Consider the following 72,089-nt stretch of genomic DNA (forward strand, 5'->3'; position numbering starts at 1 on the left):
CACGGCTTTAAAATCCCATTTCTATGCCGATGACTCTCAACTATGTACCTTGAGCCCAGACCCCTCTCCTGGACTCTTAACAGTCTCCACTTGGGTGTCTGAGAAATCTCAAACTCAACATGTCCAAAATCCACAGTGTTTTCTTCCAAACTGTGTTACACACAGCTTCCCCTGTCTCCGCTGGTGGCACCTCCAGTCTTTCCAGTTGCTCAGGCCAAAATCGCTTGCAGTCATCTTTAGGCTGCTACTCCACACCCTGCAGGAAACCCTGCTGTTTTGAAACATCCAGAGCCTGAGCTGCTCTCCCCTCCTCTCTCCTGAAATACTACAATAGCCTCCTGACAGGTCCTCATGCTTCTCACCCTAGCAGCCCCAGCATTCCTCCTCAGAGGTGAGCCTGACCCCATCACCCCACTGTGCCTGCACTGGGGCTCGTTTTCCCGTGGAGTAAGCAGCTGGAAATTCATGTTTGCTGCCTGAGCCTGTGCCTCAACTGGGACGTATCCTTCTAAGGGTCACAAAATTGACTCTAAAGAGTAGCGATTGATGGAGGTTGAGTAGCTCAAATTAAAAAACAAAAAAATCCATTGTGCTGTTTGGGAGTCTTTAGGACATAGTGGGGGCTCTCGTGGGAGATGGGCTTGTCAGAAAATCCAATCCTATGGAATTGTACAGTTAATTCACATCTCAGAGCCTTGGTTCTGTGTCCCTGTCTTGGCGCTCGCTCATCATTTCCTCCACTTAAAACACCCTCTGCCCCTTCCCCATTCTCCAACTGTGAAGCTCACATGTCACTTTTTAAAGAGATTTCCTCCCATTCCTCCCTCTCACCCCCTCAGTCAGTGAACAGTCTCTCCCCGTGCCTTTGTGCTTCCATAATTTATTCAGTCGATACCTATTGGGTCCCTAAAAAGTTTTCAGGGATAGAGCAGAGAATGAAAGGGGGAGGCCTGCCTTGAAGGGGTTTATGGTCTAGTGTTGAGTGCTGTCCAACACAGTAGCCATGTTTGGCTATTTAAACTTAAAGGTAAATCAAGTTAAATGGAAAAAAATTAATTCCTTAGTTGTACTGGCCACATTACAAGTGCTTGCATGACACCCATATAGAATAACTCCAGCATCACAGACAGTTCTATTGGATGTCACTGTACAAGAGGGAAGAGAGATGGAACTCATGCGCGCGCACACACACACACACACACACACACATACACACATGTACACAATATATATCACAGGAAACAAGGTAATAAATGTAGAGAACTGAAACAGTCGCTGGTTGGCTACTTTAGATAGAGGGACCTGGGGAATGTCTGAGAAAGTGACACTTAAGCAGGGATCAGAATGAAGGGAAGAAATCTGAAAATGATGGGGTGAAGGAATGGGGATCTAGGCAGAACACTGGTCCTAAAGTAAGGATACATTTGAAGGAAACCCATGTGGCTGGAGGCCTGTGGGCAGGGAGAGAGCGGTAGAAGAAATCTGAGATGTTGGCAAGGGCCAGATCACTGGGGCTTTGTAAATCTGGGTAAGGAGTTAGATTTTTTTTTTCCTGAAAGAAACATAGGAGGGTTGTAAGTTGAGGAGTGACAGAGTCTGATTATATATTTATCGTTTACATCATTCTGCTCAATTTTATTAGTTGCTTACTTACCTGTGTCTCTGCCTGATTGCACAATTCTGGATTTTTTTCATCCTTGGTGTGTTGAATCATGCCCTGTTAGCCTCAATATATTAATAATAAGTGTGGTAGAATTGAATTAAATTAGAAAATTTTTATCACTGATCTACTGGGCTTTGGCCAAGTCTGAGAGTGTAACAAAAGTAGCCATAAAATGTTTTGTCTCCCAAATAAATAAGGCATGGCCTATTTTTGCATGAGGCATTTCAGAATTTTTCCCCCCGACCTTCGGTGGTGATTGAAGTGGGGTCAGTAGTGTCCCCTCCAAGTGTATAAAGGCAGAGAACAAGATGAAAGCAGGTATCCAGAAATATGCTTATTCCTTGGGAGAATGCCTGTTGTTACCTAGTTGAATTCAAGTGCATGGCATCGTAAAGCTAGGAGGCCTATTAAAGACATATGGTCATACCTCTTGGTTTTATGAAAGAGGTGATTTTCAGCAAATAGTTCAGGGGACAGCCTGTGTGAAGGCCCAGCAACAGGAGGGGGCTTGTATTCAAGTAGGTGGAGAAAGGTCTAAGGCAGGGGCCTCCTCCAACCAAGGCCTTCTTCAGAGACTGAAGCTCCCCCAGGCAGGGCTGGTGCAGGGGCAAGCTGGAGAGGGCATGCGCTAAGGTGAAAGTGTGGTACAGGCCGCGTGTTGCCATCTTTTTTTTTTTTTTTTTTGCGGTACGCGGGCCTCTCACTGTTGTGGCCTCTCCCGTTGCGCAGCACAGGCTCCGGACGCGCAGGCTCAGCAGCCATGGCTCACGGGCCTAGCCGCTCCGCGGCATATGGGATCTTCCCGGACCGGGGCACGAACCCGTGTCCCCTGCATCGGCAGGCGGACTCTCAACCACTGCGCCGCCAGGGAAGCCCTGACATCTCATTTTATTTCACAAAACACAAAAAGCTGAGTTCTCACGTGAGCTCTCTGGATTTTTAATTTTGGCTATTAATTAAGAAATAAGATTTTAAACACTGTGTACAAAGTACTTCTGCAGGCCAGATATAGTCTTTGGGCCTCCAGTTTACAGCATCAGGCTTTAGGCCTCTTCCGAGTTCAGAGGCTGCTAGAGAGCAGGGTTCACGTTTCTGGGCAGTACAGGACCCATGACCACAGGATGCCAAGGCCATCGTCAGCTTCTCCAGGAAGCCTGTCATGAGCTGCGAGAAGCCTAGAAACGGAGCACCAATGCCTCCCTGAGAGGAAATTAGTGAATCTTTAGACCAGAAGGAGAGTTAATGAAACACTAGCCAGGCTTATACTTGTTTGTATGGTTTAATGATTAAGATCAAAAGTCAGAAGCCCTCATCTGGAATCTAGGCTCATTTAACCTCTGGAAGCCTCAGCTTCCTCTTCCATGAATGGGGTTAATAACAGCACCTGCCTAAGGGGTTCTGTGAAGATTAAATTCATGTGGGTGCTTGACACAGAGGCTGCTACACAGTATATTCTCCAAAAACCTTAGCTAGTATCAGTGCATATTTAAGTTTAGTTTAAGTTCTCCCACAGCCCTTTTGCTCATAAAGAAAAGTCTCTGAGGGAGATAGAGCAAGTATTTTTAGTGCTATTTTCCAAAGGAAGAAATCAAGGCTTGGAGGAACTCCATAACTCACAGGGATACCCAGCTTTGTAAGTGGCAGAGCTGGGATCTGAACCCAAGTCTAGTCCACACTCTGCTTCCTGAAACATTCTCCTGATATCACTCAGTAAGATGTGGTCTGCGACATTGCATCCTGTAGCATGAATGGTCAGGTATAATGATTTGCAGTTTTGCTTAATTCTTGTGTCATCTAAAGAATGTCGCTCCCCACCTGGCTCTACAAGAATTGAGTCAGTAGCCACTACAATCGCTGACCTTCAACACACCCTGAAAGGAGTTTGGAGCAGAGATCAGGAATGAGGCACTCTATGCTTTGTGGAGACTGGCAGAACAGGCCTTCAGATAGATATCTTTAAGAGAAAATTTTATGAATCCAAAATTTTTTCATCTTTCCGACCTTAGAAAAGCACTAAAATCATTAACTGAAATAGCTGTTCCTTGTGACTAGCAACCTTCTACCGACTGCACGGCTCCAAAATCACAAACATGCCGACCTCCCCTCCCCCCAAGGCCACCTCTTTGGAGCAGTTCCTCAGAGCTCTCTGAGAGGCTTGTCTTCTGGTCCTCATTAAGTCCCCAAATAAAACAGAAACTCACGGGCACATTGTACATTTTTGTTTTAGTTGACAGTTTTGAGGACCATGAAGGGATGCAGAGCAGACTTCTGTCCTTTGCACTTAGGACCCAGAGCCCTTGGTACCAGCAGGACCCATTGCCCTTCTGTCTGTCTGCCTCCTCAGCGTCTCCAGATGAATTTGAGTAGGCCTTTCTGGTTCTCAGATCTCCTGATAATCGGTGGATGATCCTCAGTTTTATTTGGTGGTGTATAATAAGTACCTGCCCCTAACTGTCCCCACCCCCACCCAGTTGAAAGATATTTGAGGACTTTGGTTGAAAGAGACTGGAGCAGTCTGGACTGGGTGATTAGGTGGGAAGCTGGCCTAAGGGCTTTCCTAAAATAGGGGCTTCAGAATGTCAGCCTACATCTTTAAAGAATTCTGACTCTAAGGGAACAAGTCCTTCTAGGAGAACCTTGCATTTCTCTCCCTGTGACTTGAGATGTAAATGTTCTAGCAGGGCTCTCAGGATCCATTATCTTATCTAGACCATCTTCAATTCCTGAAACTGAGAAAAAAGGGGGAAAGGCTTTTTAAAATACCAGCAAGTAAACAACTTATTCCAACTGTTATTTAAAAACTAGTGAGTTTTATATTGTAATAACTGATTTGTAACTAAGTTTTTAAGATGAAGCTACATGTCTGTGTGTGCCTTATAGAGATGATAGGTCTCTACCTCTGGAGAGTATTACCAAAACTAATTTGGAAATGAGCTCTATTTAATTGACTTAAAGGAAATTAAGTGCTTATATAAATTCTCAGAAATATATAATAAACTAGCCCAGATGAATTTTAGGTTCATGTGAACTGGGAAATATTCAGTATTAAATTAATATTTGGTATAAAAGTTAGAGCTTGTTGGTTTAATTAATATAGACATGCCTTTAGAGCCATCAACATAAATATAATACTTTTATTGTACCTAGATTTACTAGAATAAGTTCTTATATCTGTCAGCAAGAAAAATAACTTGGTATGATGAAATTTTTTATAAGTCTATTAAATGTAAGTGAGATAAGAACTTTTAGGTAAACTCTTTAGAAATAATTATGTTTTAGGAATGTCTACTTGAAAATAGTCTCTCTAGATATTTGGTAACTTGAAACTTTAGAATTTTGCTAAAATAAGTTAAATGATGAAAATTTATTAAATATTGATGTCCTTCCCAAATAAAATAAGGTAACTGGAACATTAATTACTGAACATAGGCATCATTTTGCAGAGAAATTAAAGATATTTAGGACTATTAATAAACATATTTGGTGCCACATACATTTGGAGACATTTTCTTTAAGAAATCACGTTTCTTAGAAATTATAAGTAGTATTTAAAGTTTGCCAATCTATAGAATGCTAATGTAAAAGACAGTTTATAATTGCTTACTTCTTAGTTTTCACTAGAAATTAAGGTTTTTAAAAGTTGAGAATTCTAATTAATATATGTAATTAGACTACTAAGTTAATATGGAAAACATCTTTGTATGCAAGAAAAAAGAAGGTGTAAGAAATAGAAATGTATTTTGTTAAGGAAAAAGAAAATAATTTTGTCCTAATGCTAGTTATTTCTAAATGGGAAAGAAGAGACAAATTAATATGGGTATAGAAAATTTTAGAAGGTTTGAGAGAAAAAATAAGAAACTTTAGAGGGGAATTTTTTTGTATGGTCAGAACTAAGATTAGAATAAATTTAACTGAGCAAATGAATTTCAGTATTAAAGGTAAAATGGTACAAAACCTGATTTTGTTTTTTTCTGTATTAAGAGGGGAGTGTTTTCTTAGAATATTGATCTGCTTTTTATAACAGATTGTAAATTTTCTTTATGTTTTAAGTAATTTGTAATAACTTTCTGTATTTGCCTTTGAAATCTTTTATTGTCTCTTGATTAAGTGAATGAGTATTGTTTCACAGTGACCTATGATGCCAAGTGTTTTAAAGTCTTTTGATATTTTTGGTAAACTTCCCAAAGATCACATTCTAATTGAAGTTTATATTTGACCTCTAGCTAACTTTGAGGTCTTCCAAAAGGCCCTGGAATACCTCAAGGGAATTGTTTTCTCTCCTTAACAGAGAAATATTAAACTAATTAGGCTTATTTGGTATGTTAAATTACATGGAAAGCATTTCAAATGAATTGTGATAAACATTCTTAGGCTATATTTTAGGGGGAAATGTTATTAATATAGATATTCTAGAAATTATTGGAATTCCTAAAAACCTGGTTTGTCTTAGTAAAATGTTATCAGTCATAATTGATTATTATCTTAAAATGTTATGAAACAAATTTCTTTGCCAATTGCATCACTATCAGATCTTTTTTTTTTAACTTTTTATTTTATATCGGAGTATAGCCAATTAACAATGTTGTGGTAGTTTCAGATGCACAGCAAAGCAACTCAGCCATACATATACATGTATCCATTCTCCCACAAACTCCCCTCCAGGCTGCCACATAACATTGAGCAGAGTTCCTTGTGCTATACAGTAGGTCCTTGTTGGTTATCCTTTTTAAATATAGCAGTGTGTACATGTCAATCCCTAACTCCCTAACTATCCCTTCCCTCCACCCTTCTCCCAGGTAACCATAAGTTTGTTCTCTATGTCTGAGTTTGTTTCTGTTTTGTAAATACTTTCATTTGTATCATTTCTTTTTAGAGTTGCATATAAGCAATATCATATGATATTTCTCTTTCTCTGTCTAACTTACCTCACTCAGTATGACAATCTCTAGGTCCATCCATGTTGCTGCAAATGGCACTATTTCGTTCTTTTTAATGGCTGAGTAATATTCCATTGTATGTATGTACCACATCTTCTTTATCCATTCCTCTGTCAATGGACGTTTAGGTTGCTTCCATGTCTTTACTATTGCAAACAGTGCTGCAATGAACATTGGGGGTGCATGTATCCTTTCGGACCATGTTTTTCTCTGGATATATGCCCAAGAGTGGGATTGTAGGGTCATATGGTTCCTTAGTTTTTTAAGGAACCTCCATACTGTTCTGCATGGTGGCTGTACCAATTTACATTCACACCAACAGTGTAGGAGGGTCCCCGTCTCTCCACACCCTCTCCAGGATTTTTTGATGATAGCCATTTTGACTGGTGTGAGGTGATATCTCATCGTAGTTTTTGCAATCAGATCTTTAACCATGCCTTTTAAAATCTTTGTCATTCAGAGACAGTTATTGTTTGATTCTGATGTCTTTGCAAAAATGTTTCATCTTAAAGAAAATTCATAGAAAGGACTTTTGACAAGCACAGGCTTGTAAAACTCTTCATAAAACTGTTAACAAAAGATCGAAAATTACATAGGACTCAGTGAACTGATCAATATGGTTGTAATTTTTTTTCTGAAATATTACTGTCTTTTTTTCCTGAAATATTACTGCTTTTTAATCTGTTTTCCAGATATAAGGAAACCTTTCCCTTTAAGCTAATTATGACTTACAGTAATTTGGTAAATGATACCTTCGTAAGCAGAACTGAAACATTTATCTTTTCTTTCTACCTGATTCCTCCAAAACTGTAAACCCTTATGTTACTAGCAGCCTTATCAAGTGAATAAGGGAGGCCACCTCCTGATAGATGCAGGAATCTGAAGATATTTTGGGACCTTGAGAAGAGAGGAATTCACCCAAATCTGTAGATATTGTAGGTGGGATCTGATGGCAAGCCCATGGGATGGCTTTTCTGGCCTTGAGAAGCCTTTAAAAAATTCAATCTGAGATTCTTTATAAAAAGTTCCAGCAAAGCCAATTTTAAAAAAGAGCCCGTATGATCAGTTACACTTATGTAAATAATCAGGCCAAGTTTATTGAAACCAGACTTATTTTTGCCAACAAATTACTCTTAATTTGGCTATATTTGATAGAAATCAGGGTAATTTTAGAGAGAAAAATTATGTTTCAGTGGATATTAAATTCTAGTGTTGTTAATTGAGGTCTGTGTTTACTGCCTAAGACTCACTTACCAGATAGCCCCCTGTTGTTAACGTTACATTATTGTAAAGTTTAACTGAATTATTAAAAGGACACTCTAAGTTTGTTTCTGAAGCTTATCACAGTAATCTATCTTTGGATGAAGATCAGATGCCCCATGAACTATAACCAGAAGATTATGCATATTGGAAAAGGCATCATTTAAAGGATTATCTCCAACCTAGATGGAAGGACCCTTATCAGGTACTCTTAACTAGCTCATGCACAGAAAGACTGAAGGAAATTGACTCTTGGATTCATATTTTCCACTTAGAAAGGGCCCCTGCACTGGACTGGCCTATAGAGAGAACTGCTGACCTCAAACTCACCTTAAAACAATGCTCAAACAGAGGAGAAACTGCACTCACACCAAGACAAGAAGAAGACAACATCAGAAGTAGATGGCTCTTCCTAGATGCCAGACCTGACCCATATGATTATTTATCATGTTTTCAATATAATAATTACATTAGATAATAATATCATACAATTAAAACTATAGAAATATGAATATAATTATATACTATAATTCTTTATAGTAATTTCTTGGACTTTTGCATAAATCCATGTTTTTCTATCATGGGCATAAATCCTACACAGAGTTTAGAAATTAATCCAGTTGTTGGGTTTCTGGTCAATTACCTACATCCAATATTTCTGGGTTACCTTGGTGAATTTCTCCTCTCCAAGGCTCTAATTGGATGACCCTTAGGAAATTTATTTTAGAAGAAAGAAGTTATAGTTCTGTTTGAGCTGTATTGATATTACTAGATGGGACCCTCTCACTTGGCCAATCAACGGTACTTGCTCTGACCATGGCTATGCATATGAATTTTCTTTTAAAGTTACTCAAGCTCAATAAGAACAAGCTAAATTTCAGTCAAAAAATATAACTTCCCATTTATTAGGAGGGACCCTCCTTCAGTTATGGGGTGGATTTATATGACTATCACCAGACTATTTAAGTCATTTAAGTTTAAAAGCTCCCTTATATTGGGAACAGTTAAACTAAAGATAATCAACCTAATAACACTAGGAAATTAGGCCGGGTGCCTTATGAACAATACCAATATTTCATTACTTTTAAGATAGTGATTGGTAAGGAGAGACTGAGTCAGATGAGCTGGGAATATACTGGACCGCACCTAATGGAAGCCCTTGGCTTAAATATTTACTTATGACCCTATTAATGCTACTAGCTATATTACTTGTATTCTGCGTATTTTACAAGGTTGTTGTTTCTTGCATTACCAAACGTGTGACTGAGCCTCTGATAAAAATGATGACTAGGTAACTTGAAATGATTGACACACACTTATATATATTTCTTTATGAACTCAAGATTGTAATAGTGTAACTCTCGATATGGGAAGAAGCAACAAGAGGGAATCTTTGCCTGGACCATAGCAGACTAGTAAGACAGGTGGTCCAGAGACTTTTAGCTACTATTAGCCGTGCCTAGTCCAATAATAGCAAACTGAGGATCAACAGAATCCTGGCCTGACTGAGGAAAGAGTATTCTTAGCACCGTGGGATAAAATGGTCCTGAATTGCCTCCCAAATAATGATTGAATTTATAACCATGAGGGGGCACTGCCAGCTATACAGTGTCACTCTCCATCTGATTCTATAAGAGTTAAGTCACCAGCCACTGTAGTCCCTGATGTTCAATACACCCTGAAAGGAGTTCGGGGCAGTGATCAGGAATGGCACTCTGTGCTCTGGGAAAACTGGTTGAACAGGCCTTCAGATGGTTAGATGTTTTCAGGAGAAAATTTTATGAATCCAAATTTCTTTCATCTTCCCGTACTTAGAAAAGCACTAGAACTGAGATATCTGTTCCTTGTGACCAGCGGCGACCTTCTACCGAGATGTGTGCCTGATTGTACTTCTCCAAAATCATATATATGCTTATCTCTCCACCTCTGTCTCTTGGGAGAGGTTCCTCAGAACTCTCTGAAAGGCAGTCTCCTGGGCCAAAGACGGTCCTCAGTAAGTCCCCAAAGAAAACTGAAACTCAGAACTCTCATGTTGTGCGTTTTCATATCAGTGGGCGCTTGACAATTTGACTGAGGCTGGAGACTAGCCATTGTGGCCACAGAGCAGGAAGGAAGTCCCCTGCCCTCGCCAGAAGGCCAGCTGACTCTCATCTTCAAGGCAAAGGGTAAGTGCACCTTTGCCACGGGAAGTCTGGTCTTTGCTCTGGTGTCCTTGGCTAAGCCGGCCTCTGGTTTCCTTCCCTTATCTCCTCTGTCAGCACCTGGAGTCAGTTTGGACTCTAAGTATAGGAAAGGAGCTGGGGTAGAGGGGACTGCTTCAGAGGACACCTTTGCCTTTCTGTTGGAAGGGTCAGAGCCCTCAGTCACCTGGAGCCAACAGACCTGAAGCCTTTGCATGGTCTTGTTTCCAGCAGGTAGTCTTATGTGATTCCCCCCATCAGGGTGAAAGGAGAAGTTGCAATCTGAGAATTAAGACTCGTTCTGATACCATCTGGTTTGGGGGCACACCAACCAGCGTGCTCTGTGTTTCCTTCAGGCCGATACCATCATGCATCCGTGGGTAGCCATCCTGGGCCTCATACTCCTTCTGACAGGTAAGTGAATAGGTGGGCTGTACTTTGGAAGCGCTGAGGAAGGGGGAGTGTGTGTGGGGGTGTGGGTGTGGTGGGGGAGGGTAGGTGTTCTTGGGGTTTGTTGGAAGGTAATGGGGTCAACTAGTGACCAAAGAACCAGGCTGACACCTTAAACCAAAGAAATTGCATAAATGCTAAGAATTACAAAATCTATGGGTAGGTGAACAAGGCACCATGCAGTACAGGATGACATGTGCTGCCATTTGTGTTGAAACCAAAAAAAGGAGTAGGTAGATGGTTGTGTATGCATGAATTACTCAAGTGTATGTAGCAAAGAGTAACAGTTGTTATCACGGTGTGGAAGGGGACGGGAAGAAGAAAAGGGGGTAGGGTGGCAAGGAGACAAGTGCTTTATTGTACCATTTTGTGCCGTTTGATTTTTTTTAACCATGTGCAACTATTTCTTTTAAAAAGAAAATATTTTAACTTTCCTGGCAGTCCAGTGATTAAGATTCTGTGACTGCAAAGCAGGGGGCGAGGGTTTGATCCCTGGTTGGGGAACTAAGATCCCACATGCCTCCCGGTGTGGCCAAAAAAAAAATTTAAAAAGAAAAATATGTTAATTCAAAACATTCTGTGAGATAGGGAAAAATTTTAGAAATAGACATATCCTAAGTTTTAAAAACAATCTCTAGAGGTGGGAATGTGAGGAAAGTACATTTAAAATTATACTCCTAAAACTTAAATTTTTATAATTAGCATGTATTACCTTTATAGTCCAAAAATGACATTAAGCAAAATTAAATATTATCAGAATTCCAGTGAAAAATATAGACTCTTAATTTATGTAACAATGAGTGTTTTATTCCCAGAGCATTTCCCAAACTCACAGCTCAGTCCTAACTATGATTAACTGTTGAATCTCAGATTTCTTTCGAGGACCACCCAGATTGCATTTGGCAATGCAGGGTTTTTTAAGCCACTGCCACAGAAGAGAGTTTTCCTGCCTATTTGTTTTTAAGAGGCAAAATTTAGTATTTGATCGAATATTCTCCGATTTTTTGGTTTCACCTGGGTAAGTGGACCTTACCACCTGCATTGCAGGACTGTCATCAACTCACGAGAAAGGATCCCTGCTTAAATTTTTTGGATTGATCGTAAAGCATGATAAGCCTCAGTTCCTCCTGAAACTATTATAAACCCTTTTTTCTAAGAACTGATTTCTAGAGAGTTTACTAGGCTTCTGCCTTCTAGTCAATGCTGCTTTAAGTAAAACATTAGCTCTGCTTTTTTTTTTTTTTAAATAAGAGAGGGGTTGTGAGGTGACTTTATTTGCAATAGCAATTTTTAAAATTGCAATAAAAATTGAAAATCAAAACTTTAAATGCAATAGACTTTTTAAAACAGATTTCAACTGAGACAGTGATTGAATCTAGGGGAGAGGAAAAGCCACATGTATGTATTACCTATTAAGTAAGCAGATACCTGTCAAACACAGGATGAAGTACACACACACTCATGCATTACTGGAGTATCATTTGTTTCAAACCTTTTGGAAAGAAATTTGGTCATATTCACCAAGAGACTGAATATATTTCTGCCCTTTATCCTGATACTTTCTTTCTTGGAAATCTTTTCCTATTAGGAAATAATCCTGAATACAGAAAAACGTTTATATGATGTTTTATCTACAAATATATCTAGTAAATAGTAACGCTGCTAAAGAATATGTTAACATAGAAAAATGCTTATACTAAATTTTAAAACTCAAGATATAGTCAGATGATTACAAACCAAAGAAGCTATATAAAGAAAAAAAATGAGAATGAAATTAAAGTTAAAATATTGAGACCTCATGCTCAGGTTTCTCTTTATTTACAGATGGTGTAACGTCTTACCCACAAGTGACTGGAGTGGAGGGTCAGTCTGTCAGGCTACCCTGCACCTATGGTGGAGAAGTCACGAGCATGTGCTGGGGCCAAGGGGCATGTCCTTTAACTCGCTGTGGAAGTGACATTATCCGGACTAATGGATACAGTGTCACCTTTCAGAAGGACAAACGTTATAAGCTAAACGGAAACATTGGTGAAGGGGATGTGTCTTTGACCATAGAGAATGCAGCCCAGGCTGACAGTGGCTTGTATTGTTGCCGTGTTGAGAAGAGAGGGTGGTTCAATGATATAAAAATCACCCTAGACTTGAGTATAAAGCCAGGTGAGCTTGTCTTCTTCCTTCCTTTGATTACTTCCTGTGGGTTCCCAGAGATAAGCATTTTCTGTTTGATATTAACTGTCTTCCTTTATTAGGGAAAGAGGAGGTTCCTATAATCTTGTTTTCTAGTAACTTTTGGAATAGAATAACTTCTATTAGTGTAGAATGAAGTGTTAAGACCCAACACAGTCAAAAATAAATAAAATAAAAAATAAATTAATTAAAAAAAAAAAGACTAACCTTGATTCAAGACCATAGTCTAGAGATCTTCCCAGTCAGCAAACTATCTGCTAAAGCAGTGCTTCAGAAATGCTAGTTGGTTCATGAAAAAGCATTCACTGTTCCACAGTGAAATATAGTGAACATTTTTATGGAGGTAAATTTATTCCACTTGAAGAACTGCCCTTTTCTCTGAGGTTATGTCTTAGAAGAATTCTCAAGTGTCCTGTCTTAACATTTTAAGACTTATAGAGAATTCATACATACAAAATAGGTAATATAAGGTCCTGTCAAGTAGATGTATCATTTAGCTTTAACAATCATCAATTCAGTCTTGTTGCATATACATTGTATAAGCCTATATAGTTTCACCCCCTCCCTCTGTCCTGTCTTGGATTTTTTGAAGCATATTTCACACCATATCACTAAATTGACTGTTGAAAAAATAAAATGGCTTTATTGCAGTATGAAAACATTTGCATCTCAATAACGTTCACCTGTTGCTTTTAAGAATTTCATAAAATCCAAAAATCTGGGAAGTTTACATTTTTCCATCTTGATGTAGACATCCTAATTTTTCTTGCCATTTGATGAAAGGAGCAGGTTCTCCAGGATTTCCTGGTTTCTGATGCTCTTTCCTAATGAATCTTCTCCCACTAAAGTCTTCTATTGACAACAGAATCCAATACCTGTGACCTTCATAAGCTATGACTCTTTTTTGATTTAAATGAACTTGATATAGCAATCTCCCAACTTTTGTACTTGGCTTGTGTCCTTTATAAAGGCAGGTAAAATAAGGTCAATTCTGATGCAGCAAATAGCTGACTCTGGGGAACCTATATGTAGGACGCAATTTAAAGACACCAAAAGAGGCTGGAGCTGTAGACATGTGACGAGGCAACGTGTGGAGAAGAGATTATTCTTGGAGTTGTGAAATTATCTGATTGGTATGGCTGAATACTTTTTAAAAAGGATAGAGAAAGAAATTAGTAGGGGACTTTTTTGTTTCTTTTTGTTTTGTTTTAATTTATTTATTTTTGGCTGTGTCGGGTCTTCGTTGCTGCGCACGGGCTTTCTCTAGTTGCAGAGAGCGGGGGCTGCTCTTCATTGCAGTGCGTGGGCTTCTCATTGCGGTAGCTTCTCTTGTTGCGGAGCATGGGCTCTAGGCACGCAGGCTTCAGTAGTTGTGGCTTGCGGGCTCAGTAGTTGTGGCTTTCAGGCTCTAGAGTGCAGGCTCAGTAGTTGTAGCACACCGGCTTAGTTGCTCGGCAGCATGTGGGATCTTCCCAGACCAGGGCTCGAACCCTTGTCCCCTGCATTGGCAGGCGGATTCTTAACCACTGCAGCACCAGGGAGGTCCCAGTAGGGGACTTTTAGAGTGCTTAGAAATTCTTTAATAGATGAATATTTACAAAGCCACTGCTCTGTCCAGTGGGAAACGGGTCCGTAACTGAGCCAAAGTGACTCTCTGCCTCCAATCCAATTTTTTGCTTAAGTTTTCTTGCACTTTTCACAGAATCAGCTTACTTTTCAACCTTCTGTTAGGGCTCTTCCTCAGCAGCTCCTCTACCCTTAGTTTCCTAGATTCTTCCTCAGAAAATACTTACCACTGAGGAAGACACATTAGTTAAACAAGCCAGTTAGGTTTCTTCCTTTTTATAGCCTTTGATCAGACTTTTTTGCTTGCTTCCTTTTTTCTCTAGATTTGATTTCAAACTGAAGGGAGGGGATTGGATTGCACTCTTCTTAAAAACCTCTAACTACACTGTTAGAGCAGGGTCAGCAAACTGTAGCCCTAGGACCAGATCAGATTATAAAACAGGCTCACCAACAGTTTTATAAATAAAGTTTTATTGGAACACAGCCACACCCATTAGTTTATATACTGTCTATGGCTGTTTTCACACTGACAGAGTTGAGCAATTACCACTGAGATCACAGGACCCCCAAAGCCTAAAACATTTACTAATGCCTTGTACATAATAGACACTCATAAATATTTGTTGAAAAAAACGTTTTTCTTCTTTAAGGCAAAAATTAGTTAGTTTCCAAACTAAATTGACGTCAATCCCTCAAAAGAGTTTTCACACCAATTGTCTCCTATTCAAGAGATTTGAGCTTCTAATTTATAGTTAGTAGAGTTGAAATTTAAGAATACTTCTTGTGGGCAAAAAAGATGCCTGGTGAGAAAAAAGTACACATTCTTGATTCAATCCTACAATTTCTGCTTTTGTGCCAGGCACTGTGTTTTGGGTTAATCCTAGTTGCAGTTCTTTCTCTGGGTAGCTCTGAGGACTTCAGTAAGTGGTTTGGAGTCCTATACCATTTCTGACTCTGGAAAGAGACAAAGTCATTACCTTTTGTTATTATCCCTTAGGAAGGAAGGAACCTTAAAAGGTCTAGTCCACCTTCAAACCAAATGCACAAGGCATCTGTGTTATCTAGCGTTTGTTAATGGTGTGAATTAATCCACATTTAGGATGCAGGTCTGTTGGGAGGGTACCCTTAGGACTGACTGAACGGAATGCTATTTGTTTGGTAAATATTCTGGTTCTTGGGAACTACTATTTAGGTCCTAGTCACACGCCACTGAGGACAAACACGGCTTCGGGCTCTAGACTTTTTTCCCTACCCCACGGACGTTTATGAAGATACATAAATCTGATATGCGGGACTAGTCTTTTCAAAGGGCTTCGATACAAATCCCAGGTGTCATTTTTTTTATCTCCAAACCTCCCCATATATACTCCTTTCAATGCAGCTGTTTCCTTGTTGTGAACATGTCTTCACTCCCTCCTCAGTCACATATTCTAGTTGACCAGTGAGGAGAACTCTGAGTTCATGGGAGATAAGTGCTCACTTCTGCCTGGGCACAGTCCCAGTGGTTGTGTTGGTGCACAGGCCCAGCACATGACTCTTGTTTCCTGCTCCTTGATGAATCCTTGCTTTCATGTTGATTTCTAGCTCCACCTACCACAACAGTAATGACCACTATTACTCCACCAATGACCACCACTACTACTACTCCACCAACTACCACGACTACTACTACTACCACTCCACCAACTACCACCACTACTACTCCACCACCAATGACGACCACTACTGCTCCACCACAAACTACCACCACTAATACTACTCCAACAACAACGATCACCATTACTACTCCACCAACTACCACTACTACTACTACACCACCAACTACCAGTACTACTACTCCACCACCAATGACGACCACTACTGCTCTACCAACAATGATGGTCACCACTGCTCCAACAACAATGAGGGCCTCTACCTCTTCTCTTCCAGTGCCAGCACCCACAGAGAACCTCCAGCCAGGTAAACAGATGTGCTTCTGAGCCCAGAAGGCTTTAAAAGGGAGGATATAGACTATCCAGGGTGTTGTGTTAAGGCAGAAGTGCAATCTGGGGTAAGGATTTGAACAGGCTTCCAAACCTGGCTTCACAGAATCTGTGAACCTCCGTCCCATGTTATATTCACCTTTTGTATGTATAAGCATCTTCAGAGTGAGGAGACCCTATAGCTTTTTATCAGATTCTCAAAGGAATTCATTAATAGCAAAAAAAAAAAAAAAAAAAAAAAAAGAAATAAAAAAGCCAGACCACTGATCTTGGACATCTAAGGAGGATGGTGGGGATTTGGCCCAGTTGAACACAGACTTATGAGGAAAAATAGGGAATGCCAGAATAAGGTCAGGTGAATGAGATCCTGTCCTTACAAGGAGCTCTGAATAGAGATCATTTAATCCATTCTGAAGTCTCACCCAACACTTGAGGATAAGATTTCAGTGAAGTTCATGTTTACTCTAGAACCATGCTAACTGCTTTACAAGTATTAAGCCACTTCATTCTTATGACAATCCTATGCCTTGTAGGTGTGATTCAATCCTATTTTACATTTGTGAGGTCCGAGGCACAGAGTCTAAGTTCAGTGTTGACAGTCATACGAATAGAAAATGGTTGAGTCAAGATTGTCCCCTTTAATTTGAATGTTGGGCCTTTGCTGCCTTCTATTATGAACATAGAGCTTATGTTTGGATGAATTTGTCCTGATCTGGCATTCTCACTGGAAAAGCCTTCATACAATTACCCTGTCTTTTCAGGGTGTCAGTGACTTACACAGTTTTGCTTCTGGCATCCTTTAATTTATTTATGTAGCAGAGTAATGCTATTTATGCTGATGACAAAGTAAACATCAGATTTAAGGACTTATGGGATTTAGAGTGCACAGGTTTGTTTTTTCAATTCTGGCTACATAGTTCATAGTTCAACTTTATGTTAGATTAAAGTTTAGGTTAATACAAGTGGAGAATAATTTGACTTAAAGCTGGGGAAATAGCTTGCCATTCTGAGGACATGTTTAGGTTCAAACTTTCTATTTTTTGGATTAAAAATGTAACTTTTTAGTGGAGGTTCTCAAAGCCTCCACAACCCTTTGGCACTTGAAAGTGGCTCTGGATCCTGAGGAATAACACAAATGTCACAACCTTTTAGCCGAAAAAGTCTGATGGAACATATCGATTTCCCTTCATTCCCGTTGAACCGTGTCTATATTCAACCAGGAGGGATCTGAAGGATTGGACTTTGAACTGAGTTTTAAAGAGACGTCTTTAGGTTAAAACTGGGATTTTAGAGCCATAAAACTTTGTAAGAAAAATAGTTTTGTTCCAGGCAGTGAACACACTAGAGTGTCTGTTGACTTTCTCAATGTTGATTTAGCTTCTTAATAGTTTGTGCCTGCAGAGGCGGATGGCTTAGTGCTCCTTGTTCGGTGAACATGTGTAAGTTACGGCCTTTGTTTAAAGCAGAGTTTCAGAAGCAAAGTGTTGGTTTATGTGACCTCCTGGGGGATAGTATTAGTTGAGTCTTATAGGCATCCTGATAGTTTCCTAAAGAGTTTGGGTTTAGAGTTGAACTTTACAGTATAGAAAGGAGGTGAACACAGGAGCAGATCCAGGGCAGGGGAATTTATCTTTACATCCATTCCCTCTCTGTGCTCTGTGCCCCGTCCATGCTAGTTGCCTAAAATATTCATGCACTGGTTGGATATAAAGTTGTAGGAGCAGAGGAGAAAAGAAAGATGACCACAAAGACCCAAACTAGCAGATGAAGTTAAGCTCAAGAGGTCTTTTGCACGGATTTAAGTTGACTGAAGACGCTGATCATCTGACTTTCTGATTCATCTTGTTCTTAATTCCTATAGTTCCTAAAGAGAGCCACATACTGTTACAGATTTGAGCATTAGAGGAAAGCAAAACCAAACAAACAAACCCCACCAAAAACAAAAGACAGTTCAAAACAAGAGAAGAGATGATGTTGAAATGTGAAGACCATGGTGGGGGAGTGGAAATAGAAAGACCAGTGAGAGGCAATGAGGAAAGCCCAGGTTTGGGAACTCTTGTCCAGCCAGCACCACTAACTTGCTCTGATTTTCTGTGGTGCTCTAAGAGGAAGGGATGTAAAGATCTTATTAAGAGGCAAGTGGTCAACTCTGCAGGTAAAGTGAAATGTCTGATAGAAAATAAAGAAGAGATTTCAAGAAAGGAAAAGGAAACATAACCCTGAGAACTCTTGGTGAAGCTTTTTGGTGAGAAATGGAAGATGAATCAGATAACACAGGAAATCAGTCTTATAAAAAGTGTGACCGGAGGCTTCCCTGGTGGCGCAGTGGTTGAGGGTCCGCCTGCCGATGCAGGGGACACGGGTTCGTGCCCCGGTCCGGGAAGATCCCACATGCGGCGGAGCGGCTGGGCCCATGAGCCATGGCCGCTGAGCCTGCATGTCCGGAGCCTGTACTCCGCAATGGGAAAGGCCACAACAGCGAGAGGCCTGCGTATCGCAAAAAAAAAAAAAAAAAAAAAAAAAGAGTGACCAAAACACAACTGCAAAAGGAACCAAGGTACCAGGAACATTGCTTTGAGGCTCATTACCAAAACTCAGACATTGGACAGTACTGTCACCTTAAAGGGACCTCAAGGAATTAAATATTCTCAGTATGTTTTCCATGCTGGTCAGTGTGTGCATCTCCCTGGAAAGATGTGCGGATGGATAATTAGGAACTTGAATAAGGTGAGGAAAACCAGATTGGGGTTCTTGTGAAGCGGGGAGAGTGGATTAGTGCCCACCTCAAGGCCCTGATCCACAAAAGTGCAACGTCATTGGTATGAATAAAAGTTTAATTGGGTGTCCTACATAAGATGCACTGTTGTAGGCTTCAGGGGGATCCTAGGAGTATAAAAAGTGAAATAATTCTGTCTACTGATAAGCTCTCCAGATCATTCTCTAGATCAGATTTATTCATGATAATGAAATACCTATGTGGCAGTATACTGCCTGAAGGCCATCCTTGAATATTTTCTAAGAAAGTCAAAGGGTAACTCCTGATTGTAGTTTTGTTTTTTATTTTTCCTGGGGGTGGAAATTTTCCTCCACAAATTGAACACCAGTCTTCCATTCTTGTCATTCCAGTAGCTTCTTTATCTTCTCCTACGCAGAGAGCGGAAACCCAGCCTACCACACAGCAAGAAACAAATATAACCGGCTCCCCATCGCACTCTTGCTCAACAGGTAACTTCCGTTTCCTTCCTGAACACCTGGGAGCTTTCAAATTTTGATGAACATCGGCACATTGTTAAGAACACATATTCTGGAATAAGACAGATCTGCCTTGAGTGCCAACACTGGCTACTCCAGTCAGCTATGCGACTTGAACAAACATCTTACCCTCTTTGAATCAGTTTTTATCCTTTGTAAAATGGATGGAATGTTACTGATTTTGTAGAATTCTTGCAAGGATTAACTGAGATAAAGATCTTGGGACACAGTTAAAAGGTAAGTGATAGATTTAGTGGCAATTATGACTATTACTTAGAATGTCCAGAAATACATACAACTGAGCGGCATAGACAGCTTATATGATTTGGGAGCATCCACATGCATATCAGTATTTTTCTAAATTAAATGAACCAGCTTTGACTTCAGACTTAGTATTGAGCTTACTCCCTTGGGCCAGAGCCTTAAAACAATTAAATCCAAACTACGCTGGTCCGGACCAAACTGGTCACCTGTGTTTATGCTTCCTCTAAGACCCAGAGGCTATGTAGAGCCAGAAGGCTCCCCTTCTGCCTGTTTTCATTGCACATGGACACTTTGAGATGGGTTGAGGACACATGACACTGGCACCAAAGAGGCATGCCCCGCTGAGATTCTGCTATTCCACCCCACTGCAGAAGGAGCCAAGGTACCAAGAACATTGCTTTGAGGCTTATTACCAAGACTCAGACATTGGACAGTACTGTCACCTTAAAGGGACCTCAAGGAATTAAATATTAATTTAATTAATAATTAACAAAAGTCTTCCCCACTCTCCCCAATTTGGGTAGGTACATATTCTTTTGAGATGTAAGATTGACCTGTCTTCCCTGTGATGGAGAGAGGTGATGCTGAGTCCTGTCATCTTCACCAGCTACCTCGGTTACCTATGGTGGTAAATTTGGGGAGTGCCACATGCAGAACCCCTTTGTAATGCAGAGCTAGCTTATGTGTCCTTGTGCCTGTGATACATCCAAACAAGGTGAAGCTTTGCAAGACTCCCCGTGCACATGACTCATCGTGCTCAGGAGTTGCCAATCTGTAGTGGACCCCCAGTATGGCCTACCTTTTGCCAGTCATTCCTGCAAGCTGGTTAGTTTAAAATGGAGCCAAAGTGAAACTCAGAGAGGGACCAATTCACTTGGGATTAGCTAATGGTGACATTTGGTTTTGAAAGTGGACTCCTTAGCGTGAACTGTTTCCGGGCACAGAAACAAAGTGAAAGTAGATTAAAATACAAAATAACAGCAGTAGGAGCAGCTGCAACCCACACTTTTATGCGATGAGGAAGAAGAAAGTAGGAGTGGAGAATCGTTCTCTAAAATATGTCACTAAAACCTGATCAGGGTAGAGCTTTCCAGAATGGAACAGACATTGGAGCAGCTGTGTCCCCATGACTTCTGTGACTGCTGCCATCTTGTCAGTGTCTGTGAGGCTCTCCAGCCAAATCCTTACGGTGCCCCAGTCAGAATTCCGTGGGTTAAAGCCTCAGAAAGCAAAGAATGTTAATCTGGAAGGAAGTCTGGGCATCATATGGCCTGCTACCCACCTTTTGACAGATGGATGTGCCAGCAAACTGTCATATATTACCTCATTTAATTCTTTCAGGGCAGACCTTCCTTACTGCCATTGCCAGACTGGGGAGGCTCTTTAGTTCTGCTTTGGGGATTGATAGCTTCCAATTCAACTGCCAGTTACTGGCTGCGTGCCCATGGGCAGTTGTTGCATTCCTCATTTTGCGTGTTTGTGAGGAAGGAAGGACGTGATGTTTGGAAAGTCCATTGCACTGTGTTCCTCCCCCTATTGCTCCTTTCATTATAACATAATAGTAATAGCTGATATTTGTCTAATATGGTGTTTAGTGCATCTTCTAATGTGACAACTTTATGAGACAGACAAGTGCTATCAACAGCTAGTAGTTCAAGGTTACCCCAGCTAGAAATATAAATATATATATATATACGTACATACATACATAAATGTATATGCAAAGGACCTGATCAAGGTCACATTGCCAAGGGACATTGTCAGCACTGAAGTCAAGTTTTATCTGACCCAAGTCCATGTTGTTTTTATTTATTATGCTGTTTTTGCAACATCACCCATTCTGTACCTGAAGTACTTACTTAAGGTTATAACACAAGTCATACACAGAGCCTAGACTGTAGATATTGTCTTTGGCTCTCTAAGAAGTAGTGTCGGAATGAATAAAATGTAGACACAGTAATGTAAAGTGTAAAAATTTGGGGGGATATAGTTAGTCCAGTTTCATTGCCACTGGACAGTGACATTTTTTTTTTTTTTTTTTTTTGCGGTACGTGGGCCTCTCACTGTTGTGGCCTCTCCCGTTGCGGAGCACAGGCTCCGGACGCGCAGGCTCAGCGGCCATGGCTCACGGGCCCAGCCGCTCCGCGGCATGTGGGATCCTCCTGGACCGGGGCACGAACCCGTGTCCCCTGCATCGGCAGGCGGACTCTCAACTACTGCGCCACCAGGGAAGCCCAGACAGTGACATTTTTATAGCTTTGTCAGTAGTTAGGGAATTCCTAAGACCTGCAGTATTTTCACCGAATGGGAATGCAATGTGTGTGGTGGTTATGAGCTGAGGCTATTGTCTTTTACTAGAGTTGGAAACTTTAACCATTTCAGATCTGTTTCCTCATCTATAAAATGGGGTTTAAAAAATTGGTATAAGGATGTAAAGTGGTCAGTAAAAAGAAACCTGTATTTGACCTATAGTTGCTTAGGAGGGCCAACAGTATATGTTCTGTATGACAAACGAGATATTTTAAACACTACTAAAATTTGGATATTCAAAACTTTAAGGCATGATATCCTTTTATATTGGGGTTTTAGGTAGTATAAGATACTTTGGCCTTGGGGCTGATATAATGTATTTTCTAAAGCACTTCTGCAACAATGTCTAGGCACTGTGGCATATAATGTAGGAGTTGGATGCCACCTATTTCAGATATCTTAGTACATTTCACACACATTTTGAATATAAAACCAATGTAACAACTATTTTGAATGGGGTGGTTCTGCTCTTTGGATGTGCAATGGCCTCTGAGCATCCTCACTGGCAGCTTCTTAGCTGTCATGAAAATATTAATTACATAACTTTAAGTGGCAATTTTTAACCTACTTCTGATAATGGGCCACTATGACTCCTCTAAAATTGTAGGTAAACTTTCTGTGTACGTGCATTTTTTTCCACAGAGAGAAAAAAAAAGGGTTCATTTTGGAAGGGTCCATGACAAAACTGTTTAAGAAGCACAACCTTACAGGTTAAATTAATAAATGTTAGTAACTTGGTATAACTCTTGCAAGCCTACAGCATTTAGCTATATGATTATTCAACTTTTCATTCATTACCAGAAGGCAATGTGAATTTATTTGGTGTTTGCAGTGAAAATTCAATACTTTTTGTCTTTCTAATTCATTTTCCTTCTTGTTGAGCAGATGGGTATGGCACTGTGACCCAGTCTCCAGATGCCCTTTGGCATAACAATCAAACTGTAAGCATATTCCTTCCTACTTTATTAGCCAGATTCACTTGTATGTCTCCCTGGAAGCAAGTTACATTTAGAGATTGTTATTGTAAGACTAGTCCACACATTTCAAATAAAGGAAGAAAAGAATTTGACTCTTAAATAGGGATGCTTTTATTAACTTAAAAAGTTTATATAGATGCACTAGTTGTCAGAAATAGCTGAAAAGTGATATTTTACTCTCTCTCCCCACACACACACACACACACACACACACACACACACACACACACTACAGACTTTCTCCTGCCCAGAAAATTAGAAAAAATGAGTGAATTAATTCAAGGATCGTGCGTTAACGTTACATACCAAGGACGGCTTCAGTGATCGTTAGAGAAGTAACGCGCTTTGAATTGATGTGGTGGAATGCGGGCCAACCCAACTAAAAGTATTACATAAATGAAAGTGTGCTTGCTTAAACATAGGCCCCCTAATATCCTTTTCTAACCCAATTGTCCTCCTATATAGAAATTTTGAGGCCACTTCTGAGTCTTTCTATACATAAACCTCCCCATATGATGACTTATTAAGGTCCTAACATCTTGAAAAAATTTGTGATTCTGTAGGATGTTGTCATACTTTTTCCACAGTTAGATTGAGAAAAATCTAAGGGGCTTTATTCTTATAATGTTCATCAAAACCTCATCTTTCTAAGTTAGAAGAATTTATCAATAGGTCCTTTACTTTTGGCTCCCTTGGGTGAACCAACTTTCCTTTGACCATGTGCAAATAATCCTTAGAAGCAACAAACCTAAAGAGCTTCAGGTATGAGCGTCATCCTGATCACAATTGGTGAGAAGTTGCAGCATGGCCATTGTAAGAGAAATTCAAGCTCAGGCAAGTGGGGTTATTTAGTGTGAGGTCAAATGGCCTTATGTTACATACCTTAGTGACAACGAGAGCACCACTACATAGGAATGATACTGAAGATTTTAACAACTCTTATGGTATGGGCCCTGATTGATCTGATGGATATGTGCTGAATTTGTATATGCCTGTTAAATAGCAGAACTGCCACAACGTAAATGACTGTTATATTGTTATAGCTGGATTAAGAAAAAAGAAACAAACATTCTGAACGATGAGATTGTTCTTTACCTCAGTTACCGGCAGGACAGGTATGTTTAGCAGCAAGTAGAAGCAAGTTCACAACAGGCAAAATCGTGGGCTTTTTGTGTCTTGACTCTGAAGATGTCAAGGTGTCTCCCAGGTATCCTGAAACCAAGCAGCATATATTTCGACCCAGTAAATCAACTTCCTGAACTCCATATTAGGGAGAGAATTGAACAAATACGTGAAGATGTATAGGAAAAGATGTTCATTGCTGTTATTTGTACTCATGAAAATGTTATAAACAACCTAAATGTTCAATAATAAGGGATTAATTACTTAGTCAGTTAAGCATGCCCGCTTATTGCCATTAAACATGTTGTCACTGCAGTGCATTTACTGACATGAGAAGACAGTGTTGATTGTTAAATGAAAAAACTAACTTTTAAAATAGTGTAGGGACTTCCCTGGCGGTCCAGTGGTTAATAAGACTCTGCGCTTCCAATGAAGCGGGTGCTGGTTGGGGAGCTAAGATCCCAAATGCCGTGCAGCACGACCAAAAAATGTGTGTGTGTGTGTGTGTGTGTGTGTGTGTGTGTGTGTAGTGTATATACTGTAGTATATATTGAATATAGTAACTGCTTCTGTTAAGAAAAACACTAGGATAAAATTCTAGAAGAGTATGTAATGAAAAATGGTAATAGTGGCTGTTTCTGGATGTTGGGATTATGGTTGATTTTTGTTTTCCTTTCTTTATACTTAGCTGCACATTCTAAAATGAAACTGCAGTTTTCATGTAACATAATATTTTTAAAATGGAAGCAAAGCCTGCTTCCTGTAACTCCATGTTCCATGTAACCCCTTTACCCCCCACAAGTAAGGTAATTACACAGCTTTTCCCTCCCAAGACACTGGCTGTTCCCCCTTTAAGCAAGGACAGCTCATATTGTAAGTCACCATCCTTTGTGTTCCTCATAGTGTTGATCAGGAAGTACCTAAATTATCTTTCCCAAGAACCCTATTTAATCTGCATTTGACAGACAGAGTAACAGAGATTCAGAGAGGATAAATAACATGTCTAGGGTCACACAGCAACTAAGTAAAAGAGCTGGAATTTTGACTCCAGAGATTAAACTCTTATGCAGGAAGAGATTTGAGACTTAATCTTTTTCTCTGATCTTCACTTCCTTCCTGTTAAAATACCTACCCCATGGGGCCTCTTTAGGATTAGAGTTAAGTTATGTAAAGGGGCTGAACATGATGCGTGGCGTATTTCGGTTTTATTCCGGGAGGTGATGATCCCTTATGAACCATACTAGGAGATTTAAATAAAGTTGTATTTCTTTCCAGTTGTGCAACATTTTAATTGTTAAGCAGGGCCATGTATATGAGCATCTACTTTCAAGTCCATTTATAAATACATAGATGGAATCTTGAATTCTAGTTAAAAAAAAGTTTTGTAATCAAGGGCCAATTTTAATAATTGAACACATTCACATAGCTTGAGATAACACCACCACGTCAACTTATATAGGAACAAAAATTGTTTTCTTTTTTAATATCATAAGAGGATTATTTATGAAAATAGCTTATTAATTTTTTAAAATAGGTATAATTTACATATAATAAAGCACACTCATTTGAAGTGTACAGTTTGAGTTCTGACAAATGTATACACCTCTGTAAATACCACCGCAAGCAAGAGATAAAACATTTCCACCATCCCCAAATACATTTTGAATTCTAAATTGTCTTAGAATTTCACCACATGGTTATAACTTTAAATCATTTGGTCTTCCCCTCATGATCCGGAACTAGCCAAAGGCCAATAAAGATAAGTGTGTCTGTGTACATTATTTTCAGAAATGTTTTCTACCCATAATTCTAAGAAGATTTTTTTTTTTTTGGTCTGCTGATGTTTCCTTAGCTTGTGACGCTGGCGCAAGATCCATGGATGAGCACCAATAAGGGAGTTTACATTGGAGTCTGTGTCACTGCCTTGGTATCATTGCTCACATTTTTGGTTTTCATGATTAGCAAAAGTAAGTCACCTCAGGACTGTGCCTGCGGGAGTTTTCTTGAGCCAAACTGCCTGTAGCCCTACACACCACATGATTTGAATTTCACATAACTTCCTTGGTCTTTACTTTGTTCTTTTTTTATTTTTTCTTTATCTTAAAATTATTGTCCCATAGAGAGAAACATGATATTTAAATTCTCCATAGGAGAAATTAAATATGGAGAAATAAGTGTTGATTGGATAGAGTTGGGGTTTGGAAGGCAGCAAACCATTGTAATATATAAGATGTGTTCACTCCTTTCCCCCTTCCCTCAAGGACCAAGTTTTGGCCCTATAGGGGGTGAAATTGTTGAGGGTGTTACAACACCCACTTAACAGAAGAAGCAAATGGGACATTGAGAGGGATACATGATCTCAGGGCTAAGAGTAGAACAAAGGGGTTCACAAGGCAGCCATCCAGGGCCTCCTGGCCTCCTTCCACCAGTTGTGCGTGTGTGTAAAACCTGTCACCTATGGAAGAAACACAATCCCCCATTTTTTTTACAGTGAAATATAATTGCATTAAAGTAAGTTGGGACATGTGGGTGAATACACTAAACTATTAGTAAACATGAGATACTTTACACTAAGGGGCTTATTTGGCTCCTACAGATTCAAAAAAAGTTACCTGGAGTTATCAGGCAAGGGTCCAGATTGGTTTTTTTACCCTTCTTTTTAAAAATATTTTCTTGTAGATTAATTTTTTCAGCTTCTGAGGTCTGTACAGATTTTGTTCATATCAAAGTAATAACAGTAATAATATACTTGTTTGGAAAAAAAATCTCATGAACTCTGTGTCTTACATGTTTAATTTTCTCTCACTTCTTCTCCAATTTAGGATATTTTTGCCTGAGTAGCAAGGTGGAGCTACTACGGTAAGGTTGAAAGTTTATGTCAATGCTTTTTGATATTCTTACTCTAGTAAAAATAAGGATAATTTCTCTCTCCCTCTCTTTTCCTTCTGAACTCTCCATTTTATACTCTGGATCCTGAAAAATCTAGTATATAGAACACCTCCATTGCCGTCCAACCTTCCAGTGATATTTTTAGCATCTCTGTATTTCCCTGGAATTGCGCCAGAACTGCTCCAGAAACAGTACCTCAAACCTGACCGCCAGAGCAAGAGAACTAAATTGCAGATTTTGTTTGATGGGACATTTGAATGGGTTGTTTGGTCTGTTATTTGATTTCATTCAGGGCTTTGTTTATTGAGTGTTTATTGAATGCCTACTAAATTCCAAAGAGATGGACAAAACAGACAAACGTATAAATGAATAAGTAGGGTATTTTTAGAACTTGCAGAGAAATGCCATGGGGAATACAGAGCAAGGCAATAGGCTATGTGAGTGAGCCCCAACGGAGCAGAAGGCAGTTCTGCAAAGATCTGGAGGAAGATGACTCCAGGCTGAAGACATACAAAGGCACAGGCTAAGGCACGTGCTTCCAGCTCCCCACCCTTCCCACCATCCCCATTGTTACATGCCCAGCCTGCTCTGTTCCTTTACATTAGTTGTTGGGCCTCATAGCACTTGAATTTTTTGCAAATCTACCCCATTGTCCAGGGAAAGTGAAATCCTCTTTATATGCATTCATGTAGTCATTTCCCCAAACACCTGTCTGTAATGGTAGGAAACATCTGCCTACTTCCAAATCCAAATAGCCTGCTTCATTTGGTCCAGCTTGGACTTTTTTTTTTTGAGATATAGTTGTTTTACAATGTTGTGTTCGTTTCTACTGTACAGCGAAGTGGAGTTCCCTGTGCTATACAGCAGGTTCTTATCAGTTATCTATTTTATACATATTGGTGAATATATGTTAATCCCAATCTCCCAATTCATCCCTCCCCGCCCCCACTTCCCCCCTTCGTGTCCATATGTTTGTTCTCTACATCTGTGTCTGTATTTCTGCCTTGCAAACTGGTTCATCTATACCATTTTTCTAGATTCCACATATATGCATTAATATACGATATTTGTTTTTCTCTTTCTGACTTACTTCACTCTGTATGACAGTCTCTAGGTCCATCCATGTCTCTACAAATGACCCAGTTTCGTTCCTTTTTATGGCTGAGTAGTATTCCATTCTCTATATGTACCACATCTTCTTTATCCATTCATCTGTCGATGGATATTTAGGTTGCTTCCATGACCTGACTATTGTAAATAGCACTGCAATGAATATTGGGGTGCACGTGTCTTTTTGAATGATGGTTTTCTCTGGGCATATGCCCAGTAGTGGGATTGCTGGGTCATATGGTAATATAGATTTTCTGATGATGGCCGTTCTAACTGGTGTGAGGTGATACCTCATTGTAGTTTTGATTTGCATTTCTCTAATAATTAGTGATGTTGAGCAGCTTTTCAAGTACTTCTTGGCCATCTGTATGTCTTCTTTGGAGAAATGTCTATCTAGGTCTTCTGCCCACTTTTGGATTGGGTTGTTTGTTTTTTAGATATTGAGGTACATGAGCCGTTTATATATTTTGGAGATTAATTCTTTGTCCGTTGATTCGTCTGCAAATATTTATCTCATTCTGAGGGTTGTCTTTTCATCATGTTTATACTTTCTTTTGCTGTGCAAAAGCTTTTAAGTTTCATTAGGTGCCATTTGTTTATTTTTGTTTTTATTTCCATTACTCTAGAAGGTGGGTGAGAAAAGATCTTGCTGTGATTTATGTCAAAGAATGTTCTTCCTATGTTTCCCTCTAAGAGTTTTATAGTGTCCGGTCTTACATTTAGGTCTCTAATCCATTTTGAGTTTATTTTTGTGTATGGTGTTAGGGAGTGTTCTAATTTCATTTTTTTACATGTAGCTGTCCAGTTTTCCAAGCACCACTTATTGAAGAGACAGTCTTTTCTCCATTGTATATCCTTGTCTCCTTTGTCATAGATTAGTTGACCATAGGTGCATGAGTTTATTATCTCTGGGCTTTCTATCCTGTTCCATTGATCTAAATTTCTGTTTTTGTGCCAGGACCATATTGTCTTGATTACTACAGCTTTGTAGTATAGTCTGAAGTCAGGGAGTCTGACTCCAGATCTGTTTTTTGGTTTTTTTTTCCTCAAGATTGCTTTGGCTATTTGGAGTCTTTTGTGTCTCCATACAAATTTCAAGATTTTTTGTTCTAGTTCTGTAAAAAATGACATTGGTAATTTGATAAGTATTACACTGAATCTGTAGATTGCTTTGGGTAGTATAGTCATTTTCACAATATTGATTCTTCCAATCCAAGAACATGGTATATCTCTCCATCTGTTTGTGTCATCTTTGATTTCTTTCATCAATGTCTTACAGTTTTCTGAGTATAGGTCTTTTACCTTCTTATGCAGGTTTATTCCTAGGTATTTTATTCTTTTTGTTGCAATGGTGAATGGGATTGTTTCCTTAATTTCTCTTTCTGATCTTTCGTGGTTAGTGTATAGGAATGCAAGAGATTTCTTTGCATTAATTTTGTATCCTGCAACTTTACCAAATTCATTGGTTAGCTCTAGTAGTTTTCTTGTTCTTTAAAAATTGCCATTGGTAATTTGATAAGGATTACTTTGCATCTTTAGGATTTTCTATGTATAGTATCATGTCATCTGCCAGCAGTGACAGTTTTACTTCTTCTTTTCCAATTCATATTCCTCTTATTTCTTTTTCTTCTCTGATTGCTGTGGCTAAGACTTCCAAAACTATGTTGAATAATAGTGGCGAGACTGGACATCCTTGTCTTATTCCTGATCTTAGAGGAAATGCTTTCAGTTTTTCACCATTGAGAATGATGTTGCTGTGGGTTTGTGGTATATGGCCTTTATTGTGTTGAGGTACCTTCTCTCTATGCCCACTTTCTAGAGGGTTTTTATCATACACAGGTGTGGAATTTTGTCAGAAGCTCTTTCTGCGTCTATTGAGATGATCACATGGTTCTTATTCTGCAATTTGTTAATGTGGTGTATCACATTGATTGATTTGCATATATTGAAGAATCCTTGCATTCCTGGGATAAATCCCATGTGGTCATGGTGTATGATCCTTTTAATGTGTTGTTGCATTCTGTTTGCTAGTATTTTATTGAGGATTTTTTGCATCTATATTCATCAGTGATATTGGTCTGTAATTTTCTTTTTTTGTAGTGTCTTTGTCTGGTTTTGGTATCAGGGTGATGGTGGCCTCGTAGAATGAGTTTGTGAGTGTTCCTTCCTCTGCAATTTTTTGGAGGAGTTTGAGAAGGGTGGATGTTAGCTCTTCTCTAAATGTTTGATGGAATTCACCTGTGAAGCCATGTGGTCCTGGACTTCTATTTGTTGGAAGGTTTTTAATCACAGTTTCAATTTCATTACTTGTGATTGGTCTGTTCATATTTTCTATTTCTTCCAGGTTAAGTCTTGCAAGGTTATACCTTTCTAAGGATTTGTCCATTTCTTCCAAGTTATCCATTTTATTGGCATAGAGTTTGTTGTAGTAGTTTCTTATGCTAATTTGTATTTCTGCGGTGTCTGTTGTAACTTCTCCTTTTTCTTTTCTAATTTTATTGATTTCAGTCCTTTCAGTCTTTTTCTTGATGAGTTTGCCTAAAGGTTTATTTATCTTCACAGAGAACCAGCTTTTAGTTTTATTGATCTTTGCTATTTTTTCCTTTGTTTCTATTTCATTTTTTTCTGCTCTAATGTTTATGATTTCTTTCCTTCTACTAACTTGGGGTTTTGTTTGTTCTTCTTTTTCAAGTTCCTTTAGGTGTAAGTTTAAATTGTTTATTTGAGATTTTTCTTGAGGTAGGGTTGTATTGCTATAAACTTCCCTCTTAGAACTGCTTTTGCTGCATCCCATAGATTTTGGATCATCGTGTTTTTGTTGTCATTTGTCTCTAGGTATTTTTTGATTTCTGCTTTGATTTCTTCAGTGATCTCTTGGTTATTTAGTAGCATATTGTTTAGCTTCCATGTGTTTGTGTTTTTTACATTTTTTTCCTGTAATTTATTTCTAATATCATAGTGTTGTGGTTGGAAAAGATGCTTGATACAATTTCAATTTCTTTAATTTACCCAGGCTTGATTTGTGACCCAAGATGTGATCTATCCTGGAGAATGTTCCATGTGCACTTGAGGAGAAAGTGTAATATGGTGTTTTTGGATGGAATGTCCTATAAACATCAATTAAATCTATCTGGTCTATTGTGTCATTTAAAGCTTGTGTTTCCTTATTAATTTTCTGTCTGGATGTTCTGTCCATTGGTGTAAGTGAGGTGTTAAAGTCCCCCACTATTATTGTGTTACTGTCAATTTCCTCTTTTATAGCTGTCAGCATTTGCCTTACATATTGAGGTGCTCCTATGTTGGGTACATAGATATTTATAATTGCTGTATCTTCTTCTTGGATTGATCCCTTGATCATTAGGTAGTGTCCTTCCTTGTCTCTTGTAACATTCTTTATTTTAAAGTCTATTTTATCTGATATGAGTATTGCTACTCCAGCTTTCTTTTTTTTTTTTTTTTCAGCTTTCTTCTGATTTCCATTTGCATGGAATATCTTTTTCCATCCCCTCACTTTCAGTCTGTATGTGTCCCTAGGTCTGAAGTAGATCTCTTGTAGACAGCATATATATGGGTCTTGTTTTTGTATCCATTCAGTGAACCTGTGTCTTTTGGTTGGAGCATTTAATCCATTCACATTTAAGATGATTATCAATATGTATGTTCTTATGACCATTTTTTTAATTGTTTTGAGTTTGTTTTTGTAGGTCCTTTCATTCTCTTGTGTTCCCCAATTAGAGAAGTACCTTTAGCATTTGTTGTAGAGCTGGTTTGGTGTTGCTGAATTCTCTTAGCTTTTGCTTGTCTGTAAAGGTTTTGATTTCTCCATCAAATCTGAATGAGATCCTTGCTGGGTAAAGTAATCTTGGTTGTAGGTTTTTCCCTTTCATCGCTTTAAGTATATCATGCCACTCCCTTCTGGCTTGTAGAGTTTCTGTTGAGAAATCAGCTGTTAACCTTATGGGAGTTCCCTTGTATGTTATTTGTCGTTTTTCCCTTGTGGCTTTCAATAATTTTTCTTTGTCTTTACTTTTTGCCAATTTCATTACTATGTATCTTGGTGTGTTTCTCCTTGTGTTTATCCTGTATGGGACTCGCTGCACTTCCTGGACTTGGGTGGCTATTTCCTTTCCCATGTTAGGGATATTTTCAACTATAATCTCTTGAAATATTTTCTCTGGTCCTTTCTCTCTCTCTTCTCCTTCTGGGACCCCTATAATCCAAATGCTGTTGCATTTAATATTGTCCCAGAGAATCTCTTAGGCTGGCTTCATTTATTTTCATTCTTTTTTCTTTATTCTGTTCCACAGCAGTGATTTCCATCATTCTGTCTTCCAGGTCACTTATCCGTTCTTCTGCATCAGTTATTCTGCTATTGATTCCTTCTAGTGTATTTTTCATTACAATTATTGTATTATTCATCTCTGTTTGTTTGTTCTTTAATTCTTCTAGGCCTTTGGTAAACATTTGTTGCATCTTCTTGACCTTTGCCTCCATTCTTTTTCTGAGGTCATGGATCACCTTCACTATCATTATTCTGAATTCTTTTTCTGGAAGGTTGCCTATCTCCACTTCATTTAGTTGTTTTTCTGGGGTTTTATTTTGTTCCTTCATCTGGGACATGGTCCTCTGCCTTTTCATTTTGTCTGTCTTTCTGTGATTGTCCAGCTTGGGCTTTAAACAGGTCTTTCTTCGATTCCAAATCCATCCCTCTTAAGCTGCCAGATGTTATTCCTAGTTCTCTTTCATTGGATGTTATTACATAGTCTTTCCTATGTCTGAGTTAATCATATGAGCCAATCCACAGAACATGCCTTGAACTATGCCAAACATATTGCAAGTGTTCCATAAACATTGGCTTTTATTATTGCAGTCATGCCCTTCACAGCAGTGAACCTGTAAACCCTTCATAGGCACTATTATTATTCTTAGTCTACAGATTGGAAAACAGGTTTAGAGATGTTAAGCAACATCCAAGGTCACACCCCACAGCAGGTAAAAGACTCAGTCTTATGTCTCTTAGAGTCCAAAACCTATACTTATAGAAATTTTTGACTATCTGCTTCCAGGAATGGAAGAAAAAAAATACTCCCTACAGGCAGAAAAGCATGAAAGATAGCATCCTTTTAGTTTATTTTTGTCCTTTTGCTGTTAACGTTTTTTTAAAGTTTCACTTTTTGTCATCTAATTAGAAAAGAAAATATTCATTGTAGGAAATACTGTATAATACAGCAAAGCAAAGCAAAACAAAACCAAAACTGAGCATTTCCCCATGAAGTTATTTTTGGTGCACCTATATCACATTGATTCATTTTGAGCTGCTGACACCTAAACGGTTTCCACACATGTGTGACTAATCCGTTTAAAGATCAGAGCTGAATGAAGATGTAGTACATTTCATATCATTTCTGGGCAGGCTTAACTAATAAAAAGTAGTAACTGTATACACTACAAATTATAAAAGAGTAGCAATATCAAAACTCCACAAATGACCTATTCATATTGATATGTGAGCATATGTGTTATAAAAGTCATTTAACCCATGGCTTTCTAATTTTGACCATTAAGGCATGGTAAGATTTTTGACTCCATGATCTAGTATACACTTTGATGAAACAATACTATTTTACTATACCAGTATGCTCTGATATTTTGTATACTTATATATATTTATCTTAAAAACAGGATATAGAGCACTAAATAGATTTAATAACCCTCTCTAAAGGGTCACAGTCCACAGTTGGAAAAACACTAGCCAAACCATTTCCTAGCCGTCTTTGAGAATATGTATACTGGTTTAGTACTTCAATTTGATGTCTGATGTTTGTCTTCTTAGATTTTCTTCCTTTGTTTTTTTTAAAAATATTTATTTATTTATTTGGCCGCATCGGGTCTTAGTTGTGGCACATGGGATCTTCTTTGAGGCATGTGGGATCTTTTGTTGCAGTGCATGGGCTTCTTTCTAGTTGTGGTGTACGGGTTTTCTCTCTCTAGTTGTGGCACGTGGGCTCCAGAGTGTGTGGGCTTTGTAGTTTGCAGCATGAGGGCTCTCTCACTGAGGCCTGCAAGCTCAGTAGTTCTGGCACACGGGCTTAGTTGCCCCATGGCATGTGCAATCCTAGTTCCCCGACCAGGGATTGAACCTGCGTCCCCTGCATTGGAAGGCAGATTCTTTACCACTGGACCATCAGGGAAGTCCCTAGATTTTCAATTTTTGTATTCTATTACATGAGACTCTAGAAGGAGACCAGTCTGAGGTTTCTGAAACTACTGCTGAGGTTTTCTACCTGCTTATTAAACAGACTTTCCTGAAATTTCATATTCACAACTCTGAAAGCTTCTATTTATTTCATAGGCTGTGTGAATGGGGTTCTGGGAAATGCAAATACCCATTCTTACTTGAACATAAACAAATGCACTGCTCATACTTGAGAAGTGGTCTGCTTTTCTCTTACTCATGTTATTCTTTCTGTAGTGTGATTCCGTTGAGGGACTCTCACATTGGAGCTTTGAAAAATGCAGCTCTGAAGCCTGTCCGAGCAGAAGACAATATCTACATTATTGATGACCTTCATTAAGTCATGGATCCAGTGGCCTTCTAAGGCGTTATGCCCTTGACTGTGGAAGACAGTGACCAGATATCACTGTGCCAGAGTCCTTTCATTAAGCAGGACAATTTTTCCGTCAGTTTCCCATGGCATTCCAACCAGTCGGTGATATTGGGTAGAGTGAGTGTAGCTCATCTGTGTACCATCAACCTCTGTAACATTGTCCTAATTTTTTATACTAAAACTGGTTCAATCTTTCTGGTCATTGCAGAGCTCTCTCCAAAACATGAAATTTATTCCTTAGAATTGTACATTCTCTTTAGACCCTATGAATCCTGTTTTCTATCAAGAATTCTCCTTGGGGAGACAGAATAAACACTACTACCTCAGTTACCAAAGCTGTCAAGAAGAGCTGAATACCACTTAAAATCAGCAAATCCAATTTGGGACTTAAAGGACTTAACTTGGAAGCATTTCATGATTGTCTTTTTTTTTAATCAAGTAACTTCAAATGTTATATTCCTTAGGGCCCCCAAGGGTTTCAAATCATGGGAGTGTACAGGTTTTTATTTACACAATGGGAAAATGTGAGTGTGATTTTGCCATTATAGGTAGATCTGGTTTCTCAGGGCTCTGGAAATAGAAGTGCTTTCCCTGGGACCAGGATGGGTATTTTAGCAGTTAGAAGAAGCTAGCGTAGTGAGTGGACCATGGAGACAACAGGGGAAGAAAATCAATTGCCACATGATTTATGCTGTTTCTGCTACATTGGTGCCACAGTTCTAGGCACTTATGTAGACAACTGGCAGACTCTCTGATGTAATTTTTAGAATGAGGCAGGGTGGAAATAAAAGGGAAAAAGAGGGGGAGGGAGTAGTAAAAGAGGCTTTCTGTCTTAGAAAAGCTAGTTTGCAAATATAATAGTGTTGTTTGAGAGTGTTACCAGTTTCAACCGAAATGCTAAATTGTCCTCGAACCACTTTGATTTTTAAAATTGTTTTGGAAGGATAAAGGGTCTTTTTCATATTGAATCAATTCCTGTGTGATATCTTTTTCACAGCTCAATTAAATTTTTGGTTTTTCCAGAAGAGTTAGAGAAAGGCTAACGGTAAGGATATTTTTAATCACTAGGAGCATTTCTACATGAATAGTTAACAAGACTGGAAATTAATTTCAATTTGAGCAAACCCTGAAACAACTCATGCTTGAGTTATTTGGGAGGTGTTCAGAGCTACTCTCACCAAAGTGGTCCATGAGGGCTGGATGCTCGTTTTTGAAGGCAATGTTTTTGACACTTCTGCGGAGTTCTGGGAAGTTAACAGGACCTCTGAATAAAGGTTATGGGGCAAAGAAGATTGCTAAACATTGTATACTAGTTTTCACAAGTGGGACCAAGCTGATCTAGTTTAAAAAATTATATTCCAACTACAGGGATTTTTTTTTTTTTAATTCAAGACAACATGCATAACCACAGTGATTTCAAATTAATGTCAGGATGGATAACTTCTCTGGAAAGAGCTAACAACATCGGGCTGCATCCCTATGCAGCCAGGGCCCCACTAGATGGCGCCACATCCCTCAGCCCCGCCCCAGCCCTTGCCTTGCCTGCAGGCTCACGTTTGTTACCTGCTTTGTGGCTTGTGGGGCTTTGAATTTTTTGATGCGTGCTCTATTCTCCATATCCTTCCTGGAGTTTTGTGATGACACATTACAGGTTGTGGGAATTTGATCGACTTTATTCAATCCAGCATTTCCAAAATTTGTTTAAAATCCCTGAGCACCATGACTACTGGCATACCCAGTAGCATTCTGTGAAACAAGATGGGGAAACTGGGAGAAAGCGGATGGTACACAGAAGTAGAGATAGGACCTGAGTTCTAATCCTAACTCTTACCAGTAACATTGATGACATTAGGATAAATCATTCTTTATGCCTAAGTTTTTAATATATTTTTTAATGAAGTAGAGATGATTTACAATGTTGTGCTAAATTTTTTTTACACCTCTTAGAATTATTTCCAAACATACATTGGTGTATAGTGGTAATTCCAATGACATATTCTTTGTGAGAAAAATAAAAGTGAAAAACACTACAGAAATGCAAAGGTTTCTTTTGTGTGTGTGTGGAGTTGGTAGTGATAGATCTAGCATCAGTGCTCAGTAAATAATTTCAATCGTGTTGCATTCATAAGTCTCTTGCTATATGGTACCTTTTATTATTTTTCTGAATAATGTTTCTGTTTTTGAAAAGTTGATATTGGGTAATTTGGCTATCATTTTAAACTGTACAAAAATTTGTCAATAACTGAGAGGGAGCATGGGTTAGAGGGAAGGAAGGGGAGGTACTTAGTTAATATTAAATTCTTTTCTGTAAAAGTACCAATTTTATATAATGAATTTACTTTTGTTTTTGATCTTTTGAGACCATCGAGATTCCATTTTCTACAATCGATCTTGGGGCTTTAGGACACTGGTATAATTAAAGCTATATATTTGAACTTAGGAAATTCTGCACATCTTTAAAAGTAGAGGAACCAATCTTTCATTGATGGCTGTGAAGATAATTTTGTGAGTACATGCAGGTGTGAGGGACTCCTCATCATGAGCTTGATTGGTACCTACACTCATTAATAAAACACATTTTTGTTTTCATTTTGGAAATTGACTTGTTTTCTTATTCTCATCATTTAGTCAAGGCCAGCCATCTTCAACTTGCTGTGGACTCTCAGGACAAGGGCAAATGGGGCAAGATTTGAGAGTCAGGTGTGCCTGACATTCCTCTAGGTGCTGTGGGTGGAACAGAGAACAGCGCTGAACTCCAGTTCCCAAGGAACTCCAATTCAGTAGGAAAGAAAACCCCACACCATCAATTCAGGTGCTGGTAATGATAAGGAAAAAAAGATATACACCGGTAGAGCTGAACTTCTCAAACATGGCATCTGGGGCCAGATAACCCTTTGTGGTAGGGAGCTGTACTGTGCATTATATGATTGTGTATCAGCATCCCTGGCCTCTACTCACTAGAGAACACTTGTGCCCCCCAGGTGGTGACAACTGCAAATGTCTGTAGACATTACCAACGTCTCCTGAGAGGCAATAATACCCTTGGTTGAAAACTGCTGTGATAGAGGATGCCTGGAGGGGAGCGCTTGTGGGGAATTGGTGTAACTTTTGCTGAGTTGGTCAGGAGCTGCCTCTGGGAAAGCAGTGACGTTTGAGTTAAAACCGAAAGAATGTGTAGGTGGCAGTGACGTGAAGAAATCCAGCAAATGCAGAGGCCCTGAGGTAGGAATAAGCTTGTATGTTAAGAGGGAGAAAGTATGGTGTGTTCCAAGGACTAAAAAAAGCCAGTGTGGCTGAGGCAGAGTGAGTGAGGAAGATTGAAAAGAAATGAAGCTGGAGAAACGGGTGCCGTTTTTAGGTGCTGATGCAAAGGGCTGTATGAACATATCCGTTTGAGAAGAATCCCATTCTTGGAAAACAAAGCACTTTTGCTACTAGGGGTTGAACCTGCAAATTTTATTTTAACATTTATTAACGTGCTGTAGTGATACCGTCCGAAGTTCAGATATAAAAAGCCAGTTTGGTTGGAGCGACAGGAGAGGGTACCTGGGGGAAGGACAGGGGTGCGTCCTGGCAGTGAGGGGCTTTCCACAGGGCTGTGTGAGGGCACCCATGCCTAGGAAGAGGGGTCCTGCAAGAAGAGACTCCAAAGTTTGAATCACATGGGCCCGGACGCAGCTGAACCCACTCTTTGTAATTAGTTTGAATTAGTGGGGCGGAGCAGGGGCTGCCTTCAGCTAGTCCACAATGGATTTTTTAAATAGTTAGGTGTTTTAATGTACATTTTTAGAACACGATGCATCAAAACCGTGATTTAATGGATATTATTTAGGATGAATACAATTTTAAAGTTGACCTAAAACAACTTGAGTGAATAATAGCAAAAGGGCACTGTGACTATGGCAAAGGTTATGTAGATGCCTGAAGTCAGAGAGGCAATGAGTTAGATCAACTGGGAGCTCCTTAGAATACAGATTCCTGGGCTCTGCTCCTAGAGATTATGATTCAGTAAGAGAGGTGGGCCCTAGGAGTTTATTTTTTGTTGGTTTAAATTACAGACGATAAGCTACTAAAAATTATTTTACATTTCAACAAAAACATTCAGAATTCATGAAAGAATATGTAGAAAGAAGAGCATGCAATAATCCTCCATTTCTACTTATGTGAGCAGTACATTTCATGAAATGAACATGACAACTTTATATTTAGACTGTGTGGGTATCTGATGGGCTTTTGAGGGTAAAAGAAATTGCTCACTCTTGAGTCCCTAAAATATAGGAACACCCTAAGAAATGTAGGGTAGCATATTTTCTCTCTGGTTTTGCAGAAGTGTTTCTTCAAGATTCATAGCGCTCTCTAGGAGGAATGGAATACTCGTCAAAATTTATCATTTGTTCTCCCTCTGGTCAAGGTCTTCTGTCAGTTGGTTGTGGACAGCTTTGATGGGGGAAGTCTCAGGATACAAATCCTCTCAAGACTGTTTCTTCTTTGACTCTTGATCACCTCAGATCATCTGAAGAAGTATAGACAAAGCCATTGCTGCACCCACTGCAAAGGTACTAATAGCCAACAAAAACCCAGATGGAGCCTTTAGTAGCCTTGGTGTAGAGTGTGAGCGTGGTGTATGGAGGCTGAGGGAGGAAGAGTCGAATCCTGAGAATTCCTGGGGATCTAGCTTTAAATTTCCCTTGGGAATTCTCAAGGCTCCTAAGGGCCTTTGCAACTCTGAGTTGGAGTCTTTGGTTACGTTCTTTTCCACATGGCTACCAGTGTAATCGAAGAAACCAAGGTCTGATTGTGCTACATGTGAGATGAAAATCCTCCCACTGCTCCGCAGTGGGTACAAGTCCCTACTCCATCATAAGCCCTTCACAACTTCTCCCTTGTCTGCTTGCTTCATGCAGCCCCTCCGTGCGGTGCTCCGGCAGATATAAATGCCTCAGATACCCACTCTCCACTCCGGAGTTCAACCCATCTTGGGGGGATGCTTGTCTCCTGTCTCCCCACCAGGCATGCCGTTCCTCAAGGTTCAGCTCAACTGTTACCTCTTCATACTTTCTCAACCTCATCCCTGTAGACAGAATTAATCCCTCTTATGAACGCTCCTGTGCAGCCCATTGTAGTCGCTCAATGAATAATACAGAGTACCTCCCATGCACCAGGCATGGTGCTAGTGCCTGACTCAGGTCCTTCTGCATGAGGCCAGCACCCCAGCTAGCATGTGTGGTACCTTGGGTGAATTACAAAGAGGCCTCCTCCTCCTTCTGGCTGACAGAGCCCTGAGCCAGGGCAGAGACTTGTCAAATTGAATCTCTACAAACTGTCACCTTAAATAGTGACCCTAGAACTTAATCCTTTGTATAAGAGGTCTTTAGGTTGATGATGTTTTTATACTGAGCTCTTTGAGGGAAGTGTATGTAGTTTCCCAGCATCTAGCTTACACGTAGTAGGTGCTCAATACATATCCATGACGATTAGTGAATACATCAACTGAAAGAATGTTTCCTAGAGCCTTGTTGTGTGTGCTGGGGATGGGATGGGGCATGGAAGAATGTCTCTGAAACCAGAAACAACCCCCTTCCTATGGCTGGGTGGAGTGTAGGAGTCTGTGTAAACCCCATGGACCCGCTGAGACTAGTAATTTACAACCTTGACTGCAAATTAGAATCACGTGGGAACCCGCTTCCACACCAATCAAATTAGGATCTCAGCAGGTGGGGCCCAGGTAGTGTTAGCCTTTTCAGCCTCCCCAGATGATTTCAATGTGTAGCCTAGGTTGAGAACCACTGACCTAGAGAGAGTTGGAGAGGCAATGTGACAGCATGGTTTCTTGTTGTGTGTGACAAGCGCTCTGGAAAAGCTTAAAAGATAAAACCAAAACAGGAACACATCAACAGTGGGCTGGGGCAGGTGAACGACCAAGTAGGGAAATGGCCCGATGCCGGGTGCCAGCTGATCTGTCCTCCATCTGGCTTCCTTGGCAATGGCATGAGGTTGATGGCAGCCCTGGAAACAGGAAGTCTGGATGCTGCCATGCTTTTGTAAGGCTTCTCGGAAAGCTGGCCCACAGCTGCCTCATTTGACTGTCCCTGGGCCTCCAAGGAACTAAATGTTTTCTTCCACCAGTTGTAAAAATAAGCAAAGAAGAAAGTCCCCTTTGGCCTCTGAGGAAGTGCTCTAAGGTAACCTTCTCTGTTTTGTGCTCTCAACTGCTGACATGGGGTATGCTCTGTCTGGCGGTTCCTGCACCTGCTGGAGCCTAAACAAGATATTTGGATGATGAACGTTTCGCATATTTCTCAATAGACTTTATTTTTCAGAGCAGTGTCAGGGTCACAGCAAAATTGAGCGGAAAGTACAGAGAGTTCCCGTATGGCCGCCTTCCTCTCCCCACAATACACAGCCTCCCCCACCATCCACATCTCTCGCAAGCGTGGTACATTTGGTACAATTGATGAACCAGCATTGCCACATCATTATCAACTGGAGTCCATAGTTTAAATTGGGGTTCACACTTTGTGAGGTGCATGCTACAGGTTTTGACAAATGTATCATTACACGTGTCCACCATTACAGTATTATGCAGAATAGTTTTATTGCCCTATTTACTGCTCTATGCTCCACCTATTCATTCTTTCCTCCCCCCAAACCTGCGACAACCACTGACCTTTGACTCCATAGTTTTACCTTTTCTGAGATTTCGTGTGGCTGGAATTATACAACACATAGGCTTTTCAGGTCGACTTCTTTCACTTACCAATATGCATTCAAGGTTCCTCTGTTTCTTTTTGTGGCTTTATAGCTCATTTCTTTTTACTGTGGAATAATATTTTATAGTTTCAATGTACCTCAGTTTGTTTGTTCATTGACCTATTGAAAGATATTTTGGTGGCTTCCAAGTTTTGGCAACTGTGAATAAAACTGCTGTAAACATTCATGAGCATGATTGATGGATTGTATGGTGAGAGTTTGTTTAGTTTTGTAAGAAATTACTAAACTGTCTTCCAAAATAGCTATACCATTTTTTATTCCCGTCAGCAATGAATGAGAGTTCCTGTTGTTTCACATCCTTACCAGCAATTGGTGTTGGATTATAACCATTCTAATAGGTATGTTGTGGTGTCTCATTTTAATTAGCATTCCCCAATAACATATGATGTTGAGCATGTTTTCATATGTTTATCTACCATCTGTATATCTTCTTTGGTGAGGTGTCTATTTAGGTGTTTTGACCATTTTTTAAATCAGGTTGTTCATTTTCTTATTGCTGAGTATTAACAGTTCTTGGTATATTTTACGTAACAGTCCTGTATCAGATATGTTTTTTTGCAAGTATTTTCTCCCAATCTGTGGCTTGTCTTCTCATCCTCTTGACAGTGTCTTTCACAGAGTAGGAGTTTTTAATTTTAATGAAGTGCAACTTCTCATTTTTTTCTTTCATGGGTCATGTCTTTGGTGTTGTACCTAAAAAGCCATTGCCCTATCCAAGGTCATCTAGATTTTCTGCTATGTTATAATCTAGGAGTTTTATAGTTTGGTGTTTTACATTTGGGAGTATGACCCATTTTGAGTTAAGTTTTGTGGAGGTTATAAGGTCTGCATCTAGATTCTTTTTTTTTGAGGTAGATATCCAGTTAGTCCAGCACCATTTATCGAAAAAACAATCATTTCTCCATTGAATTATCTTTGCTCCTTTGTCAAAGATAATTTTACTTTATTTGTGTGGTTCTCGTTCTTGGCTCTCTATTCTGTCCCATTGATTTATTTTTCTATTCTCTGGCCAGTAGCATACTGTCTTGATTGCTGTAGCTTTATAATAAATCTTGAAGTTGGGTAGTATCAATCTTCTGACTTTGTTCTTCAATAGTGTGTTGACTTATTCTGAGTCTTTTGCATTTCCATATATACTTTGGAATCAGTTTGTTATTATTCATAAAATAACTTTCTGGGATTTTTATTGAAATTGCATTGAGTCTACAGATGAAGTTGGGAGGAACTGACATCTTAATAATATTGAGCTTCCTGATCCATGAACATGGACTAGCTCTCCATTTATTTAATTTTGATTTCTTTTTTTTTTTTTTTTTTTTTTTTTTGCGGCACGCGGGCCTCTCACTGCCATGGCATCTCCCATTGTGGAGCACAGGCTCTGGACGCGCAGGTTCAGTGGCCATGGCCCATGGTCCCAGCCACTCCACGGCATGTGGGATCCTCTCGGACCGGGGCACGAACCCATGTCCCCTGCATCGGCAGGCGGACTCCCAACCACTGCGCCACCAGGGAAGCCCAATTTTGATTTCTTTCATCAGAATATTGTAGACTTCCTCATATTGATCTTAACATATTTTGTTAGGTTTAAGCCTAAGTATTTTATCACGTGCGCTAATATAAATGGTATTATGTTTTTAATTTCAAGTTCTAATTTTTCATTGCTGTTATTTGGGAAAACAATAGACTTTGGATATTAACCTTGTATCCTGCAATCTTGATTTAATTGCTTATTAGTTCCATGATTTTTTTTGGTCACTTCTGTGGAATTTTCTGTATGGGCTATCATGTCATGTGAACAAAGGGTTTTGCTTTTCTTCTGAATCTGTAGACCTTTTATTTCCTTTTCTTGTCCTTTGGCATTAGCTTGAATGTCCAGTATGATGTTGAAAAGAAGAGGGGTATCCTTACCTTGTTTCTGATCTTAGTGGAAAAGCACCTAGTTCAGGCTTTGAACAAAAGCCATGACTATGAGAATTTTATAAGATATCTTGATTATGTGCATTCCAGTCTCATCTATATCTCCAGCCTTCTGCTTTCTATTGGAATCGTCCCCTCTGCCTGTGAGCACAACAAACAATGCCCCCTAACAACTTTCCCTTGACCCTTTAATGCCTTCACAATCTCTAGCTACTCCCCTTCCTCTTTCCTTTATATCTGAGCCAAACTTTTCTGTCCCAAATGTCCACTTCCCTGCCTCCCATTTACTCCTTAAATTAATCCAACTGGCTTCTGGCTGTACTCCTCCATTGAAGCCATCAAGCAAAAGTTCAATGTTAGTGCAGTGGCTATTTCTCAATTCTTTTCATATTTGACTTCTTTGTAGCATTTGACCCCACTGACCAAGCCATGCTTCTTACAACTCTCTCTTCCCATTTGCTCTCAGGAAGTGGTACCATTTATCCTGATTTTCTTCCTATCCTTCTGCATTTGTTCTTACTACCTGTGGCTGGATCCTCTTTCTCTATCTCCCTAAGTGTTAATGTTCCCAGGACTCAATGCACTGCTTGCCTTTTTCTTGTTATCCTCTCCCTATTTACTGGCGACCCCCAGATCTCTAGTACAGTCATATGTCTTTCCTGAGCTTTAGGCCCAGTTGTGAACTGTTGACTGGGCTTTTCCACCAGGATATCTTATAGGCAGCTGGAGCTTTCTATGTCCAGATCTGGACATATCATCTTTTAGCCCCACTCTCCCAAATAGCTTCTAGTCCAACAACCAAGTTCATCCTGGATTCTTCCCTTTTGCTTCACTCCTGCCTAAAGCTCTTAATCCATCCCCTATAAAAAATTAGTCCAGTCTGTGGATTATATCCCCTCATTGTCTCTGTAATCCATCACCTCCTTTCCATTCCCCCAGCTGCATCCCCAGGATTAATTTCTGTATAAGGTGTGACGTTAGGGCGAAGTTCATCTTTTTGCCTATGGATATCCAATTGCTCCAGCACCATTTGTTGAAAAGCCTGTCTTTCCTCCACTGAATTGCACTTGCACCATTGTTAAAAACTCTACTGAGCATATTTGTGTGGGTCTATTTCTAGGTCCTTTATTTTTTTTTATTGAGGTATACTTGACATATAACATTATATTAATTTCAGGAGTGCAACATAATGACTCAATATTTGTATATATTGCAAAATGATCAGTACAATAAGTCCAGTTAACATCCATCAGCATATACAGTTAGAAAATAATTTTCTTCTTGTGATGAGGACTTTTAGGATCTACTCTGTTAGCAATTTTCAAATAAACTGTACAGTGTTATTAACTGTAGTCACCATGCTGTACATTACATCCCCATGACTTAATTATTTTATAACTGGAAGTTTGTAGCTTTTGTACTTTCACCCATTTCTCCTGTCCCCCATCCTCTACATCTGGCAACCACCAATCTGTTCTCTGTATCTGTGAGCTTGGCTTGTTGTTTTTGTTGTTGTTTAATTCCACACAGAAGTGAGATCATACGTTGTCATTCTCTGACATATTTCACTTAGCATAATGCCTTCAAAGTCCATCCGTATTGTTGCAAATGGCAAGATTTCATTCTTTTTTGTGACTAAATAGTATTCCAGTGTGTGTGTGTGTGTGTGTGTGTGTGTGTGTGTGTGTGTGTAGTATATATCACAGTTATATGTAGATATATATCACATTTTCTTATACATTCCTCCATTGATGGACTCAGGTTTTTCCATATTTGGCTATTGAAAATAATGCTGCAGTGAACATGGGGGTGCATATATCTTTTCAAATTGGTGTTTTCATTTTTCTTCAAATAAATTTCCAGAGTAGAATTGCTAGATCATATGTTAGTTTTATTATTTTTAATTTTTTTGAGGAACCACCATACATTTTTCCATAGTGGCCATACCAATTTATATTCCCACCAACAGTGCTCGAGGTTTTCCTTTTCTCCACCTCCTCTCCAACACTTGTTATTTCTTATCTTTTTGGTAACAGCCATTCTCACAGGTGTGAGGTGATATCACATTGTGGTTTTGATTTGCATTATCCTGATGATTAGTAATGTTAATCTTCTTTTGCTGTAGTTGTTGGCCATTTGGATGTCTTTGAAAAAATGTCTATTCAGATCCTCTGCCCATTTAAAAATTTGTTTTTTCTGCTATTGAGTTATTATATGTTCTTTATATATTTTGGATATTAACCCCTAATCAGATATCTGAGTTCTCTATTTGGTCCCAATGGTCTGTGTTTGTATCCCTCTGTCCATACTGCACAATCTTGCTATGTAATTAATCTTGTAGGTATGTAATTAATCTTGAGATTGGGTAGACTAATTCCTCCCACTTTATTCTACTTTTCCAAAATCTTTTCAACTATTCTAGTTCCTTTCCATGTAAATTTTAGAATAATCTTCATTTTTACAAACATATTACTGAGATTTTGATAAGAGTAGTATTAAACCTATATAGCAATTTGGGGAAGGAGAATTGACATCTTTACTATGTTGTCCAACTCATTAACACAGTATATCTCTCAATATATTAAAATCTTCTTTGATCACTTTCCTCTACATTTTGTAGTTTTCAGCATACAAGTCATATATATATATACACATACATATACACACATATATATTAGTTAGATTTGCACCTATTTCTCTTTTTTGAGCAATTTTAAATGGTATATTTTAAATTTTGGTGTCCCTGTGTTCCTTGCTAGTAAATAGAAATAAAATAGTGTATAGAAATAAAAAACAATTTTTGTATATTTATCTTGTATTTTGCATCTTTGCTGAACTCACTTATGAGTTCTAGGAGTTCTAGGAGTTTTTTTTTTTTTTAAGATTCCTTGGGATTTTCTACATAGATGATCAATCATGTTATCTACAAATAGGGACAGGTTTTTTTTTTGTTTGTTTTTTTAACATCTTTATTGGAGTATAATTGTTTTACACTGTTGTGTTAGTTTCTACAGTATAACAAAATGAATCAGCTATATGTATACATATATCCCCATGTCCCCTCACTCTTGCATCTAACTCCTACCCTCCCTACCCCAACCCTCTAAATGGTCACAAAGCACCAAGCTGATTTCCCTGTGCTATGCGGCTGCTTCCCACTAGCTATCTGTTTTACATTTGGTAGTGTATATATGTCCATGCCACTCTCTCACTTCGTCCCAGTTTACCCTTCCCCCTCCCCGTGTCCCCAAGTCCATTCTCTACATCTGCGTCTTTATTCCCGTCCTGAGCCTAGGTTCTTCATGACTTTATTTTTTTTTTAGATTCCATATATATGTGTTAGCATACAGTATTTGTTTTTCTCTTTCTGACTTACTTCACTCTGTATGACAGACTCTTTGTCCATCCACCTCACTACACATAACTCAATTTCATTTCTTTTTATGGCTGAGTAATATTCCATTGTATATATATGCCACATCTTCTTTATCCATTCATCTGTTGATGGACACTTAGGTTGTTTCCATGTCCTGGCTATTGTAAATAGAGCTGCAAAGAACATTGTGGTACATGACTCTTTTTGAATTATGATTTTCTCAGGGTATATGCCCAGTAGTGGGATTGCTGGGTTGTATGGTAGTTCTATTTTTAGGTTTTTAAGGAACCTCCCTACTGTTCTCCATGGTGGCTGTATCAATTTACATTCCTACCAACAGTGCAAGAAGGTACTCAGGGACAGTTTTAATTCTTCCTTTCTGATCTGTATATCATTTGTTTCCTTGTCTTGCCTTATTGACCTGGATAGAACTTTAGGTCTATGTAGCATAAGTATGGAGAGAGTAGGCATTCTTCCCTCCTTCCCAATCTTAGTGGGGAAAATTCAGCCTTTTCCCTTTAGTATGATCTATTTGTAGGGGTTTTTTTTCTTTTGTACATGCTTTTTATTAGTTGAGAAATTTCTCCTCTCTTCCTACATGTCTGAGAGCTTTATTCACACATGGGTGTTGAATTTTATCCAGTACTTTTTCTGGATCAATTGATGTGCTTTTATGAGTTTTCTTCTTTAGCCTATTGATATGGTAGATTACAATCATTGATTTTTTAATGTTGAATCAGCCTTGCACCCTTGAAATTAATCCCATTTGGTAATAATGTGTAATTCCTTTTATATGTTGCTGAATTGTATTTTCTAATATTTTATGAAGGATTTGTGTATCTGTGCTCTTGAGTGTGGTTTCCTTTTTGTAGTCATTACCTGGTTTTGGTATCAGGGTAATACCAATTTCATGAAATGAATTGGGAATGTTCCCTCCTCTTTCATTTTTTGGAAGATATCGTGTAGAATTGATGTTAATTCTCTTCTAAGTGTTTGGTAGAATTCTCCAATGAAATCATCTGTGCCTGGAAATCTTTTGTAGGTATTTGTTTTTAATGGAATGCATTTCTTTTATTTATTTATTTATTTTATTTTACTTTTGGCTGTGTTGTGTCTTCATTTCTGTGTGAGGGCTTTCTCTAGTTGTGACAAGCGGGGGCCACTCTTCATTGCAGTGCGGGGGCCTCTCACTATCGCGGCATCTCTTGTTGTGGAGCACAGGCTCCAGACACGCAGGCTCAGTAGTTGTGGCTCATGGGCCTAGCTGCTCCGCGGCATGTGGGATCTTCCCACACCAGGGCTCGAACCCGTGTCCCCTGCATTAGCAGGCAGATTCTCAACCACTGCGCCACCAGGGAAGCCCGCATTTTTTAATAAATAAATAAATATTTAATTAATTATTTATTTATTTTTGGCTGCGTTGGGTCTTCGTTGCTGCACGCAGGCTTTCTCTAGTTGTGGCAAGCAGGGGCTGCTCTTCGTAGTGGTATGCAGGCTTCTCATTGTGGTGGCTTCTCTTGTCGTGGAGCATGGGCTGTAGGGGCATGGGCTTCAGTAATTGTTGAACGTGGGCTCAGTAGTTGTGGCGCTCGGGCTTAGTTGCTCTGCAGCATGTGGGATCTTCCCAGACCAGGGATCGAACCCATGTCCTCTGCATTGGCAGGCAGATTCTTAACCACTGAGCCACCAGGGAAGTCCCTTGGAGGCATTTTTAAATTATGAATTCAATTTCCATAACAGTTGTAGAGTTATTCAAATTATCTATTCCAAATTGTGTGAGTTGTGATAGTTTGTGTTTTTTGAGGAATTTGTCCATTTCATCTAATGTCAAGTTTATTTGTTTATCTCTGTAAAGTTATTCTTAGTTTGTTCTTATTATCATTTTCGTGGCTACAGGGCCTATAGTGATAGCCCTTGTTTCATTTATGTTATTGGCAATTTGTTTCTTTTCTGTTATTTTTTTGGTTGTTCTTGCTAGAGGTTTTTCAATTTTGTTGACCTTTCAAAAAACCAGCTCTTTGTTTCCTTGATCTCCTCTATTGTTTTTCTGTTTTAAATTTCATTGATTTCAATTCCTGTCTTTATTATTGTCTTCCTTCTTTTGGCTTGGGTTTCTTTTGCTTCCTTTGGGTTTCCTTTTCTCATCTTTTTCTACCTTCTTGAGTTTAGAGCTTAGATTACTAATTTGAGTTTTTTCCTGTTTTCTAACGTATGTGTAAAATTTCTATAAATTTCCCTCTTCATGTTGCTTTAGCTGTGTCCCACAAATTCTGACATAATTTTTATTCAGCTCAATATATTTTTTAATTTCTTTGATACTTCTTCCTTGATCCATGGTTTATTTAGAAGTCTGTTGTTTATTTTCTAAGTGGTTGAAAATTTTCCCGTTATCTTTTTATTATTGATTTCTGGTTTGATTCCACTGTGAGTAGAGAACATACTCTATATGATTTCCATTATTTTAAATGTGTTGAAGTTTGTTTTATGGCTTAAGATATAGTCTGTCTTGAAATGTGTTTTGTGGTAACTTGATGAGAATGTGTATTCTGCTATTTATGGGTTTCATACATGTTGATTATATCCTGTTGGCTGATAGTGTTGTTGAATTCTTCTGTATCCTTGATGATTTTCTGTCTAGTTATTCTTTCAGTTATTGAGAGGTGGTGTTGAAGTCTCCAGCTATAATTGTGAAATATTCTACTTCTTTATGTTCAGTCAGTTTTTGCTTCACATATTTTGCAGCTCTGCTGTTTGATGCATATGCATTTAGGATTACTATGTCTTTCTGGGCTGGCCCTTTTATCTTTATATAATGTCCTTTTCTGTGTCTGGTAATATTTTTTGGTCTGAAATCTACTTTATGTGATGGTATTAAAACAACTCATGCTTTCTTTGATTAATGTTTAGATTGGTATTTGCTTGGTATCTATATTCGTTGGCTAGGGCTGCTATAACAAAATATAGACTGGGGGGCTAAAAAAATAGAACTTTATTTTCTAACAATCCTGGAGGCTAGAAGTCTGGGACCTGGTAGTAGCATGTTTATTTATTTCTGAGGCCTCTCTCTTTTGATTATAGATGGCTGCAAAGTCTCACTGTGTCTTCACTTGGTCATCCATCTGTATATTTTTGTGTTCTAATTCACTCTTCTTTAGGGACACCAGCCATATTGGATTAGGGCCAATCCTAATGATCCTCTTAACTTAGTTTTCTTTTTAAAGGCCCTATCTCCAAGTACTGTTACATTATGAGATACTGCAGATTAGAACATCAGCATTAACTTGGGGCAATATAATTCAGCCCATAACAGTGTATTTTTCTATCCTTTTATTTTCAACCTGCTTATATTTGTATATTTGAAGCGTAGACAACGTATAAATTGGTAATGCTTTTTAATCCACTTTTCCCGTCTTTCTTCTTAAAAATATGTATTTAGACCATTTTCACTTAATGTAATTATTGATATGTTAAAGCCTGTCTCCCTTTGTTTTCAAATTTTATTTTATTTATTTTTTATACAGCAGGTTCTTATTAGTTATCCATTTTATACATATTAGTGTATACATGTCAATCCCAATCTCCCAATTCATTCCACCACCAACCCCCCTACCACTTTCCCCCCATTGGTGTCCATATGTTTGTTCTCTACATCTGTGTCTCTATTTCTGCCCTGCAAACCGGTTCATCTCTACCATTTCTCTAGGTTCCACATATATGCATTAATATACGATATTTGTTTTTCTCTTTCTGACTTACTTCACTCTGTATGACAGTATCTAGATCCATCCACATCTCAAAAAATGACCCAATTTCGTTCCTTTTTATGGCTGAGTAATATTCCATTGTATATATGTACCACAACTTCTTTATCCGTTGGTCTGTCGATGGGCATTTAGGTTGCTTCCATGACCTGGATATTGTAAATAGTGCTGCAATGAACATTGGGGTGCATGTGTCTTTTTGAATTATAGTTTTCTCTGGGTATATGCCCAGTAGTGGGATTGCTGGGTCATATGGTTGTTCTATTTTTCATTTTTTAAGGAACCTCCATACTGTTCTCCATAGTGGCTGTATCAATTTACATTCCCACCAACAGTGCAAGAAGGTTCGCCTTTCTCAACACCCTCTCCAGCATTTGTTGTTTGTACAATTTCTGATGATGCCCATTCTAACTGGTGTGAGGTGATACCTTATTGTAGTTTTGATTTGTATTTCTCTAATAATTAGTGATATTGAGCAGCTTTTCATGTGCTTCTTGGCCACCTGTATGTCTTCTTTGGAGAAATGTCTATTTAGGTCTTCTGCCCATTTTTGGATTGGATTGTTTGTTTTTTTAATATTGAGCTGCATGAGCTGTTTATATATTTTGGAGATTAATCCTTTGTCCATTGATTCATTTGCAAATATTTTCTACCATTCTGAGGGTTGTCTTTTTGTCTCGATTGTAGTTTCCTTTGCTTTGCAAAAGTTTTAAGTTTCATTAGGTCCCATTTGTTTATTTTTGTTTTTATTTCCATTACTCTAGGAGGTGGATCAAAAAAGATCTTGCTGTGATTTATGTCAAAGAGTGTTCTTCCTATGTTTTCCTCTAAGAGTCTTATAGTGTCCGGTCTTATATTTAGGTCTCGAATCCATTTTGAGTTTATTTTTGTGTATGGTGTTAGGGAGTGTTCTAATTTCATTCTTTTACATGTAGCTGTCCAGTTTTCCCAGCACCACTTATTGAAGAGACTGTCTTTTTTCCATTTTATATCCTTGTCTCCTTTGTCATAGATTAGTTGACCATAGGTGCATGGGTTTATCTCTGGGCTTTCTATCCTGTTCCATTGATCTATATTTCTGTTTTTGTGCAAGTACCATATTGTCTTGATTACTGTAGCTTTGTAGTATAGTCTGAAGTCAGGAAGTCTGATTTCTCCAGCTCCATTTTTTTCCCTCAAGACTGCTTTGGCTATTCAGGGTCTCTTGTGTCTCCATATGAATTTTAAGACTTTTTGTTCTAGTTCTGTACAAAATGCCACTGGTAATTTGATAGGGATTGCATTGAATCTGTAGATTGCTTTGGGTAGTATAGTCATTTTCACAATATTGATTCTTCCAGTTCAAGAACATGGTATATCTCTCCATCTGTTTGTGTCATCTTTGGTTTCTTTCATATGTCTTATAATTTTCTGAGTACAGGTCTTTTACCTCCTTAGGTAGGTTTATTCCTAGGTATTTTATTCTTTTTGTTGCACTGGTGAATGGAATTGTTTCCTTAATTTCTCTTTCTGATCTTTCATTGTTAGTGTATAGGAATACAAGAGATTTCTGTGCATTAATTTTGTATCCTGCAACTTTACCAAATACATTGATTAGCTCTAGTAGTTTTCTGGTGGCATTTTTAGGATTCTCTATGTATAGTATAATGTGATCTGCAAACATTGACAGTTTTACTTCTTCTTTTCCAATTTGTATTCCTTTTATTTCTTTTTCTCCTCTGATTGTCCTGGCTAGGACTTCCAAAATTATGTTGAATAATTGTGGCGAGAGTGGACATCCTTGTCTTGTTCTTTATCCTAGAGGAAAGGTTCCCTCTATGCCCACTTTCTGGAGAATTTTTATCTTAAATGGGGGTTGAATTTTGTCAAAAGCTTTTTCTGCATCTATTGAGATGATCATATGGTTTTTATTCTTCAGTTTGTTAATATGGTGTGTCACATTGATTGATTTGCGTATATTGTAGAATCCTTGCATCCTTGGGGTAAACCATACACTTGATCATGGTGTATGGTCCTTTTAACGTGTTGTTGGATTCTGTTTGCTAGTATTTTTTTTGAGGATTTTTGCATCTATATTCATCAGTGATATTGGTCTGTAGTTTTCTTTTTTTGTAGTGTCTTTGTCTGGTTTTGGTATCAGGATGATGGTGGCCTCATAGACTGAGTTTGGGAGTGTCCCATGCTCTGCAATTTTTTTGGAAGAGTTTGATAAGGATGGGTGTTAGCTCTTCTCTAAATGTTTCATAGAATTCACCTGTGAAGCCATCTGGTCCTGGACTTTGCTTTGTTGGAAGATTTTTAATCACAGTTTCAAATTCTGTGCTTGTGATTGGTCTGTTCATATTTTCTATATCTTCCTGGTTCAGTCTTGGAAGGTTATACCTTTCTAAGTGTTTGTCCATTTCTTCCAGGTTGTCCATTTTATTGGCATAGAGTTGCTTGTAGTAGACTCTTATGATGCTTTGTATTTCTGCCGTGTCTGTTGTAACTTCTCCTTTTTCATTTCTGATTTTATTGATTTGAGTCCTCTCCCTCTTTTTCTTGATGAGTCTGGCTAAAGGTTTATCAATTTTGCTTATCTTCCCAAAGAGCCAGCTTTTAGTTTTGTTGATCTTTTTTATTGTTTTCTTTGTTTCTATTTCATTTATTTCTGCTCTGATTTTTATGATTTCTTTCCTTCTACTAACTTTGGGTTTTGTTTGTTCTCCTTTCTCTAGTTCCTTAGGTGTAAGGTTAGATTGTTTATTGGGGATTTTCCTTGTTTCTTGAGGTAGGATTGTATTGCTATAAATTTCCCTCATAGAACTGTTTTTGCTGCATCCCATAGGTTTTGGATCATCGTGTTTTCATTGTCATTTGTCTCTAGGTATTTTTTGATTTCTTCAGTGATCTCTTGGTTATTTAGTAACGTATTGTTTGGCCTCCATGTGTTTGTGTTTTTTACGTTTTTTTCCCCTGCAATTGATTTCTAATCTCATAATGTTGTTGTCAGAAAAGATGCTTAATATGATTTCAATTTTCTTAAATTTACTGAGGCTTGATTTGTGACCCAAGATGTGATCTATCCTGGAGAATGTTCCATGTACACTTGAGAAGAAAGTGTAATCTGCTGTTTTTGGATGGAATGTCCTATAAATATCAATTAAATCTATCTGGTCTATTGTGTCATTTAAAGCTTGTGTTTCCTTATTAATTTTCTGTCTGGATGATCTGTCCATTGGTGTAACTTATGTGTTAAAGTTCCCCACTATTACTGTGTTACTGTCGATTTTCTATTTTAGAGCTGTTAGGAGTTGCCTTATGTATTGAGGTGCTCCTATGTTGGATGCATATAGATTTGTAATTGTTATATCTTCTTCTTGGATTGATCCCTTAATCATTATGTAGTGTCCTTCCTTGTCTCTTGAAACATTCTTTATTTTAAATTCTATTTTATCTGATATGAGTATTGCTACTCCAGCCTTCTTTTGATTTCCATTTGCATGGAAGATCTTTTTCCATTCCCTCACTTTCAATTTGTATGTGTCCCTAGGTCTGAAGTGGGTCTCTTGTACACAGCATATATATGGGTCTTGTTTTTGTATCCATTCAGCAAGCCTGTGTCTTTTGGTTGAAGCATTTAATCCATTCATGTTTAAGGTAATTATCGATATGTATGTTCCTATGATGGTTTTCTTAATTTTTATGGGTTTGCTTTGTAGATCTTTTTCTTCTCTTGTGTTTCCCACTTAGAGAAGTTCCTTTAGCATTTATTGTAGAGCTGGTTTGGTGATGCTGAATTCTCTTAGCTTTTGCTTGTCTATAAAGCTTTTGTTTTCTCTGGTGAAACTGAATGAAGTCCATGCCAGGTAGAGTAATCTTGGTTGTAGGTTCTTCCCTTTCATCACTTTAAATATGTCATGCTACCCCCTTCTTACTTGCAGAGTTTATGTTGAGAAATCAGCTGTTAATCTTATGGGAGTTCCCTTGTATGTTATTTGCCATTTTTCCCTTGTGGCTTTTAATAATTTTTCTTTGTCTTTATTTTTGTCAGTTTGATTACTATGTGTCTCAGTATAGTTCTCCTTGGGTTTATCCTGCCTAGAACTCTCTGTGCTTCCTGGACTTGGGTGGCTATTTCCTTTCCCATGTTAGGGATATTTTCAACTATAATCTCTTGAAATATTTTCTCTGGTCCTTTCTCTCTCTCTTCTCCTTCTGGGACCCCTATAATGTGAATATTCTTGCGTTTAATGTTTTCCCAGAGGTCTCTTAGGCTATCTTCATTTCTTTTCATTCTTTTTTCTTTATTCTGTTCCACAGCAGTGAATTCCGCCATTCTGTCTTCCACATCACTTATCCGTTCTTCTGCATCAGTTATTCTGCTATTGATTCATTCTAGTGTAGTTTTCATTTCAGTTATTGTATTGTTCATCTCTGTTTGTTTGTTCTTTAATCCTTCTAGGTTTGTTAAACATCTCTTGCATCTTCGTGATCTTTGCCTCCACTCGTTTTCCGAGGTCCTGGATCATCTTCACTATCATTATTCTGAATTCTTTTTCTGGAAGGTTGCTTATCTCCGCTTCATTTAGTTGTTTTTCTGGGGTTTTATCTTGTTCCTTCATCTGGTACAAAGTCCTCTGCCTTTTTATTTTGTCCATCTGTCTGTGAATGTGTTTTTCCTTCCACAGGTTACAAAATTGTGTAAGCCTCCCATTTTATATTTGTTTTCCAATTCTTTGTTTTTCTTTTTTTATTTTAATAAATTTATTTATTTTATTTATTTTATTTTTGGCTGTGTTGGGTCTCGGTTGCTGGCTGTGGGCTTTCTCTAGTTGCGGCCAGTGTGGGATACTCTCCGTTGCGGTGCACGGGTTTCTCATTGCAGTGGCTTCTCTTGTTGTGGAGCATGGGGTCTAGGCATGCAGGCTTCAGTAGTTGTGTCTCGTGGGCTCTAGAACACAGGCTCAGTAGATGTGGCGCACAGGCTTAGTTGCTCCGCGGCATGTGGGATCTTCCCGGACCAGGGCTCAAACTCGTTTCCCCTGCATTGGCAGGTGGATTCTTAACCACTGTGCCACCAGGAGAGCCCTCTTTCTATTTTCTTTTTCTTGCCTTCTGTGGCTTACTTGAACATTTTTTAGAATTGATTTATCTATAGTGTTTTTTTCTTTCTTTCTCTTTTTAACATCTTTATTGGAGTATAATTGCTTTACAATGTTGTGTTAGTTTCTACAGTATAACAAAGTGAATCAGCTATATGCCCTCCCTCTTGTGTCTCCCTCCTACCCTCCCTATGCCACCCCTCTAGGTGGTCACAAAGCACTGACCTGATTTCCCTGTGCTATGTGGCTGCTTCCCATTAGCTATCTATTTTACATTTGGTAGTGTATATATGTCCATGCCACTCTCATTTCATCTCAGCTTGCCCTTCACCCTCCCCATGTCCTCACATGCATTTTCTACCTCTGCATCTTTAGTGCTGTCCTGCCCTTAGGTTCATGAGAACCAAATTTTTTTTTTTTAGATTCCATATATATGTGTTAACATATGGTATTTGTTTTTCTCTTTCTGACTTACTTCACTCTGTATGCAGACTCTAGGTCCATCCACCTCACTACAAATAACTCAATTTCGTCTCTTTGTATGGTTGAGTAATATTCCATTGTATATATGTGCCACATCTTCTTTATCCATTCATCTGTCGATGAACATTGTGGTACATGACTCTTTCTGAATTATGGTTTTCTCAGGGAATATGCCTAGTCGTGGGATTGCTGAGTCATATGGTAATTCTAGTTTTAGTTTTTTCAGGAACATCCATACTGTTCTCCATAGTGGCTGTATCAATTTACATTCCCACCAACAGTGCAAGGGGGTTCCCTTTTCTCCACACCTTCTCCAGCATTTATTGTTTGTAGATTTTTTGACGATGGCCATTCTGACTGCTGTGAGGTGATATCTCACTGTAGTTTTGATTTGCATTTCTCTAATGATTAGTGATGTTGAGCATCCTTTCATGTGTTTGTTGGCAATCTGTATATCTTCTTTGGAGAAATGCCTGCTTATGTCTTTTGCCCGTTTTTGGATTGGGTTTCTTGTTTTTTTGATATTGAGCTGCATGAGCTGCTTTTATATTTTGGAGATTAATCCTTTGTGAGTTGCTTCATTTGCAAATATTTTCTCCCATTCTGAGGCCTGTCTTTTTTGCCTTGTTTATGGTTTCGTTTGCTGTGCAAAAGCTTTGAAGATTCATTAGGTCCCATTTGTTTCTTTTTGTTTTTATTTCCATTTCTCTAGTAGGTGGGTCAAAAAGTATCTTGTTGGGATTTATGTCATAGAATGTTCTGCCTATGTTTTCCTCTAAGAGTTTTATAGTGTCTGGCCTTACATTTAGGTCTGTAATCCATTTTGAGTTTATTTTTTTGTATGGTGTTAGGAAGTTTCTAATTTTAATGTTTTACTTGAACCTGTCCAGTTTTCCCAGCACCACTTATTGAAGAGGCTGTCTTCTCCATTGTATATTCTTGCCCCCTTTATCAAAGATAAGGTGACCATATGTACATTGGTGTTTCTCTGGGCTTTCTATCCTGTTCCATTGACCTATATTTTTGGTTTTTGTGCCAGTACCATACTGTCTTGATTACTGTAGCTTTGTAGTATAGTCTGAAGTCCAGGAGACTGATTCCTCCAACTTCGTTTTTCTTTCTCAAGATTGCTTTGGCTATTCGGCGTCATTTGTGTTTCCATACAAACAAATTTTTGTTCTAGTTTCGTACAAAATGCCATTTGTAATTTGATAGGGATTGCATTGAATCTGTAGTTTGCTTTGGGTAGTATAGTCATTTTCACACTATTGATTCTTCCCATCCAAGAAAATGGTATATCTCTCCATCTGTTGGTATCATCTTTAATTTCTTTCATCAGTGTCTTATAGTTTTCTGCATACAGGTCTTTTGTCTCCCTCGGTAAGTTTATTCCTAGGTATTTTATTCTTTTTGTTGAAGTGGTAAATGGGAGTGTTTCCTTAATTTCTCTTTCAGATTTTTAATCATTAGTGTATAGGAATGCAAGAGATTTCTGTGCATTAATTTTGTATCCCGCTACTTTACCAAATTCATTGATTAGCTCTAGTGGTTTTCTGGTAGCATCTTTAGGATTCTCTATCTATAGTATCATGTCATCTGCAAAGAGTGACAGTTTTACTTCTTCTTTTCTGATTTGGATTCCTTTTATTTCTTTTCTTCTCTGATTGCTGTGGCTACAACTTCCAAAACTATGTTGATTAATAGTGTTGAAAGTGAGCAACCTTGTTGCCTTGTTGCCCACTTGTTGAAAGTGAACAACCTTGTCTTGTTCCTGATCTTAGAGGAAATGCTTTCAGTTTTTCACAGTTGAGTATGTTGTTTGATGTAGGTTTGTCATATATGGTCTTTATTATGTTGAGGTAAATTCCCTCTATGCCTACTTTCTGGAGAGTTTTTATTGTAAATGGGTGTTGAATTTTTCGAAAGCTTTTTCTGCATCTATTGAGATGATCATATGATTTTCATCCTTCAGTTTGTTTATATGGTGTATCACATTGATTGATTTGCATATATTGAAGAATCATTGCATTCCTGGGATAAACCCCAGTTGATCATGGTGTATGATCCTTTTAATGTGCTGTTGAATTCTGTTTGCTAGTATTTTGTTGAGGATTTTTGTATCTGTGTTCATCAGTGATATTGGCCTGTAGTTTTTTTCTTTTGTGACATCATTTTGTGGTTTTAGTATCAGGGTAATGGTGGCCTTGTAGAATGAGTTTGGGAGTGTTCCTACCTCTGCTGTGTTTTGGTAGATTTTGAGAAGGATGGGTGTTAGCTCTTCTCTAAATGTTTGATGGAATTCACCTGTGAAGCCATCTGGTCCTGGGCTTTTGTTTTGGAAAATTTTTAATCACAGATTCAATTTCAGTGCTTGTGATTGTTCTGTTTATATTTTCTATTTCTTCCTGGTTCAGTCTCGGAAGGTTGTGCTTTTCTAAGAATGTGTCCAATTCTTCCAGGTTATCCATTTTATTTGCACATAGTTACTTGTAGTAATCTCTCATGATCCTTTGTATTTCTGCAGTGTCAGTTGTTACTTCTTTTTCGTTTCTAATTCTGTTGATTTGAGTCTTCTCCCTTTTTTTCTTGATGAGTCTGGCTAATGGTTTATTAATTTTTTTATCTTCTCAAAGAACCACCCTTTAGTTTTATTGACCTTTGCTATTGTTTCCCACATTTCTTTCGTCACTTATTTCTGATCTGATCTTTTTGATTTCTTTCCTTCCGCTAACTTTGGGGGTTTTTTTGTTCTTTTTTCTCTAATTACCTTAGGTGTAAGGCTAGGTTGTTTGAGATTTTCTTGTTTCTTGAGGTAGGAATGTATTGCTATAGACTTCCTTCTTAGAACTGCTTTTGCTGCATCCCATAGGTTTTTGGTCATCGTGTTTTCATTGTCATTTGTCTCTAGGTAGTTTTTGATTTCCTCTTTGATTTCTTCAGGGATCCCTTGGTTATTTATTAGTGTATTGTTTAGCCTCCATGTTTTTGTATTTTTTACATTTTTTTCCTATAATTGATATCTAGTCTCATAGTGTTTGTTCTGAAAAGATACTTGATATGGTTTTAATTATCTTAAATTTACCAAGGCTCGATTTGTGACCCAAGATGTGATCTATCCTAGAGAATGTTCCATGAGCACTTGAGAAGAAAGTGTATTCTGTTGTTTTGGATGGAATATCCTATAAATATCAGTTAAGTCTTTCTTGTCTAGTGTGTCATTTAAAGCTTGTGTTTCCTTATTTATTTTCATTTTGGATGATCCGTCCATTGGTGAAAGTGGGGCATTAAAGTCCCCTACTATTATGGTGGTACTGTTGATTTCCCCTTATATGGCAGTTAGCTTTTGCCTTATGTACTTTGTTGCTTTACGTTGGGTCCATAAATATATACAATTGTTATATCTTCTTCTTGGATTGATCCCTTGATTATTATGTAGTGTCTGTCTTTACCTCTTGTAATTGTGTTTATTTTCAAGTGTATTTTGTCTGATATGAGAATTGCTACTCCAGGTTTCTTTTGATTTCCATTTGCATGGAATATCTTTTTTCAACCCCTCACTTTCAGTCTGTATGTGTCCATAGGTCTGAAGTAGGTCTCTTGTAGACAGCATATATACTGGTCTTGCTTTGGGATCCATTCAGCCAGTCTATGTCTTTTGGTTGGAAATTTTAATCCATTTATATTTAAGGTAATTATTGAAATGTATGTTCCTATTACCACTTTCCTAAATGTTTTTTTGTGTGTGTTACTGTAGGTCTTTTCCTTCTCTTGTGTTTCCTGCCTAGAGAAGTTCCTTTAGCATTTGTTTTAAAGCTGGTTTTGTGGTGCTGAATTCTCTTAGCTTTTGCTTATGTGTAAAGGTTTTAATTTCTCCATTGAATCTGAATGAGATCCTTGCTGGGTACAGTAATCTTGATTGTAGGTTTTCCCTTTCATCACTTTAAATATGTCCTGCCACTCCCTTCTGGCTTGCAGAGTTTCTGCTGAAAGATCAACTGTTAACCTTATGGGGAGTCCCTTGCATGTTATTTGTTGTTTTTCCCTTGCTGCTTTTAATATTTTTTCTTTGTATTTAATTTTTGATAGTTTGACTGATATGTGTCTTGTCATGTTGCTCCTTGGGTTTATCCTGCCTGGTACTCTCTGTGTTTCCTGGACTTGCCTGACTATTTCTTTCCTATGTTAGGGAAATTTCAACTGTAATCTGTTCACATATTTCCTCAGACACTTTCTTTTTCTCTTCTTCTTCTGGGACCCATATAATTCAAATGTTGATGTGTTTAATGTTGTCCCAGAAGTCTCTGAGACTGTCCTCAATTCTTTTCATTCTTTTTTCTTTATTCTGCTGTGCGGTAGTTATTTCCACTCTTTTATCTTCCAGGTCACTTATCTGTTCTTCTGCTTCAGTTATTCTGCTATTGATTCCTTCTAGAGAATTTTTAATTTCATTTATTGTGTTGTTCATCATTGTTTGTTTGCTCTTTAGTTCTTCTAGGTCCTTGTTAAACCTTTCTTGTATTTCTCCATTCCATTTCCAAGATTTTGGTTCATCTTTACTACTCTACTACTCTGAATTCTTTTTCAGGTAGACTGCCTATTTCCTCTTCATTTGTTTGATCTGGTGGGTTTTTACCTTTCCCCTTCATCTGCTGCATAATTCTCTGTCTTCTCATTCCATTTAACTTGATGTGTTTGGTGTCTCCTTTAAGCAGGCTGTAGGTTCCTAGTTCCCATTGTTTTTGGTGTCTGCCCCCAGTGGTTGAGGTTGGTTCAGTGGCTTCTGTAGGCTTCCTGGGCAAGGGGACCGGTGCCTGTGTTCTTGTGGGTGGGGCTGAATCTTGTCTTTCTGGTGGGCAGGGCTACATCCGGTGGTGTCTTTTGGGGTGTCTGTGAACTTAGTAAGATTTTAGGCAGCCTTTCTGCTAATGAGTGGGGTTGTGTTCCTGTCTTGCTAGTTGTTTAGCATGGGGCATCCAGCACTGGAGCTTGCTGGCCGTTGGGTGGAGCTGGGTCTTAGCCTTTAGATGGAGATCTCTGGGAGAGCTCTCACTGATTGATATTACATGACGCCAGAAGGTGTCTGGTGATCCAATGTTCTGAACTCAGCTCTCCCACCTCGGAGGCTCAGGCTGGAGCACCAAGACCCTGTCAGCCACACAGCTCAGAAGGAAAGGGAGAAAAAAGAAGGAAAAAAATGCGTTAGAAAAAAACCTTTTTTTTATTTATTAAAAAAAAATAAGAAAGAGAGCAACCAAACCAATAAACAAATCCACCAATGGTAACACACGCTAAAAACCAAACTATGAGAAACATGAAAATCAGAACGAAATCACTCACAGAGAGCAAACCCCAAGTCTACTGTTGCTCCCAAAGTCCACTGCATCGATATTGGGATGATTCGTTGTCTGTTCAGGTATTCCACAGATGCAGGGTACATCAAGTTGATTGTGGAGATTTAATCCGCTGCTCCTGAGGCTGCTGGGAGAGATTTCCCTTTCTCGTCTTTGTTCACATGGCTCCTGAGATTCAGCTTTGGTTTTGGCCCCGCCTCTGCGTGTAGGTCTCCCACAGACGTGTGTTCCCCACCTAGACAAGAAGGGGTTAAAGCAGCGGCTGATTCGGGCACTCTTGCTCACTCAGGCCATGGGGAGGGAGGGGTACAGTGTGATAATTCTCTACAGTGTTTCTGAGTGTGTCTCTTTGTATAGCGTTTTAGTGGTTTCTCTATGTATTGCATTATGCGTGCATAACTTATCTCAGTCTACTTGTGTCATTATTTTACCAGTTTGAGTGAAGTGTACAAACTTGAACTTCCTTAACCTTCTTCTATTTCTAATATGATTGTCTGAAATATTTCCTCTATGTAAATTAAGAACAACAGCAGATAGTGTTATAAATTTTGTTCAACCTTAAACATGATTTGTAAAACAACAGAAGAAGTGAAGCCTGTTGTATTCACCAATATTTTTGCTTATCATCTTTCCTTTCTCTGATATTCTAAAATTCCTTCATTTATTACTTCCTTTTTGTTTAGACAACTTTGTAAGTTATCCTTTTAGGGTAGGTCTCCTAGCAACAGATTCTCTTTCATCTGAGACTGTCTTTATTTTCCCCCTTGGTCCTGGAAGTATTTTTGGCAGACACAGAATTCATGTTTGACAGTTGTTTTCTTTTATCACTTCAAAATATTGTACCACTTTTTTGGGCCTCCATGCTGTCAGATGAGAAATTCTGTCACTAAAATTGGTGTTTCTCCATAAATAAACATCATATCTCTCTAGCTGCTTTCAAGATTTTTCTTTGTAATTTCAGAAATTTGACTATGATTTTTCTTGGTGTGGAATTATTTTTTAATTTCCCTTGTTTGAGGCTTTCTCAGATTCTTAGAGAATTATTTTTCAATCTATTTTCTCTCTGTTACTCAGATTGGGTAAATTAATCTGTCATCAAGTTCTCTCCTTCTCTCCTCTATTATCTCCACCTAATATTGAGCCCATCCATCTAGCTTTTATTTCAGTTATTTTATTTGTCATATTTTTCAATCCCCTGATTGCCATTTGGCTCATTTTTGTAATTTCCATTTCTTTGCTCCTAGTTCTAGACATTTTTAGGGACAAGGATACTTTTTAAAATGATGGCCATTTACTTATTAAGTATTTCAGTATACATCTCTAAAATATAAAATAAACTTTGTGTGTAATTACCATCATTGCACCTAAGATATTAGTGGTAACTCTTTAAAATCAGTGCATATTTCTTTAATGATTTCTCTCAAGTATCTGTTTATAATTGAGTGATTCAAATCAATATTCAAATAAGACCCTTAGGTTACATTTTGTTGTTTTGTCTTTTAAGTTTCTTCTCATCTAGAACAGTGACTTCTCCCTTTTTTCATGCCTCTGACCTGTTGAAAAACTAGATGGCTTGTTCTGTGAGATGTCCCACATTGTGAGCTTTTCAGATTGTTTCATTCCCTATAAACTGGAAGTTAGAGCCAAATTCTTGATTAGATCCAATTTCAATATTTTTGTTAAAAAATAGGAAGGCAAATTGTGTTATTTTGAGGGGCATTTGAAGAAAATGGTAACTTTAACATTACCATGGAAGACTATGTATGTAAATAGTACAAATAATTATTCTGTTTATTAAAGTAAAAAATATACTTCATAAGTCATGTTCTTAAAGTGCTATTTCTCATAGCTAAAAATTTGGAGGGGTTACCTAACTATCCAGTAAAGGAGGCTTATTTAAATGAATTATGACATATCCTTACAGTGTACAGCCAATCCTGAAGACATTAAAAAATATGCATAAAAGAGGGCTTAAATTAAAATTTGAGACTATGAAACATGTTCATGGTGCAGTAAATGATAAAAGCTGGTCACCAGGGCATATATAAGCTCTGGGTGATTATGACTGGCAGGATCTACAGCACAACACTATCAGTTAGTGGTGGGATCATAAGCTACTTGTCCTGTTCTCCTTTGTAGGAAATAAAGGAAAGAGAGATACCTAATGATCACGCATTGCTTTGTAATAATGCTAATATTAAATTAATGCAAATTATCTTTAAAAAGCATCCCAGAAATAGAATGGTGTAAAGAGGGTGTAAAACCCTGTGGCTTCCTGCAGGTTCCTCAGCTCCTTCATACCACCTTCTTCAAAGATGGAACGCCTGGATGGGTTCAGTGTGTTTTTATATTAGAAGCCCAGAAACCTGGGAAAGGAGGCAAAAGGCAAATTAGATACAACATGTAAAACAGCGTGTATCTGCTTCTTTTCAACCCAGAGATTCAGGGAGCCCTCAGCACATGAATGCCCACCCCGTGACTGAGACACACTGGACGGTCACCCTAGGCACAGTCCAGACTGTGTCATGAGGGTACCCCTCCCCCATGCCATGGTAAGGGGCATCAGAGGCCAGCCAGGCCACAGCTGTGAAAGAGGATGTGACTTCCAGCACCTTGCTATTTCCCCTTTGGGCTTCTTGTCCTTATGTAGCCACCCCACCTTTCCCACTTCTTATTTCCAAAGGACTTCCTCCTCCCAGACCTCTCACCATTCCCGCGTTGGCTCTTACTGTATTTTTATTGGGAGCGTTTGTTTGAGGTGAGGTGGTGACCCGGTGTCCAGGCTCTAACCCGCCAGTAAAGTCTAGCTCTACCACCTGTTGGCATGTGTCTTTAGGCAAGGAATGAACAATTCTCAGACTTAGTTTCTCCAAAGTATCATTAGAAACGCAAAGTGTGGACTTGAAGGTTTTCCAAATATTTAATATAGCTGTTTTGTTAGGTTTCCAATGGCAGGATTTGGGGCTGAAGCTGAGGAAGTTTTTTGCTACTCTCCTTTCTTCCCTCTATTTTCCAACTATGTATTTAGCAGAGAACAGTATTAAAGTAATTTATAGGATATATGTTTTCCCTTGAACTGTTATGTAAAGTTTAACACAGCTAAAAGAAATCAAAGGAACAGATAGCAATTCTTTTTTCTCTTTGCTTATACACACTCCACCGTTTATCAAAGGGAAATTGTCATTAGCTGAATGCATTCCAACGTTGTTTCTTTGTACTTTGTTTAGTTGTAATAGAAGTGCCGTTAAGAAAAATTCCTTTATTTCTATAGAGGTTTACATTTCATAATATATTTTCACATACTTTATTGGATAGTGTTTTTTCTTGAGTTCTGCTGTGTGCTTTATTGAGGTGTAATTTACATACAATAAGATTCACTCATCTTAAGCATATATCATGTTGGCAGCTGCATACAATTACGTAAACACCACCACATTCAAGACGCAGACACTTCCATCACACCAGTGAGTTCCCCTGTACCTCTGTGCAGGCAATACCTGTCCCCTCCCCATACTTCCAGCCTCAACTGATCAATTACTGATCTACTGATCTGCTGTCTCTGCTGTCTGTCACATGGTTTTTCTTTTTTTTCAGTCTAGATTTTTCACCGGGCATAATATTTTTGAGATTCATGTTGCACGTATTGGTAGTTTATTCTTTTTTATTTTATTGCTGATTAGCATTTTAGAATTTTAGAATATATGAATATTTCAGTTTTTGGCTACTGAGAATAATGCTGTGGGCATTTATGTATAAGTCTTTGTGTGGACGTGTTTTCATTTCTCTTGGGTAAATACCTAAGAGTGGAATTGCTGAGCCACACAGCAAACGTATGTTTAACTTATTACTAATTGTTTGTGGGAGGATGTTTTGATATCACAAAAACTCTGTGCCAGAGGAAGACAGCTCTTCCTACTTTACAGGTAAGGAAACTGAGGCATGAACAAAGTTTGGTGATTTACTCTGACTTTTCTATTAGGCTTGTGACATGCTGAGACTGGGCCATGTGTCTCCAGGACTCACTTGTCTTTGGTTTGTTTTCTGTTTTCTTTCTTTTTGAATCTTTTGCTTTAATACAAGAATATAAGCTAATTGTTACACAAAATTTTAAAATATAGATTATGAAGGGAAAAGGAATGAAAAATCGCCTGTTCCCTCTGCTCAGAGGAGGACATTGTTAACATCTTTTATTATCACTTCAGGCTTGTGTCTGTGTATGTGTGTGTTTCTTCTTAGAAAATGGGTTAAGACTGTGCATAATCATTTGTGTCTCGATTGTCACACTCAATCATGAGTCATTTTCCTCACTTGTATCATGGAGATCATTTTACATCAATAAGGATACACCTGTAACAGTCCTGAAAATGGTTGCTGAATCTTTATATGGATGATTCAGTCTAACTCTTCATTTCAATGGCATGTTCCACTCAGGTTATTTTCAGTTTTGTGTTATTACTAGCAATAGTCTTGCATTTGTTTTTAATAATTTATTTGTATCTCCACCTATTTCTAAACCGTATTTTTGCATTTTGAGATGGTCATTTGATTTAAGATTTACTGTTGAGGAGATTGAGGAGATTAATTTGCACTTAAAAAAACCAAAGCATAACTTTGGTTTTTTTCCAAGTTACACTGGAGATGTTGGTAAGGGGATTGGACCTGCTGTATCAGTGGAGGCATGGAGCTCATCTAAGTGAAAAAATATACCTGTTATTCAAGATACTCCAGTGATGGGTTTTGTACTTTGTCACAAATATTTTTTTCTTTGAATATGAAGAAAAAAAAAGTCTTACCTCACAAAAGAGGAACTTTGAGTAAAATTTTGGCAGGAAAGGGTCTGAAAGAACAAGCTTTCTTCAACAATGCAACTCCAGAGGTTTCACTTCTCCATCTTCCTCTTCTCTTCCCAAGCTAGAAAACTCTTAAAATACATAGACCCTGTTGAAAAGCGCTTCAGTATTAGAGTGGGGGTAGAGCTGATGAAAGGGAAGGAGCCAGTTCAGTAACCAGCCTCAATGACAGCAATAAAAATAATCCAGTTCTCTCCCCAAGCATCCATTCTCAAATTGTCTCTGTGCAGTCACATGTACTAAACTTGTTCCTCTTGAGTTTCCCATAAAGAATAACTCTTCTCAAAGGGAACCCTCTTGCACTGTTGGTGGGAATGTAAATTGATACAGCCTCTATGGAGAACAGTATGGAGGTTCCTTAAAAAACTACAAATAGAATTACCATATGATCCAGCAATCCCACTACTGGGCATATACCCAGAGAAAACCATAATTCAAAAAGACACATGTTGGGACTTCCCTGGTGGCCCAGGGGTTAAGGATCCACCTGCCAATGCAGGGGACATGGTTTCAAGCCCTAGTCTGGGAAGATCCCACATGCCGTGGAGCAACTAAGTCTGTGTGCCACAACTACTGAGCCTGCGTGCCACAACTACTGAGCCTGCGTGCCACAACTACTGAAGCCCATGCACCTAGAGCCTGTGCTCCGCAAAAAGAGAAACCACTGCAACGAGAAGCCCATGCACCACAACGAAGACCCAACACAGCCAAAAATAAAAAAAGACACATGCACCCCAATGTTCATTGCAGCACTACAATAGCCAGGTCGTGGAAGCAACCTAAATGCCCATCGACAGATGAATGGATAAAGAAGATGTGGTACATATATACAATGGAATATTACTCAGCCATAAAAAGGAACGAAATTGGGTCATTTGTTGAGACATGGATGGATCTAGAGACTGTCATACAGAGTGAAGTAAGTCAGAAAGAGAAAAGCAGATATCGTATATTAACACATATATGTGGAACCTAGAAAAATGGTACAGAGAAACCAGTTTGCAGGGCAGAAATTGAGACACAGATGTAGAGAACAAACGTATGGACACCAAAGGGGGAAAGTGGTGGGGGGGTGGGGGTGGGGGTGTGATGAATTGGGTGATTGGGATTGACATGTATACACTGATGTGTATAAAATTGATGACTAGTGAGAACCTGCTGTATAAAAAAATAAATAAAATTCAAAAATTAAAAAAAAGAAAGAATAACTCTTCTCAAATTCTCTTTGCCAGAAAAAACAATAGAATAGGAAAGTAAATTGAGGAGATTAATTTGCACTTAAAATTATTTTTTCACTCCCAAGTTTCATTTTCTGAAAGGAATATTTTCAGAGTTTTCTTTTTTGCTCTAAAGTTTCAGTTGTTCAGTTCTTGTATTATGCAACTCTTCTTGAAAAGGGTTGTTGCCCCAGTAACTCCTTGATACACAATGACTGACCTGGGTTTTTCTAACAGAAAGGTATTTTCTTTCTTCAAGGGATGAAGTTCGAACCCATCAGGATTATTTCTATTTGAGGAATGAACTAATCAACTTCCCTCAATTAATCCACTACATTTCCCTATTTCTTTGACCTTTCTTGTGTCACTCTTCCTGATATAGAAGAAGAAATAGCCTTATTCCTACAAAGGCATACTTTTCATGTGTGTTCTTTTTCCCCCTTTTGTTTCATAAATTAAAGAAAAAGTAATCCATGTTAATTGAATGCAAAATAGAAAGTAGCTAAGATGCCAACAGCAATTCCTATCTCAGCAATAATTGTCTAGAAAATATAAGATATAAATCACATTAGCTATATAAAGTATAATGTAGTCATTAACCTAATCAAGGATGCACAAAACCCGTATGAAGGAAAATTTTAAACTCTGTCTTGGAACACAAGAAAACCTGATGTACTACGTTCATGGACTGAATGACTTAATATTTATTAAGATATCATTTCTTCCTTAATCAATCAGGTCATTCAAGCTTATCAATAAAACTCTAACAGGATCTTTTTTTCCTCCAATTTTATTGGGATATAATTAACAGATAGTATTGTATTCATTTTAAATGTACAACATGATGATTAGATATTTGTATATATCGTGAAATGATTACCACAATATGTTAAGTTAATATGCATCACCTTACATTGTTAGAATTTATTTCTTGTGATGAGAACTCTTAAGATTTACTCTTTTAGCAACTTTCAGCTATACAATATTGTTAAATTTTGTCACCATGTTGTATATTACATCCTCAGAACTGATTTATCTTATACCTGGAAGTTTGGACTTCTGACCACTTTTACCCATTTTGCCCACCACCCATCTTAACAGGATCATTTTAAGTACTCAACCATTGAATCTAGAATTTTCATGGAAGTATAAAATATAAAATAGTTTTAAAAAATTTTTTTAATAATACCGAAGGAAGTAGGAGAGTTTAGAGTCACCCTTCTTAATATTAAGTCCTGATACAAAGCTGATATAAAAAAGAATGTACAATACCACCAACAACAAGAACAAGAAACCCCAGTGCATCAGAGTAAACAGCATAGAACACAAACACATTCACACATATTTACCTACTTGTCTAATATTCTACATAGCTTATGATAGAGATAGCATCACTAATCATTGAAGAAAGAATGGACATTTAGCAGAAGTAGTGAGAAAACTAGCTTACTATATAGAAAAAATAATGTTGAATCCCTACCTCATACCATATATATGGTGAACTCCAGAGGAATTAAAGATCAATTTCAAACGTAAAACTATACACTTAATAGAAAAAACATATAGGCAAATATTATAGTAATTTTAGAGTGGAAAAAGAACTCTTAAATAAGACCTTCTCAAGGTAGAAGCCATGAGGATAAAGCTTGATGGGTTTTAATATATCATTATTAAGGTTTTCAGTTCAATGACATATTCAATCGACAAAGTTGGCAGAGGGATGATGGAGCAGAAGGAATCACTTGTAATGTTCAAAGATGACAATGCACACACACACACACTGAGAGAGAGAGAAAGGAAACAATTAGAAAAATGGGCAAAGATAAGAGAAGTCAGCACACTGAAGGGGAAACACAGTTACAGTAAGTGAAGAGATGATTAAACTCACTAGTAATCAAAGAAATCCAAAGGGAAAAAAAGTAGCACATTACATCTATCAGCATGGAAAAATTATAGAAGGATTGTATTGTTAGCACAGATGTGGGGAAACAAAATTCACATGCACATCCAGTAGGAGTAAAACTGCAGCTGTGCTGGAGAGAGATTTGGCAGTATGTGTTGAAATTAAATGTGCGACTAGCCTATAATTTAACAATCCCTTGTCTGGATACCTACCCCTAAAAAACTCTTTCTCAGGTCCATGTCAGGACATGTATGAGGTTGTTCATTGAAATGTTTTTAGTGTTAGCCGGGAGTTGGAGGTAAACTAGGTGTTCATCATTAAGAGAACGGATGACTATAATAGGGGATATGCTACAATGGTATATTATGCAGCAGTTAGTAACTATAAGATAAATGTACATATGGTAACACAGAGCTCAAGAATACAGGGTTGAGTAAACAAGGAAGCAGAATGAGATCTGTAACAAAACATTTTGTGAGTTTGAAACAAAGTATACAAAGCAATACTATGCATCTTTCAAGGATACTTATATATCCAATGACACACAATACATTAAAGAAAAATTGGGGTAAATGTGGAGATATAAGGGAAAATATGAGAAGGCTTAACAGACCTGAGATGATATTGTGCCTTAAACTATACAATGAACTCAACTCTGCACCTGTGAAAAAATATACATATTCACTCACACAGAGAAGTACCTATTGAGCACCTGCTGGAAGAGAAAAAAGTATCACCCAAACCTCACCACATAGAAATAACCATTTTTGCCATTTTGTAGACCTGTGCTCTTTTCTCCTCCTCCTTCTCCTATTTCTGAATCCTTGACTAACAAAAATTATACTTTTCTGTTGAAACACACTTTTCCTTTTAAAAGATATCATTCCCAATGCTACAAAATTGGCTTTTTTCCCTTCCTAAAAATGACCCATTCTCTTGACCACCATCATCTGCCTTTCTATTTCTCTTGACAAGACAACATCATCAAATAACTTTTTAACATTCACTTCTCAATTTAGAACAGTTGTCATTTCTTCCAAGTTCTATTAAAGCTGTTTTCTCAGAGGTTGCCATTGGTTTCTTAGTTTTAATCAAGTGGTTTTTCTCTGTTTAAATAAATAAGCATTTATTGCATATATACCTTGATATATAGCATGATGCCAGGATCTAGGTGTTGGGGCTACAGGAAGATTTTAGTACAGTCCCTGTGTTCTGGGAGGTCACACTCTGTTTGGAAAGTAGATGTGGAAATGGATAATCTTATGTGATGTTCTAATTACAGAGATCACATGTGCCCAGGTTGATACTGGAGTTCAAGTGGAAACTTTGGATTCAGGAAGACTTTTTGGAGAAGATTCAGTCTGAGTGTTAAAGGGTGAACCAGTTAAATAACATTAAGGAATTCTAGACAAGTAGCTCTCTAACCTAGCTGTGCATTTGACTTAAAAAAATACCAATGCCTAGCCCCACCCCCACAAGACCAATGAAATCACAATGTCTGGTGTAGAACCTGGATATGTATTTGAAATTCCTCCTGTGATTTGAAGGTGCAGCCAGATCTGAGAACCACAGATCTAGGCTGATAGACGAACGTGAGCAAGGCTAAGGGGGTGTAGAGAGTTAGGCCATGGGACTAGTAAGTGTCAGTGTCTCCAATCCTGGACTGGCTCACTTCAAAGAATGTTTTTAACCCCTCCTTGTTGCTGTTTCCATACCACTGCGGTGGCCTTAGGGTACATGACATGCTGCAGTGAAACAGTTTAGTGGTTTAGAACAATACCGTCTTGTTTCTGCTTGCTTCCGTGGAGGGTCATTGGGGGAGGGGTTCCTGCTTGATGTGATTCTCACCCTGGGACTCAGGCTTGTGGAGCTTTCACTGTTTGGAGCCAGTTGCCCTTTCAGGCGAGGGAAAGTAGTGAATTGTACACCAATTCTTATAGGCTTCCACCTGCAGGTGACCCGTGACACTTCTGCCCACACACACTGGCCAAATCAAGTCTGGTGGAGGAATCTGACACCATGGGGTGGGGCATGCTCCTTCACCATGTGCCTGAAGTTAGCTGAAATATTTGTAAAAACAACTACCTCTAAGCTCTATGGAATCAAATGGAGCTCGGTTGCCACAGGCAGCCAGCTATATGCATCTGTGGTTCCACAATACAGTGTAACCTGGAAGTAGTGATTTCACTATATTTGGACCAACTAGGAAATCCCCGGGGGAGCTGGATGCTGTACTTTTTCCTTCTTACATCTAATGTGCCCACTTTCAATTTCTCAACCCAAGTTCTGGACTTGCCAGAAAATAAGCGTTGGGTTTCCAACATACAAGCACTTCCCATATTATTCAGATGGAAACCATCTTTCATCTTCAGAGGGTAAAATCAACGTAACAATGACTTTTTGAACTAATCAGAATGAGTATCCACCCAGGCTCCATTTCTCCTTTTCTATTTGTGGAGGTCTCCCTTGTAAGAATGATTTCTAAGGCCTGTTGACTCGGGCCAGTTTCCTCCTATCTTTGTTTCCATTGCTTGTAAGTTGAAACAATATTTCCTAATTCTTTATGATTTCAAACAACTTACCCATAAGTAGTCTCATTTCATCCCCAAATCAACTTTA

General features: G+C 38.4%; 1 protein-coding gene across 1 annotated transcript; it reads left to right on the plus strand.

Moving 5' to 3' along the window:
* Positions 1 to 10,408: 10,408 nt before the first annotated feature.
* HAVCR1 (hepatitis A virus cellular receptor 1) lies at positions 10,409 to 34,724 on the plus strand (the record flags this gene model as incomplete). The annotated part of the gene is made up of 5 exons (XM_082835016.1): positions 10,409 to 10,454; positions 12,315 to 12,647; positions 19,378 to 19,450; positions 24,072 to 24,143; positions 34,622 to 34,724. The coding sequence occupies 5 exons, from the start codon at positions 10,409 to 10,411 to the stop codon at positions 34,722 to 34,724; spliced, it is 627 nt and encodes a 208-aa protein (XP_082691142.1).
* Positions 34,725 to 72,089: the final 37,365 nt, after the last annotated feature.

Source organism: Leucopleurus acutus (assembly GCF_964270905.1).
Source record: "Leucopleurus acutus genome assembly, chromosome: 3".
Taxonomy (NCBI): domain Eukaryota; kingdom Metazoa; phylum Chordata; class Mammalia; order Artiodactyla; family Delphinidae; genus Leucopleurus; species Leucopleurus acutus.